The following is a 70,529-nucleotide window of genomic DNA, read 5'->3' as shown; positions in this document are numbered from 1 at the left end:
AAGAAGAGAGTCTAAAGTTTCTTTAGATAGTTTCAATGTTAATGAAAAACTCTATATTCTGTGGGTCTTGAAAGTTCTGCAAAAATGACCAAAACTCTGTCAGTATGGAGCTCTCAGCTCTGAACATGGCTGGCAGTCAATGGGTTAAGTGCTTAAGTGCAGTGATCACCAAACGGCCTGCTACCGGGCCGTGGGCACAGAAAGAAAAAATAATTTCCATTATTTCATTTTTTTAATGTTTTATTTTGAAAAGTGTCCGGATTCTCTCTGTTACATCCGTCTCACTTGACGCATGTCCATTGTGCGTGTGCTAACTTTATCTCATGCCGCACAGATAGACTACTACTGTATTTTTACCATTTTTCTTTCACCTCATATTTGGTGTCAAATGCTGATACTATGTGGGAATGCATAAAGGTAAGTTTTGATGGCTTATTGAGTGCTAATGTGCACATTTGTCTCAAGTTAATTCATGCTAGCACACTGCCTTTACCACACACGTCAAACAGCGATGTAATAATCTCTCTGGAAAAACTTGGCTGGAACTTGAACTGGTGGATGGTGGGTCGGCATTCATTTTGTGCTTTTAATTTGATGTTATTCATGTCTTAGTTTTACACAATACATAATAAATAAGATACATTAGATCGCTATAATGTACGAACCCCCCGCCCCCCGGTCCACGGGAGATTTGTGGGAACACAAACCGGACCGTGGGTCAAAAAAGGTTGGGGACCACTGCTTTAGTGCTTGCAATCCAGCCTACCTTGGTGTCCCCAGCATCAGAAAGTGACGTGTGGCTGATTTTTCCATCGGAGTTGAACAGCTGCTGCTGGGTTAATGTCCAAGCAGAGGCTGTAGTAATTCTACACTTGATCAAAGTTACTTAAGATTTGTTTTTAAAACACGTCGATGTTCGGACTTGTCTGCACCCTTAATCACCGAGCAGATCTATTTACACTCATTACATTTGGCTTAGCACTAACTTTACAAGCACCGGTGGAAGTTCATTGCTAATGTCCAAGTTAGTAGCAGAAATGAAAGTAAAGAGTAATAAAATTGCGGGAGAAAGTTGGAGTTGGTTGCCATTTTCCCTTTTTGTAATTGTGTAAATTCTGCACCAATTTTTTCTTAATTGTGTAAATGCTAACTCTTCCTTCATTTTTCAACCGATCCAAACAATTCAAGCATTAGATCATTCAGCTCATTCTGGAATAGTGTGTAATTCTTTCAAAAAGGTTTCTGATTTTCCACAATTCCACATTTGAATGGGGAATTTTTCAAATTTCCTTATTTCTCACATTTCGATTCGGGCAGCGTCCAAGACAGAATGCTTTTTTTTTTGCAAACAGTTTTGGTCTGCGCCATACAGTGCGTGTATTTTCTTTGAAGATTCCCTCAAGTGCTACTCCTAAACTGTAGTGATGTGTCGATCACGAACGAATCGGCTCTAAGAGCCGACTCTTTGAAATGAAGGACAAGAGCAGGCTCGTGTTGTTGGGAGCCAATTAGTTTTTCCTCGTGTTTTTTACTGTTAACTCATTCAATCTCAGCCATTTTTAGAACAACATCCCTTCCAGTACCGTCCATTTTAGATGATTTTTGACTGATCTTTCGAGTCTCACAGAATATTGTGTTCTATGACTTTATAAACATGGAACCAAACCTACCAAAAGAAAGATTAGACTCTCGTCTGTCATCAGAAAAAAAAGTTTGTTTCTACCTTTTTCCATTCTTTAGTAATCAGGAGTAGAACATAGGTAAGTTCCAGGAAAATATCAGTTCCCCAAAAAAAAGGGAGAAAAAGAGCTTTTTGTGACAAGATACATTTCTAGCATAACTTTCACTTTGACAGAAATATTTCTTGCTTTTGTGACAGCTCAAATATCTACAACAACTAGACCACAACATACACAACACAAAAAAAATTGAGTACCGTAAATTCCGGTGTATAAGCCGCACCCACCAAATTTAGACGAAAAAACAGATTTGTATGAAAAAACTCACAACGAGCTTGTCAACTTGAAATTGCAGGAGATCATTCCTCAATATAACTCAATGAGTGTCATATTACATATAACACTAAACTCATCACACAGCAACTTAACACTCAAAAGGTATGCATATTAGCTACAGCGACATGTTATTATTAACATCGTCACGCCAATCTAACTACATTCCTGGCATACTGACGCTTAGCCATACCACAGCTAGCTACTAGCCGGCTACCGACTAGCTTCAACACAGACTCGCCCGTAGCGCGCCAGACACGACCAAAAGGTCAGGCTACGTATTCATGATGCTGCCACAGCTGCTGTGTTTGGAAAAGTTAACGCTAGGTGTAGGCGTTCATTCCTACAACGTTGCTATGTGAAATCAGTGAGCAAAACAGGCAAGGTCCAGTAATGCTTACAACGGCCAAAATACACAAAATACTGTGAGATTTACATGTTGTGTTATTTTACATGTTATCATGAATGTACTTGTTACTACATGCTCACAGCATGTATATAAAACCATAAAACCTTCTTGGAGGTTTTCGGAGGTGTTTTAATAGCGGCCTTTGTGGACGGCATAGAAGTATCCCACCTCGTGCAATACTGAGCTGTTGCTTTTTACATGTTTTTATATCTTTAAAACACACAGAAAATAGAAAGACATATGTGTTCATGTCTCACATAAGGATCGTGGATGATGGGCAAAATTTTTTTAAAAAGTGAAGTTTTCCTTTAAGAAAAAAGTAGAGGCTTATACACCGCAATTTACGGTATATTTTCCGCATGGCGCGCATCTTGTTGTGTTATTAATACACTGCATGAATCCAACTGTGGTTTTAATGGACGTTTATCACATAACTATGTCGTGTTTGCATGGAAATCAGAAGTCATTGTCTCCCTGCTCTGTCGCTCGTCTATGACGGCATCAGAGGTTGACTCTGTAGTTTGCTAACTAACAGAGTTACGCCTCAAGTTTCTTTGGATCACGGCTGCCAAATAAGACAAAATGGAGCCAAAGAGAGTTGCAATTTTGATTAAAAAAGGTGAGAAACACTACTGAATTAAAGAAATACCTCAGAGCAAAACAGGAAGGTGGTGTCCGTGTTGATTTTGCTGCTACATTGTGTCTTTGGCAACAGTCACGTCTTCAGTGAAGGTAAAAGTAAGATTAAATGTTCATTTATCCCTTTCATTCATCATTTATTTGCATTTAGAATTGTTTTCTGCACGTAAAACTATAAAAATGTGTTTTGTGTTAACATTTTTTATTAATTGGATTTACTGTACATTATTTCTTATGGCAAAAATGGATTTGGTTAGGCTGCACGGTGGCCGAGTGGCCACACAGTCAGGTGAGCTGGAAGATCTGGGTTTGAATCCCTGTTGGACAGCTCTGTGTGGAGTTTGTATGTTTTCCCCGTGCGTGCGTGTGTTTTTTCCGGGTACTCCGGTTTCCTCCCACATTCCAAAAACATGCATGTTAGGTTAATTGGAGACTCTAAATTGTCCATAGATATGAATGTGTGAATGTTTGTCTATATAGCGACCAGTCCAGACCAGGTGTACCCCCCCTCTCGCCCGAAGTCAGCTGGGATAGGCTCCAGCATACCCTCAACCCTTGTGAGGTTAAGCGGCATAGAAAAAAAATGGATTTGGTTAGAGTTGGACCTTCTGGAAGAGTAATGATACTAACCAAGGTTCGACTGTAGTTGAGGTATTTGGTATTTAGAGCCCGACCGATTTATCAGCGGGCTGATTATGACGTATCACCGATTAATCAATATCAGTGAATATATAAAATGGTCAACTATAGTATCAAATTCCATACTAATTACCAAAATGCACGAAATGTATATACAGTCAAACTTGTCTGTAGCGGCCACTAGAGGGAGTCTGCAAAAGTGGCCGCTATAGTCAGGTGGCCTCTATAGACAGGTTGGCGTCCAGTTTGAATGTTGACCAGTAGAGGAAAAAAAAAAAAAAAAAGGGAAAAAAATAATAATAATAATGTTGACCAGTAGAGGGCACTGCGGACTGCTGATAAAAGTTGTACAGCACTACTAGGCTTGTTATTATCATGGTTCATGGTTTTAATCCTGAACATGCATGAGTCAAACAGTAGCACATCACATAGTACAATTCACAATTTTGCATGTCCAAAAAGGAGTAGGAAGAAGCAAAGCTTATTTAATCCTACCCCTCATCAGTTTCACATCAGTTGCAATACATTTATTCACCTCTTGTTCTTCCAAGTGTACTTTGTAGGTCTACATGAAAATGTAGTGCAATCATAGCCAAGGTTTTTACTTACTAAAAGGAAGCTAGAGGCTTAATAATAACTGATAACTGATAAAATACTTCAGTTAAGTACAACTGAACTCAGTTTTGCTCCCGCTGCCGCATGCATGCTAGCATATGTTTTTTTTTTTATTGTAGCGTCGCTGGGAGCACGTCCTGTTCCCAGCCTACTTTGCGGTAATGTTTTGGTGCAAATGCTCTTAAAGTTACATGTTTGACCAGGAAATAGCAAGCTCAAAAGAAGACGGCTTTTTTATGTGGAACAACTGACAGTCTGTGTGGATCTTGTGAATGATTGTGACTGAGCTAGGACTCAGTAATTAAAGTCTACACACGACGGCTTCATTGATTGAAAAACAAAACTTTTTCGTGCATGAAGCTTCTACTTGAGTTGGTAATTTGGCCGCTATATGCAGGTCAGATATTGACCAAGGGAGACAAAATGGGTGGCTGCTGGCTGCGTTGGACAGGTGACTGCTATATACAGGGTCTATAACATGTAAATTTGCTGCAGGGGATTTTTCAGTGGCTGCTATAGGCAAGTGGCCCTTCTATAAAGGTGGCCGCTAAGACAGGTTTGACTGTATTTTCATTTGACATGCGTTAGATGCAACATCTGCAGTGTGAATGATTGTTTATATGTGCCCTGCCATTGGCTGGCGAACAGTCCAGGGTGGACCCCGCCTCTCGCCTGAAGAGTTTTTAAGGTGAAGTAAACATAAAAGTAAGCAAAAGTGGAAAATCTTACCCTGGACCAAAAAGGTTTAATTTTCTTTAGCTTCCACAATCCCCAATTGATAAAATGAAAGATTATTTTTCATGCTTTTCATTTGAGTCAGTCTTCTCTGTCCTTATATAATCCCTTGACGTTGACGTCATATAAATCATGTCATATAAATACAATACCTGTGTGCAGTACTACCTCTCCCAGCATGTAGGTGTGGTGATGTTGGAGTTAAAGCAGGATAAAACAAAACTACATTTTTATTCCATCTACATTTTATTTCGACCGAATAAATAAAACAAGTGTCTAGTGTTGGCAAATCCCAGCACTAAGAAATCATAAATCATTCACTTGTCCCGAATCTTCCAAACAGATTTTCAAATGTTGAATAATTTCATGTTCTGCCTGCAGTAACACTATTTAAAATGTACTCATTTCTTGCTGTGTGTGCTGTTCTTTGCTTACATGGTGAGTTCCAGTGTAAAATAACCAATGTTGGGAGCGACGGTGTTAAAAGTTAAAAATATTATTATTATTATTGTTTTCCAGTAACGAGTAATCTAATTAATTAGTATGTCAAATGTTAGAACGCCGTTATCGACGATGAAATGTGGCACGTTACTATGCACTGATATCTATATCAACCACCTGGATGTAGCTTCAGTTCTTTACAGGCATCCCTCATTTATTACGGTTAACTGGTTCCAGACCAACAGTGATAAGTGGATTTCTGCAAAGTAGGATTCTTGATTTACAAATGGAATATTTTGGTAGTTAGAGCATAGAAAGTATTTTTATGACCTTCCAAATATGGCTTTTAACATTACTAGAGCCTTCTAGACATGAAATAACACCCCCATAGTCACCTTTACACTCCTATTACCCAATATAGTACATATAAGACATTTAAGACATAAATAACACTCATGCTCGTGCAGAAAAATACAAGTATAACTACCCAGGGGTACACCAATTGTAATGGGGGTACATGAATAAAAATGAAAAATGTAAATATCAGGTAATATTTCCCATTAATAATAATAATAATAATAATACCTTGCATTTATAAATATAGTGAATTTGTAAACCAATGCAATGTACAGTAATGTCATTCTGGCATGTGTACAGTATAAGTAGGCGATGTTCATTTTGACTTTGAGGTGCCTCCTCATCTCCACCTCGGAAATCATCACTTGCCTGTTCAGGGGAGCGGTCACCGTCAAAGCTGGTTTGTTTTGTCACATCCTGAACTAGTTACTAGTTACAGTTACTACTGCAACTAGTGACAGTGGCAGCTGTCTCTTGGAGTGGGGGTGTTTTGTCTTTTTTTTTTTTTTTACCTGCCTGCTTCTGCACACAATATTTACAGAAAATGGGGTTGTTCTCAAACTCTAGCCAAGAGAAGAGTTTGATCCAATCTGATTGAAACTTTACTTGCACTGTTGGTAACAGCAGTGCTAAGTGCTAACACTGTTGTCCCAGATTTCACATTTTCTCTTATATTTTTCTCACCAATTTCCTCTCCCTCCTTGGTTCCCCTTTGTAAATACGACTCCAATTTCATTTTTCACCGGGCACAACGTCGGACAACTTTCCCACAACGCGCCAGTATCCAACTGATAACAATTAGCTACGCCAGTGAGTGCAAATTTTACGGCCGCAACGTCACAACGCATCAACATGAGAGTTTTGTGTTTTGGAGCGAAAATTTTACTCTTTGTTGGTTCACTTTGTATGGACTTATTTTAGGAGCAAAATGTGACTGAAAGGGTTGAAATCCGTACTCGCACGTGTGCTCCCTTTTTATTTTTTATCACTCACACAATCTATTTTTAGGCACATATGAGAGTGAAATGCTCGCACTGTACAGCACTGGGTAAATGTGTTCTGTTTTGCTAGCGTCTTTTTATTTTGAAGACGGGACTTTACTGCACCACAGGAAGTCTTGCACCGATTTGGCCTGAGTGTTGCCGAAGAGAGCCGAAGGTCTGGTGAGTTGTGAATAAAGAAATCGTGCTTTTGGAAAACGCTTTTCCGTCTGCTTGAACCCACATATAAGAAATACGACAGCAGGGAGTAAGCACACTTTTACGCACGGCAGAGTGTGTCAAATAATGTGTGTAGGGTAATGGGAAAGGTTTAGTTTATTTTGAACATGCATACAAGTTACACAGGAATACGTCACATCACAAGTCACAGTTCTACATGTCCAAAAAGGAGTAGGAAGAAGCAAAGCTTATTTAATCCTACCCCCTCTCGGATTCACATAAATTGCAATACATTTGTTCACTTCCTGTATTCCAAATGTACTCCTGGCCAATTTTGAAATACATAGGAAAATGATAAGGCAGTATAACAATGTGGTACAATAGGAGTCCAGGTTTATAATCACTGTAAATTAAATTATATAACAGTCATAATAAATAATGATAAATATATAATTATAAGTGATGAAAACGTTAATAGTTGACAGAAACATAGTTGGATGATGAGTGAGTACAAACAATGTGACACTTCAACAAGTCCTAAGAAATGAGGAGTTAGTAGTAAGTGCAAGAGTGATTCGACGTAGCATTGTATGTAAAGAGTGGTTCAGGACTCTTCTTTATTGTACTTATCTATCTTTGTAAAACATCAACTGTTCCTGAAATCGCTCATTTTAGTGCATTGTTTTAGTTCTTTGCTCAATCCGTTCCATAATTTGATTCCACATACTTGGATGCTGAAGGTTGTTAGCATTGCTCTCACGTGTACTGTAAGTGTAGGAAGGGGAGGAAGGTGACACACTTCTGAAACGGGTTCACAACGAGTTCACACAAGTGGCACAGAGATTATGCGCGCCAGAAATTGCAACATTTTTGCATGCAAAATTGCGTATCACTGCATGGCCAAAATTCATGCGGGTGTCAAGGTGGCTTAAGACATCGCAGCAGACCCTGCTGGATCTTCAGCCTCCTTTGCCTAGTCCATCCTGCCTATGGTCCCACATCTCGTTCCACTTTGTCACTGGACGTCTACTAGTGTGATGAGGTCAATATTTTTCAGTTCCCTTCTTTCCATTTTCATGGAAGGTGTATTTTAACAGAAACAGGACATCAACAAAAATCCAAAAAAAAACAATAAAAGCTATGATTTTGGATTTGACTGAGTGAAGTATTTGATCCTCAAACAAAACGTGATGTAGAACTGGTGGAGAAACCTTTGTTTGCAAGGCCCTTTTCCGCCATTTCCGCCTTTTTCTGAAAATGGCAGCATCAGTCTCTTTCACCGAACCTCTTGCTGAAGGCACACAAATTCTAACTGATCTGTGAGGGGCACAGTTTTTACTCAAATACTTATTTCCCAGCATATTTCAATCAAATCCATGTATTTTTAACCCACAAGAAGCTTTAATGGCAAAAGAAAAAGCTTTTGGAAATGAGCTAGTTTACCTGACACGCTGCCATTTGGGGGAAGCCATAGTCACATGACAACCACGATACGACAGTAAATGTTTACTATGGTCACTTGATGAGTTCAAGTCAAGCGCAAACATTTAGGGAAGTCCTAGCAATTTTTGCAATGTTGTTTGCTGTGTTATTGTGCCCCCTTGTGTTGGAAGTAAAATTGGTTTTAAGCTATATTGTGTGGGAGTCCCACACAATATACACTTTATGTGTCTTGTCCACTGTTTATTTACATCAACATTTTTATGACACATACTTGTCTTTGCTTTTGGGGAACTTGACAAAAAAAGACAAATCTGGTCCTTTGGTCTGTCTATTAGAGCAATTAATGGCTGAGCAGGGTGCCGAAGACATGTTTACAAGGCAATGTTTCTGGATTCTGCTCACCATCATGGCGGCCAAAACCAGCGCAGGGACAGCAACAACAAACAACAGCGCTGTCACCCGGAACGCAATTGGTTCAACTGGGTTCTACGCATGTGCAGAACGCGTCTACATCTGGTATGTCGAGTTTTCGGCAGTCACATGTTAGGCATGTTTAATCTACGCAGTCGATCTATTTTACGGCAGCAAGCAATATACGTCCCCGCCTCCACTCCCAAAAACGTTATTAAGATAAATAGATATTTGATAAATAACATAGTCAGTATTTTTTCTTATATAATATCCTTTGTGCAAGTGTACAATTTATAAGCCCTCTTTTCTTTGTTCCATAAATTATTTTACGTTTGTTTTCGCCACTGAAAAAAAAATACACACAAAAGCATTTGCTAGCAAGATATGTTTGGATGGATGGTATTTCCCCGTTTTAAAAAAAAACTCTATCTGAATCCTCTAGACTCTGCCTATGATTGTTTACATTGAAATGTAACTGCATTTTGTGTGTTTTATTCTATTTATTTATGTATGTTACACGCAACCGGATATGACGTTGACATCTGCGCTACGTGAATTGCGTAAGTGTTTACGTAGCTCAGTCTTCGTGGCTGTCATAAGACGATAGAAACATCCCCATGCTAAAGAACTCTTTTAACAAGAGTCACTCTTAAAATACCCTCCTAATATATTACATACATAAAGTATGGTTAATGACCATTTATGTTCATACATTTAAAAAATAACCACCACATACGTGACGTTGCAGAAGCACTGTCATAAAAATTAGCTAAAGGAGGACGTGACGAACTCCGTGCGCATGCGCGGGACCGATTGCGTTCCGGGTACGTATTGCGCAGTGACAAGCAGTACCTGTCGTCACTACCTGTCAGTAGTGTCCTTTGTCAACAGTTAGTACTTCCATCTAGGAATTCACCTAACCAAAGACAGTGCCACAAGGGAAACACCAAATATTGATAAAATTATTCAATGGAAAACAATTAAATTCATGGTTACAAAGAGATCTAACAGTATTTGGAAGAACATACTTAACCAAAATGGAATCATTAGCAAGATGTATTTACCCAGCTTACACATACACCAGATGAAACTATCAAAACAATCAACTAAACTTTAATTACATTTGGAAAAACTGAGTGCACCATATCAAAAAATCTGAAATTATAAAGGTGGCTTACACGCAATCAATTTTGAATGTCTAAATGCTGTCTTAAAATGGTTAAAATCTTTTGTGCTAGATAGAAATAGTATTTAGTTTTGTCTCACCAGAGGTTTATTTGAAAAAATTGGAGGTATAGAGTTTGTCCTTAAATGTGACTATAACATAGAAAAACTACCCATGAAGTTGTCCTTTCACAAGTAGGTTCTGTTATGCTGGAAACTTATGTATAATCATAATTTTACGCCACACCAAACACCGATCTGGAATAATAGATATGTTCTGTGGAATGGAAAATCCCTTTTTGCAACACTGGATGGATAAAGGTATCTGGTCAATATCTCATTCTATGGATAACCAGGGCACCTCTGTTCAGTCCATTGTATTAATTGCAGAAAATCCGATTTTAATCAAGTATTCAAAGCAATTCCTACACCAGTCAAACAACTTGGACAAAACATTGATTTGGAGAGTCTGCCTCCTCCTAATGCACCAGTACTCTACATCAACGAACAAGACTTTAACAAAGAGATACCAAACAAAATCCTATGTAGTCATTTGAATAAGACTCTATGTCCAATACATTCAAATAGAAACTCCATTATGCAGTAGTTCTGACATAAGAGGTAAAAAATTGGAGGACCCAATATCTAACATTCCCTGTAAGTCCAAAAGTGAAAGTACATTTTAAGACCTTAAATGAGATTTATCCATCTAGTGCAATGCTCAGAGTAAGATTTAATATTGACCATAACAACTGTATTTTCTGTGACTTGATTGAAACCACTGACCATCTTTTCACTGTATTTACACAAACCAAAAGAAAAGCCAGACCTACGCTACGCTAACAGTAAAAATTGCAAAAAAAAAAGGCCAAATTGTTTAGACAAATAAAAATGCACCTTTTCAATCTGCCTTTTATTTCGACTATAATCATGAGCAACAAAATGAAGTCAAAATCATTCAGAGCTTCCTTGTATTAACTTGAGAGATGGTTAAATGTTTATCATTAGCACCCCTGATTCCACGTGCAAATTGTTACTTATGCTGTAAATAAACATTTTAATCAAAATGGGCCACTTGCTAAAAAAAACATGTTTGGTAGCATGGCCCTGTCGAGTTTGTGATGTACTTCCACGTCATCTTCATGGCAAACTAAACATTACCATCATGGTATGAAAATGTTATTCAATCTACTGCAGTAAGGACAAACAGCATGTTCTCTCCACTTCTACATTTGGTGAAAATGATGCAGGGTTGCAGAATTGAAAGAGGAGCGTTTAAATTCCAATCAACTATGCCAACATTTCCTATGAAAATACAGTTATGGTAGAAAAGGAGTACAAAGTGCTCAACAACTGCAGTTATTAAAAGCAGTACAAACATGGACAATGTTTACCATCTAATATCACATAAGAGCTTAATTTCTCATGTAGAAAACCAGCAGAGGCAAATCTAGAATTTAGGGGAAAAAATCTCATCTCCATAAGTGGCATCTAACACACACACACACACACACACACACCTAACACAGTCAGTCCTGCAGTGTGTCTGCTTCTGCTGGCTGGCTGGATGTTGTCGAAGCGGTGGTGGTGCTTTCAGGGGACATTGTGGGCTCAACTTCAGGTGGTCTAGGAGCTTCATGGATGCCCTTGCCCTGTGACAGCTTCTTATTCTCTTTTTCATCCTCTTCCTCGTCATACTCCCCAGCTAAAAGCACTGGTGGCAGGGCCTCGGAAGGAACCAGGCCCCCTTCGTTTCCTTGTGCCTGCAGGAGGCTCAGCCGGTTGTTGAGGTCGTTTCTCTCCTTCTGCAGGGCTCTGCAGAGTCTCTCCAGAAGCTCCAGCTTGCCATGCAGAGCCTTGAAGTGGCCGTCACTCAGAGTTTTCTACAACACAATAGCACTTCATGATGGAGTCAACAGGACAAGTGCCCCTACTTATGGTTAGGCTAAGGTAGAGGGTTAAGCTTAGGTTTGTGTTAAGGTTGAGCTGTAGCTTGGTTAATATGCACGTCACATTATGTGCAAATGCAGCATTGTTGGCACTTTTTGGATTTTTTTTTTTTTTTCAGAAGGCTTTATAGGCGGAATATGTGTTTCCCATTATGTGCATTCTTAGCACCATCTTTATTTGTTTATTCTGTTTTTATATCTTTAAAACGGACAGAAAAGAAAGATGTGTTCATGTCTCACATAAGGATGGTGGTTGATCGGTGAAATAAAAAAAAAAAGTACAGTTTTCCTTTAAGGTTAGGATTGCACAGGAAAGTTGGGGTTAGGGTTAATGTTAGGAGTTAGGGAGGAGAGTTAGGTTTAGGGTTAGTGTTGAGTATAGGGTTAGGGTTTAGGAAGTAGTAGGGTTGGGTTAGGCTCTACACATTGCCAGGTAATGACAATTAGGAAAAAACAGGGATGTCTGAAGATGATATGGAAAAAAGGCTAAGGATACATAATCAGAGTTCCCATATGGATTTGTGTTGCATAGTTGACTTGAAGTAGCAAGGAAGTATGGCATTACAAGTACAATAGTAAAGACTATACGAGCAGCAAACCTCAAAATGCAAAAGGTTTGTCACATTTGGAAAAATATGCCTCCAAAATCATACAAAATCTTGGGAATCGGAGCTGCATGGTATAGCAAGTGTTTAACGAGACTTTATTGGTTATCAGCTTACTTTGTAAAGTCCGGCTTTTGGCTTTGTGCCAAGTGCGCGTTCACATGAAAGGCGCGTTTGTCATCATTTTACTTTCGCTGAAATATGAAGTGATCCCAGCCAGTCTATTTTTTAAAAATTTTTTTACTTAATTATTATGGAGCGTTATGAGGAGTTCTCAGAAGATCATGACTGCTAAGAGCAACACTGTCGCCGCCAACAGAGCAAGGATTGATTGATTGATTAAAGTTTAACGACACTATCAACACAAAGTGTTATGTAAGTGTCTGGACCTTAATATGTGAAGTTATTAATGACAAAACCTGTTTCTCGGGAGTGTAATCTATCAATTTAATTAGGGAGTAGAGCTTGTAAGATAGAAACTGTGATCTACTTTACCGGGAAGGTGTGGCTTTTCTTTATACGGGATGGCGGCTTAAAGTCTCCTCTGTAAGACTAGATACTGAATAAAATGGCCTGCCAAAGGGCCTGTTTCCATTATCTAAAACCTAATAAAAAGATTTATTTCTTGAAGAAACTCTATGATGCATGATCGCGGAACTTCGCTGAACAAGGTTTTCAGATCAGGTACATTATAAAAATTGACACGGATGTGAGCAAACTCAATGCATTCAAGAAGAATGTGTTTTACTGAGAGTGTACTATTACATGATATACAACGGGGAGGATTTTCTGCTGCAAGTAAATAGGAGTGTGATAAGCGAGAATGACCAATTCGAATACGAGTTAGCACAGCGTCTTCCCGTCGCTTAGCTAACGGGATTGTAGTATGTGGTTCAATTCTAGGCTGATGTTGGTAGAGTTTGTTACTGGGATTTAAATCCCATGACGTTTGCCACTTTATTTTTATGTATTCATTCATCTTTGGTTTTAAGTCTGTATAGGGTATCTTCATTTCTGTTACAGCCATATTAAGTGCCTCTTTTGCTAACATATCAGCTTTTTCATTCCCTTACCTACATTGTATATGGCTCGGTATCCAAACAAAAACTACCAGTTTAGATAATACACCGACTTTGTATAATGATTCTAGTAACTGTACGATATAGGGGTGTTTAAGATCTCTACATTGTAAAGCCATTAGACTAGATAGAGAGTCTGTGAAAATAAATTGTTTTCCATCAGTGTTTTGTATTACACCCAAAGCCATTTTCAAAGCCAACAAGTCGGCAGTGTATATGGAAGCACTGTCTGGTAATCTAACCTGTTCTTTTATTGTGCCACTAATACAGGCTGATCCTACTTTATTGTGATCTTTTGATCCATCTGTATAGATAGCATGGTAGTTCCTATATTTGTGTCTTATTTCTCCAAATCTATCCAGGTAGACCAGATAACTTGTAACACCCTTTTTGAATGTTGCTAATGTCAAGTCTATTAAAGGTTCGCTGGAGGAATATTGGGTACTAAGAATGGAGAAATATCAGTGGTTCCAAGAACTTGCATTAGAGCTTCTCGAACACGAAAGCCAAACTGTTTGATGGAAGATGGTTTAAGGTCGTAAAAAACCCGGTATTGTGGTCTGAAGGTATGTTCATACGTTGGATTTAATGGGTTATTCTTTAATTTGATTGCATAGTTAAGAAATAGTTTTTGATATCTTAAATGCAGTGGAGGCTCATTTGCCTCCACATACAAGCTTTCCATTGGAGAAGTACGAAAAGCTCCAAGGCAAATTCTAAGTCCTTGATTTTGTATTGTTTTTAACTTATCAAGGTAGGACTTTCGAGCAGAGCTATAAACTGCACAGCCATAATCAAGTTTTGATCTGACTAAAGGCCTATAGAGATGTAGCAGGACAATGCGATCCGCACCCCAATCCATTTTAGATACTACCTTTAAAAGGTTTAAGGCTTGATGGCATTTTTGTCTCACATGATCAATATGAGCCTTAAAGGTTAGCTTGTTATCAAATACCAGGCCAAGATATTTTGTTTGTTGAGTAACCGGGATGACAGAACCATTTATTTTAACTTCCGGATCAGGGTGTAAAGACCTTTTATTGCAGAAGTGAATGCATACCGTCTTTGTTCTTGAGAAGCGAAAACCATTTTCATCAGCCCACTTTTCGATTCTATTTAGGCAGTTCTGTAAAATTGTTTCTATGGTCGGCATATTCTCCGAAGAGCAAGAAATACAAAAGTCGTCCACAAACAATGATCTGTCGAACCGAGGAGTGACAACATCCACAATGTTGTTGATCTTTAACAAAAACAAAGTAACAGAAAGTATGCTACCCTGAGGAACTCCCATTTCTTGATTGAATAATTTTGAGAGGCTCGATCCAAGGCGAACTTATGCTTTAAAAACTCAATGAATATCATCTGGACCAGTTGCCGTATCGTGAGATTTCTTGATTCAGCAATGCTAAATGGGATGTTGTAATATTCCTCATTGGTTGATAGAAAATTAAGATCCTGACTTTCAGCTTCATCCTTATAAATTCTAAATGTTGGGGAATAGTGGTCAGTTGAGTTATTTTCAAATTCCTGTGCTAGCAAATTCACAATGTCGGGCCTTTCTGTACATTTGTTTCCATCTGCTTTTGTTAAATAGGAAACAGAATTAGTTATGTACTTTCCACTTATTTTTTTAATCATTTCCCATACTTTGTGAATAGATGTATGAATATTCAATTTAAAAATATAATTCTGCCAAGACTGTCTTTTTGCTTTTTTAATGGTGTTGCGAGCTTTAGCGCGTATCTCCTTATATTTTTGTAAATTATCATTATTCGGGTGTTTTTTAAATGTCCTCAGTGCTTTTTTACGGTTTTTTACAGCTTCCTTGCATTCAGTATTAAACCAAGGATTGTGTCTACGAGGGGAAGAACTTGATTTTGGTATTGTGCTAGTAGCTATGTTAAGTAATGAATGAGAAAGAAAGTTAAGTGGATCTTCTGTATCTCTGAGTTTGTCATGATTTATATTTAGTGAACATTGTTCTGAAAAAGCATTCCAGTTGGCTCGGTGGAGTTGCCAATTTGGAATTCTTTCTTCTGGTAAACACTTTACTAGTTTCATAAAAATAGGAAAGTGATCACTGCCACATTGATCACTATGTACACTCCACTGAAAATCCATAAAAATTGTTGGAGAGCAAATAGATAAATCGATAGCCGTCATTGAGCCAGAGGCCGGGTGGAGGTAAGTAGCAGACTTATCGTTCAAAAGGCATAAATCAAAATGTTCAATTGTCCGTTCAACAATATTACCAAATCTGTTTACATTTTGACTACCCCAGAGGGGATTGTGGGCATTAAAATCGCCAACTAATAAAAAGCGTTCTGAAAGCTGGTCAACCAGACTATCCATTTCTGTTTGAGAAAGTTGAAATCTGGGTGGAATATACACTGAACATGTAGTAAAGGTGCAATGCAGTGTTACCTTAGCAGTGATAGCTTGGAGATTGCTTTGAATATCCACAATTTCATGTGGAATTCCCTTTTTTATTAAAAGAGATGAGCCTCCGATAGGTCTACCATCTACCACAGAATTACTGAAGGTGTGAAAAATGTTACAATTCCGAAATGATATATTGTCAGATAACCTCAGGAATGTTTCCTGTAAACAAATAACAGAAGGTTTGTGATCATACAAAAGATGCTTTATTTCCTCATAATTTGGTTTCAGACCACGGCAATTCCATTGAATGACGACTATTTCTTTATCATTACCCATTTAAGTATTGTCTTTCTTTTTGACAACTTGTATTTTGGACGTCTGAGTGGTGGGGGGAGTCACGTCCATATCATCTTCCCCCTCAATTGATAGAACTTCATATTTATTTTTAGTAGTTAAACTTTGTGGCACATTAAGCTTTGGCTTAACACTTTTTACTTTATCTGTTTGCTTTTTCGTTTGTTGGCCATTGCGAGCTGCACCACTACCAGAAGTACTTCTGGCAGGAGATCTCGTGACAGGCTTCGACTTCTACGATTTTCATTTGTTTTCGTCTGTCCCTTTTTTTGGTGATCCCTGTTTGTAATTTTGGGAATGGCCTTTGTAGTAATTGTAGAAGAGTTTTTCTTGATCGGGACCGGAGTACTACCCGTTACCCAGGTAAGCTCCGTCTGTGCAATTGCATCAGAACGGGGTCCACCTGTCACTTTCTGGGGTCCCACTGGAGGGGCCAACCCTGCCTTATCTGCATAGGTGGTGCCGCAATTGTGTTGTGTCTGAAGGCGCTTGCGAGCTTCGGGGTAAGAAAGATGGTTTAAGGTCTTTATTTCTTGAATTTTTCTTTCCTCTACCCACTTTGCACAATTTCTCGCGTCAGCCAAATGTGATTCACCGCAGTTCACGCATTTAGGTTGGCCTCTCTTCCAGTCGGAAGCCACATTTCACACAGCACTCCGGACTTTTACAATATGTTTTGAAATGTCCAAACCTTTGACATTTGAAGCACCGGATCGGATATGGAATGTATGGGTCTACTTTCACTCTCAGATACCCAACTTTGATAAATGCTGGGAGATCTGGTTTTCTAAATGTCAAGAACGTGTTCGTTGGTTTCCTCACGCCGCTCTGATTAGTAGTTACTCTAAAAACGTTGGTAACATCTTGGTCTGAAAGCTCATCAAAAATTTCGTCGTTATCACAGTCTACAAGTTCAGGGCAACGGATAACTCCCTTACAGGAGTTCAGGGATTTGTGTGCAGACACCTTTACTGGTATATTTACAAATGTCTCTACATTGGATAAATTATGTGCTTGTGCCATCCTGTCCACTTCCACCAGTATATCCCCAGATCTTAGGCGGGATATTGTCCTAACAGATCCAGCCAGCCCCTCAATGCCTTTGTTAATCGCGAAAGGCGACAATTTGAGTGGCTGGTTCGGATCGCTACACTGAATGACCAGGAATCTTGGGAAAGATTTCTGGTCCTCGTTAGAGTCACTTGATCTACATTTGTTTTGTTTTAAATGCCATATTGAATGATTTAGGATTCAGTACCATTGCTCCCCACCCACCACAGAGCCCAACAAGGGGACGCCATATATATATATATATATATATATATATATATATATATAAGGAAAAACTTCTTATACTGACGACAGGGATACAACAGTACTATACTCTGAGCGTAACAAGTTACACCCAGATTGACCTGATTGAGCAGCTGCCTTCTAAAATACAAATCTAGATAAAGATGGTTAATTCACAGTTATGTAGATTACGAAGTAATGTAAATATTAATTAATATTAATTATGTTACTTTAGTTGTATTTTAGAGCTAAACACCACCAGCCGATTGGTTATATCCAGGCCTATATAACCACCCGACTAGATGAATCCAGGGCCAAAGTTGCTTCAGGAGGACCGCAGTCTCACAATCCACTCAATCACCAGGATCCCTTTCTCCACCGACACGGGTCGCAGTCCACGGCAAACAGACTGTCCTACTTAGTCGCCTCTTACGACCTGCTGGGAGTACAGCGGGCCTATTCTACACCCCGAACCCGCAGGGGTAAACAGAGCAAGGAAGGACCGCTGACAGAACGATGCTGAGCATGTAATGGGCAAGTAACACTGATTTATTACACTAACTATAATTTATATTATAAAATATACAATAAATTCATATGAAAATATAACAAAATATAAAAATATAAAACAACTTAATTAAATCTTTGAAGTAATCTTTTATGTCATTGTGACCACTAGATGGCAATGTTGACGAGAGTACTCACGCAAGGACTGCGGAGTTTACTTCTGCTAATGTTGGCCTAATTATTTCATATTGCATTTTATTCCTGGTGCTCATGTGAGTAAATCTAGTGTATTCCCTCGTCTGAACATCTCTCTCGCTTATAGATGGATAATCAGGGAATGCTCTCTTTTTTTATTTTCTCTCCATGTCCCCTTGGGAATCTCGTAGGTTCTAAATGGTCACATCATCTCAGAGTTAGTTAACAGTGAAACAGTGGCACTTTCATATCCGATTTTAAGATGAAAGCCTGGACATAACCTGGTCGGGACCAGGTTATGAGTTTAGCCTAAGTTGCCATGGTGATACAGCTGCTTTAAAAGAGCTACCTTCGCTGAACATGCAAGTCCGGCTTTCAGCTCAACACACAGCTCGCTAATCCACTAAACTCGCTTCGCAGAATACTCCCAATGACTTTAAATTGTTGCTCGCCTCTCTGAGACTGCTTTTGTGTACATGTATACGCACTAGACAGCGGCAAGTGAAAGCCATGAACGACAATCACTTCATTAATAATTATTAGTTTACCTTTGAATTGCGCCAAATATAGACATTTATTTGTTCTTTGAAACTACTATTGGTTACATCTGCTAGCCACAGGTGGTGTTTTTATCTTTTGGTTTAAAAAAAAAAAAAAAAATTTGGAGCTACCACAATTGAATCATCCAATTAACTGACAACCTATTTGGTTTTGATCAATCTTTATTTTTTAGTTAAGACGTAAATATCTTCTAACTTCAGCTTTAAAAATATGCACATTTGAGAGGCTAAAATCAGGGGTATTTTAATTTTTTATTGAAAAAAATGATTGAATACCAAAATAGTTGATTAATTGGGAAATCAATTCATCAATTAATTGTTGTAGCGCTAATATGGCAGTTGAGAAAGTTAAATGTATCACAAATATTGTACAGGTACTGTATAATTTACCTCCTCTGCCATCTGCAGCAAAGCCTGGTTGTTGTTCTCCCATTTTGTCCTCCACTGTGTGGTTTCCTTCTCCAGCTTCTTGATCTTCTTGGTCATCTGCAAAGTGAATGGAGTTAAGAGTGAATATTGAGAGAAAACAAAAGCTTCATTTGTGACGTTTGTATCCCTTACTTTCTCCATCTCTTGTCTGAAAGTGGTGAAGACCTCATTGCTTTTAGCCAGAGTGCTCTGAAACTCTTCAAATTTGTCCATGTAGAGGGAAAGCTGAGGAACAGGAGTTTTACACACTTCAGATCATACAACGTATTACAACCACCTTCTGTCCAAGTAATGACTTGTTGCATATGTATGAAATATTACTTTATTTACAAATTCACTTTCCAAAAAGGTATTTTGTACACTGGTTAAATTGAAATGTATCAAACTGTTTTGTCAACCACAATGTTTGAACAATACGAGATGATTTTCATTGTGGACGCTCATTAGGTATGTGCTTAAAAGGAAAACTGCACTTTTTTAAATTTATTTTGCCTGTCATCCACAATCGTTATGAGACATGATCACGCGTCTCTTATGTGCGTTCAAGATATATTAACAGATAAAAAGAGGCAGCTCATTAATGCACGTAATGGGACACATCTATTGCACCCATTAAAACACCTCCAAAAACCTTATTGTGCTTAAAACGAGAGATGAAGTACAGTTGGCAATGCTGCGCATGTGCACGTGCGCACCTGTTTATGTGCTCTAAACCTAGGGGAAACATTGACGGTTTGTGCTTTGTGATTTTGTACTGACCTGCTGCTTGAGCTGAACTTCTTGCTCCTTCATCAACTCACACTTGTGCCTCGATTCCGTGGCATTTTTCAGCAACTGAAGCGGCACAAAGTGTTTTAATTAGGTTTTCAGCGGGCAATGACACCGCCAACTTTAAAACGCTCTTTGTTTTCTCCAAGATCAATACCATTTACCAGTATTTATTTAGCAGAAGATGTCAGCTACTCCGCTCGGTGTCATAATGAATAACATGAGTGCACCCCTCACTTTTCAGCAGCCCTGCAAAGTGTTCCTAGGCTAGTTGCAACACATATACTTCCAGCGTGTCCTAGGTATGCACTGGGGCCTCCTGGCTCGGTTGTGCTTTTGGTCACTGACTCGAGCTCACAACCATAGGTGAGGGTAGGAACGGAGATCGAGCGGTGATTTGATAGCTCTGCCTTCCGGCTCAGTTCTCTCTTCAATCACAATGGTCTGGCACAGCAAGGTGCCGATCCGCCTGTTGAACTCACACTCCAGTTTTTTAAACAAATGGACACAAACTGTACTCACAAAGTCTCTCTCTCTCTGCTGTTTCTCCTCCACTTCCTTCATAATTTCAGTGATTCTCTGCAATTTGGCGTCCATCAACTGTTGCTGGAGCTCTTTGTGCTTGAACACTTTGTCTATGTGCTGAAAAGGGGACATACAGCAATTTTAACATACACTCCTAAAGCAAATCTTTATTTTGCACATGTGGATTATAAACAGACTAAGTACAGCAAAAATAACAAACTGGAGCAACAGATAATTTTTTGAAAACTGCATTTAAGCTCAAACAGTCTGTGCCAATGTTTAAATCAGTTGCCTTAAAAAGTCTAAATGTGTCCTAAAATCTGGCTCTAATTTTTCAGTGATTCACACTGTAATGACCTCCTGATGGCAAAGACAAAAAAGACTTTGAACGTGGCAGGATTGTTGAACAGCACAAGCGAGGCCTCCTGCAATGCGCCATCGCTGGCTGGTTGGAAGCAGTAAGGTTGACTTTAATTTCTTACAACATCCGGAAGATTATGGGACACAAAAAGTGTTCAGCAAACGTGTTGCTGGCTATGTGGAGATGTTGCAGAGGACATCCCTCTTGACTGAGCGTCTATGTGGTGACGGTCGGTCTTTCGACAGGACAACGCTGCACCTCCATGCAGCCAACTGATGCCACTGCACAACCTGAAGCTCCATCTTTAAGCCGTCTTATCACAGATGCTGTCTCATGGTTATTGGGTTATAGGGTCTGCATCAGTTGGGGTCAAGGATCGGCCAGTGCCTTCACAGACAAGTCAACTTGACTCAGGTCAATTTCATTAGGGTGTGCCAATTACCCTCAGGATCTTTTAAGAAATTACAAAAAGGCCACGTTCAAAGACAGAAAGCCTTTTTGTCCACTGAGTGGTTAAGAATGTAGCATGTGACCAAAGGGACCCTGAGATATGGACATATGGGGGATTTTGCAAGGGTGTGATTCACAGTGATGTCATTGTCTTACCTCCTCTCTCAGCTCATACTGCTCAATAAGCTTTTTGAGCTTTTCAGCAAGCTCCATGTTCTCCTGCCTCAGCTTGGTGTTGTGAGAGCTGTGTTGCTCCATCTGCACCTCAATATCACTTAAGGTCATCTGGAAGTGCAGCATGGCTTCCTTACGTTGCTCCTCATACTCCCTGGACCGCTGGCCATTCTCCTCCTGATACGTAGTGATACATAGGAGAGAAGTTGTGAACATTCATTTCGATCTAAGCTATTGGTTTCTGTTGATGTTGACAGTGGACTGCTATGAACCTTCAAAGTCTTGTTGTGTCTCTGTAGCTCCCTACAGAGGCTCTCCAATTTGCTGCGGGCCAGGATAGCTTTGCTGTGCTCGCCCTGCAGGTGGATCTTCTCTTTTACGATTTGAGACTGCTTCTTCTGCAGGGTCTTCAGACGCTTTTGCATACAACGACTTTCTTCCAACTGAGCACAAAAACAAGAAACCACATGACGCTGTCCATTATCAATATTCAGTTTCAGTAACAATACCCCAAATGTGAATACCCCAAAAACGGTACAAATAGGACGCTGGTGTAATGCCACCACAGTGTGATGGCCGCAGAAGTGGAAATGTAATTTGTTTTAAGGTGGCAAGCATGCCATCTTACCAAGTCTGCATATTTCTTGCACAAAGCAGCCAGTTTTTCTTCGGGTGTGGCTAGGGAGTTCAGGGCCTGCATGAGTAGCACAACCTCCTCACCTGAAAGAGAAATCAAAACACCAAGTCATGGCTGGAAATCAGGGATATCAATCAATTTAATTTTTTAATCAAGATGTGATTTTCATATTAATCGTGTGATTCTTTATTCCGTTAAGCAGATACAGTAATTCCTCGTTTATGGCATTTAATTGCATTCAGACCCGACCGTGAAGTGAATTTCCACGAAGTAGGATTACATATTTATAAATTGAATACTTTCGAAGTTCGAGCATAGAAAACCTGTTTACAACAATCTAAATACGGTTTTTAACATTAAGAGGCCTCTAGACATGAAATAACACCACTATCGTCACCTTTACACTCGTATTACACAATATAGTTGACATAATAGGGAAAAAAATAAGCCATAATATAGACTAACACATGTTAGCATTGGGAAAGTTCCTTATTCTTCATTAGTGACACCTAGTGACCAGTGTAGAATACTATATATCATCACAACATCTTTGAATACATCTTCTGAATGCATTTTCTAAATGCCGTATATTTGTATTTTACTTTACATCTAGCCATTTTTATGCTTGAAAAGGCTGAATTTAGGCCAAAAATTGTTTAAATATGCATTTTTTTTACTAATAGGCTGTATTCAACCATAAAATGCCATGATTTATTAATATATTTTGAAAAAACGTGGGACCAAAACTGTCAAAAGTGTCAAAACTGTCAAAAGTTGAAGCAGGGTGTGTGCAACGGACGACATAACACCCATCCATCCATCTTCTATGCCACTTATCCCAGCTGACTTCGGGAGAGGCGTTGTCATTGTAGGAAATGATCAAGAAGAATAACAAATGTTTTCCGAAATGTTCTCCACAATGGAGGATAGTGCTTTGTCACATCGCTTAGGGGAGACTTTCACGGCTATTGTTGATGTAAAAAGTAGGTAGTGTATGTATGGTACTGCCTAAATGTACTGCTTGTTTCGTGAGTTTTACCGGAATGATACTTTTACTGTTGGAAAGGCTAGGACATAAGGCCACTGACATTGAACCATCTATCATTCATCATTAGGAAGAGGAATCACAGTAATTCATTGATTTTTCTTTTGACTTGTCTTTATTACGTACACGAATACACTGTAGAGTGCATGCGTGTTCCCTATTTTTGACTTGGATTAATTTAAGTCTCTGTTCATTTCTATAAAGAACATCCCCTGCCAACGATCCTTCCAAGCACTCCAATGACGAACGCATAAAAAAACAAAACAAAAAAAACATGCTTGTGAGAATCTCAATTGTCAATTTCAAGCAATCAATCTCAATTCTAAGCAAGAAAATTGTGATTCACATTTTTCCCCCAGAATGGTACGGCCCTAACAGCAAGCATAAGCTTTTAATGACCACTATAATACAATCCAGTCCAAACAACAAGTACAACAGAGCTCATACCAAAGGTATTGTCGTCTGCAGACTTGGCCTCTCCTCCGGGGTCAAGCTCCGCCTCTCCTAGGTCACTGGGACTGTCCTCTCGGCCTGGCGTCTCTCCTCTCTCTTCCTCGGTGCAGCTCAATTGTAAGCCAAACTCTGCAGCCTCCTCCTGGCAGGAGACACACACACACACAAACCCAAATGTAAAGATGGTACTCAAAGCCAAAAACAGATGCAATAGGGCAGTCTCCACTACACAGTATGTACAGCAGAACCCCTCCAGTGATGAGGTCTCAGGATGGGGAGTGTGGGCTATGGCAGAAAAAGACAACCACTGGAGTATTCTATACATGCCATTAAACAAGAAACAGTGTGAAGGAGGATTAGTGCCACACTGAAAAAGAGAACATTTTGAAATATTGAATGTTACTATAATAACTTAGTAGGGCTACACATAAAAATAAATCAATACTCCTCATTGTCCCTATCCACCAATGAGCCTTGCTGGCCACAACACCCCTGGCTTCAAGTAAACTTAACTAATGTTAGCTGTCAATTCACAAATCTATTATTGTATTTACTACAAAAACCCAATCCCATCTGTCTCAGTTGAGGTTTCCTGCTCACAACTTCAATTGTGATATTTTCCTTTACTGTAGACTGGAACTAGTCCATTTACTTGACAGTATTTGTGTCATGCCAGCGATCGGCAAGAAAATAAAATATTTAAAAAACAATGTAACACTTGCACACACATTTTCACCAACCAAATAAAATATGACAGAAATGAAATCCCGTGGATGCAGTTACCTGAAAAGGGCTGTCGACACTTGGTGAATCATTGCCCCCAACTATTTTCCTGGTTGCCACATCAATCTCACATACTCCTGCGGTCTCCATGAAGTCAAGCTGGACATTTAAAAAGGAAAAAAAGGCTTGTAAAGGATAACACACACAGACACCAAACCACAGTGGAACCTTGGCTACCATCAATCCCTTTCAAAAAGTAAGGATCCAAATCTATTTTTTGTATTTTTCTCATTTGTAATTTTAGAATGCACCACTAGCCAATAAAAAAAAAAACAACTGTGTGCTGCAAATGACCCCCACGGCGCACTTTAGATACCAAAGATCTCGTCTATCCAAGCAAATGGTTTTAACGTATTATTTCCAAAAGCAAACAACTTAGCAACATACCGACCACAGATATTTTACCTGTGTCCATCTTAGTCCTACTACCTACTCCCTTCTTGGTTTAATCGCACGTTGCAACCATGGCTTTATGCGTGCATCCATACAGTCACCTACTGTATTGACCTGAGTGTAAATATATATTCAGTTATATTTTACAATGACATTCTATTACATAACCCTATATATATATATATAGATACCGTGGTTGGAAAAAAAAAAGTGTTTCTCATTTATTTTTTAAGCTTACTATTTCAAAACGAAACCGGAAGTTTGAAGCTCGCTATCGGAGACCCACGAGGTAGGAAATGGTTGGTTCCAGATGAGTGATATGCGGAGGCAACTTTTACTTATGTGACGTTCCCTACGTCAAACTGTGCGCCACTTGAAACCGTAATAAACAGTTACATCCAAGTATGTTTCTAAGTTATTTTAATCAGGTCCACGAAATAAACAAAAACTGGTAAAGGTTTAGGCGCTGTCTACGCATAGAGTTTTAAAACCACAGTGGGGATCTTGCGTATCTTGATGTATTAACTCACGAGGAATGGCGTACCAAGTACCTGGTCTTGTAAACAGGACAAACACCACGGGTTTTATTTAATTACTACTACAACTACAATTTTACTGCACTTGTCGGGTGTCGTGTACGTTTCGATGAATGTTTCGACTTGAGTTGCTAAAAATCTAACCTTAAATCGATGTCCAACATTAGCTAGTTCGCCATTGTTAGCGGTGCCAAACCTATGCTAACACCTAACACCAGAAGTGAACTTCGGCAAATACCGTACATGTAACGGTCGCTACGAGCCTTCAAGTGCATCCGTGTGGACTCAAGACATTTTAAAATCGACCGAGCAAAGCTTAATGCAATAGCGGGGGCATTTACCTGTTTTCACTGTGGTGCCGGGTAATTGTTATCAAGACCGCCAAGAGCGTGGAAACAATAAGCAATGTCCGGTTAGACGCTTTTCAAAATAATGTTACACATTACTGACATGACCGCCAGATGTTAAAAGTTGCATTTACTCAGAAACGCGTCTATAAATGTGTCTCTTACGCTCCTTTGAAGAAATGATATTACATCAATTCATACTGCTTAGTCCAATGACCTTTCTAATTGGAACATTGGGGAAAATGGTGGTAAACAAGTTGTTACAAATGCTACTACTAAGGATACCTAAGAACAATACAACGCTATTCACGTCAGTGTTTAGTAGTGCGATATGACGTGATTACGCCTTTACTCATTGTGTTGTATGACGTGCTCTTATGTTGTAAAGCGTTGTGCTTTCGGAAGTGACGTAACACACATGGCGCCAAGTAAAGAGAAGGTCTAGCTTAGATGTAAGAACATGATGTGACGTGTGCCTTTTCCCCTATAAACGTAGATCGCGATATTCTACGTTTACCTAATTATCACACTGCCTAAAGAGCATAAACTACCTTTTGGCGTTTTGTGCCAGAAACGGACGTAAACATAAACTAATACACACGATTGTCGATTTTATTTTGAAAGTGCTGATTTCCGAAAACGTGACCACTGACCAAATGGATTGAGTATGGGATTCTAATTTCCAACTATGTACAATTAAAAAATGTCAAAAAGATTTCATACATAATAAAATTGATGAAAAAAACAAAGTACAAGAAATAAATACAGCTGCGGAAGGCAGAAGTTTGTATACATGTATACCCATTTTGTGTATAAATTGTCATGAACTAGGGTGCTGGCTCTGCTGCCCTCTAACTGTTTGTTGCAGCACACTTGCCAATCCGTGGGAGGAGCTCATGCACACCTGTTAGCAATCATCCCTTGGACTATTTAGACCCTGCCTTGCTGCCGACCTGTTGCCAGGTTGTCTTTCCATGCATGCCTGATTCCTGCTCTCGTTTTCCTTGTATGCCGTGTTCCCTACGCTTTCTGGTCTTCCATTTCCTGCATAGTAAGTAAATGTATTTTCCTGTTTGCGATACTGCAGCAGTGAATTTTTGTTAGGCTATACTGCTCTGTTTTCAGCAGTTTTTTTTGTTCCTGTATTTCTTCGCTGCTAGTCTTTTTCAGCAGTGTTTTTTGTATTTTTTTACTCCTGCTATTTCCGTGTGTGCAGCGTCCTTAGTTATTCATTTTTGTTGTGTGTTCCCCCGCTGCCCCGGAATTTATGTTGTACTTTTTTTACTGTGGACATTCTAGTTTTTGTTACCTTTTCCTGTGATCTTGTGTCTCTGCATCTTGGGATCCTATTACCGGCCACAGGGCGCCTGTGACATAATGCTATAATTCTCCGTCCTTAATGATTTATCTGAACTATTCTTTGTTGAGGCTAATATGATTATACAAGCATATCTTCAGGGATTTTTTTTAAAACGAAGAACTGGGTGCACACAGTGGCGGTTCTAGCTATGGGCCATATGGGCAATTGTCGAGGGCGGCATTCTCTTGGGGGGGCGCTGCAAGGAGGTGGGGATAAAAAAAAAAAAACCCGCATCGGTTCACCCAGGGGTCATTCAAGCCAGAACCGCCACTGGGTGCACAAGTTTGAATTTAGTTATGATGGCTAATTCATAAAAGTCTGAATTATACCGTATAAAGGCTAAAATATACACACTACATAAACCCACCTAAATCTTTGAATACATGGGGTCTTTTAACTCAACAAGAAGAGGAAAAAAAATGCCTGTAAGAAGAAAAATGCATTATAATCGGAAATTTATCATTCAACGAACTAAAGAAGCAGAAAAAACACAAGACATGTAAAAATACATTAATAATCTTGAGTGTGTAAGAAAGATTATAGTACCAGACTACCCTCATTATTTTATGGTTGGAAATGCCAATAATGTAGTAAAGTTGAATAATGTTGGACCAAAACTGGAAGAAGAGATTCAAAAATTCTGGTCAGCGGAGAAATGGAATGAAACGGACATGAATCCTAATTCCATGTTCCTCACTGATGTGATGAAAAAGGAAACCATTGATATTGTCAGTAAATGTAAAGCAAAAAATCAACTGATTTTAATGGAAACGATAAAAAAGGTCATCAACAAGATTGTTGCACAGCTGACATACATCAGCAACTTATCATTCCAGACTGGTAAATTCCCAAACAAAATGAAAACAGCTAAAATTGTTCAAATATTCAAAAACGGAGGCAAACATCAATTCACAAACTACCTACGAGTTTCCTTAGTACCACAATTTTTCGAAATTATCGAAAAGCTATTCAACAGGTTGGACAGATTTATTAATAAGAGTCAATTACTGTGGACACCATTGGTCACTCTCCGGCCGCCTCACTGGCCATCTAGACATTTCAGGTATCAACATATTTCCACCCCTATGTGAGTAATAGTCTCACCTTGGCCACCCCAATGAAAAATGTGTGGTTCTGCCACTGCTTGTTGCAGTCGTCCCTCACCACTTTGTGCTTAGACTTTTACTGCTTCACTCTCTCAGTTTTTCAAAAATATATTTATTAATAAATCATTGCTGTTTCGTGGTTGATTGACCATGGCCTATTCATCCATTTTCTACGCCGCTTGTCCCCACCAGGGTCGCAGGTCTACGCTGGAGTCCATCCCAGCTGACCCTGGGTGAGAGGCGGGGTATGCCCTGGACTGGTCGGCAGTCAATCACAGGGCACATATAAACAATCATTCACATCATTCATTTCTCTTGGAGATTAATAAAGTATCTATCTTCACATTCACATTCATACCAATTTAGAGTCTCCAATTGACCTAACATGCATGTTTCTGGAATGTGGGAGATAACTGAAATACCCAGAGAAAATGTGACTATCAATCGATTCAAACCATTCCAACATCAAAATATCCAGCTCATTCCAGACGTATGAGCTACAGTGGTGTGAAAAAGTGTTTGCCCAATGTCTTTCTTATGGTGGAGTCATGAACACTGACCTTAACTGAGGCAAGTGCGGCCTGCAGTTCTTTGGATGTTGTTGTGGGGTCTTTTGTGACCTCTGGATGAGTCGTCGCTGCACTCTTGGGGTAATTTTGGTTGGCCGACCACTCCTGGGAAGGTTCACCGCTGTTCCTTGTTTTTGCCCTTTGTGGATAATGGCTCTCATTGTGGTCGGAGTCCCAAAACTTTACAAATGGCTTTATAACCTTTTTCCAAACTGATAGATCTCGGTTACTTTCTTAATCATTTGTTCCTGAATTTCTTTACATCTCAGTGTGACGTCTAGCTTTTAAGGATCTTTTGCTCTGCTTCACGTTTTCAGGCAAGTCCTTTTAAGTGATTTCTTGATTGAGAACAAGTGTGGCAGTAATCAGGCCTGGGTGTGGGTAGACAAATTGAACTCGGGGGTGGGGGGGGTGTTATAAACCCCAGTTAAGTTATGTTTTAACGGGGGGCAATCACTTTTCACACAGGGCCATGTATGTTTGGATTTTTTTTCTCGCTTAATAATAAACGTTTCATTTAAAAACTGCATTTTGTGTTGAGTTGTGTTGTCATTGACTAATATTTACATTTTATTTGATGATCTGAAACATTTAAGCGTGACAAACATGCAAAAAAAAAAAAAAGAAATCAGGAAGGAAACACTTTTTCACACCACTGTATGCTGTTTTTCGATATTCCTTCAGGTAATTTCACATTTTCCCTGAGGGAGAACATTTTGTTTAATAGGCAGCTCACATAACTTGGTTATGTAAATTCACACTTGATAGTTGGACAGACACGCCAGCCATTAATTTTCAATGCCGCTTATCCTCACTTGGGTCGTGGGTATGCTGGAGCCTATCCCAGCTGACTTTGGGCAAGAGGCAGGGTACACCCTGGACTGGTTGCCAGTCAATCGCAGGGCACATATAGACAATCATTCACTATGGACAATTTACCCAGGCCACCGTGCGGTGGACAGGCACTCCAAAGACGCCAAATGCACTCCTGATCAACATTTCAAGAATTCCAAGAATTTGCTCTCAGGGCTTTCAATCGGTTGCGACTGGACTGTTCGGGTTGGCTTTAGAAGACGTTTCGCCTCTCATCTGAACAGGCTTTATCAGCTCATGCTCAAAGAGCAGGTGGGACACATACCTGTCAAAATAGATAGCACAGCTGTAGTCTGAGAACTTGGTGGCAGATCCAATCCATTTATCCTCTAAAGGAGGAGGCAGGTCCAGACATGAATGGTTGGCTCTTTAGTGGTGTCAAATGACAATCTTTAGGATACAGTGGAATGGGGTCTCTGCCTGCTAACGATGATCTTTATGGTGGTATCACTTTCATCAGCATCTCATTCAGATGTAATGATGGTCACGGACCTACCTGAAACCCAAGTGACTGTGCCTTGTTTATTTGTTAGAGGCAAAAGGTCTGAATCTTTTAGAATGGATGATAGGAGATCAATGTATGTGAGAGAAGGGTGGCATCTTCATCTGCTGTGGAACACACAGTCATGGAAAATACTTTTAGACCACCCTTGTTTCGTCAGTTTCTTGTTCATTTTAGTGCCTCATACAACTAGAGGTACCTTTGTTTGGACAAATATAAAAATGACAACAAAAATAGCTCATAAAAGTTATATTTTTTGGCAGTACAATGCTATAGCTATTCATGTAAGAGCTTAAGTGATTCTTATCAAGAAAACCATGGAAGTTGCTAGATATCAGCTCTTAAATCAAACTCTTATGAGCTATATTTGTTATCTTTATATTTGTCCAAAGAAATGTAACTTTAGTTGTACCAGGCATTACAATGGATCAATAAACTGAAGAAACAAGTTTGGTCACGTATGAGCGTCACGTTTATGGTGGTTAATTGGTTCCAGATCTGACTGTGATCAGTGAATTTCGGCGACGTAGGATTTCTTATTTATAAACAGAAATTTACATAGTTACAGCACAGAAAACCTGTTTACGGATTTCTAAATATGGTTTCTAACATTATTAGAGCCCTGTAGACATAAAATAGCACCCCGATAGTAACCTTTACACTCCTATTACCCAATATATAGTAGTAGACATAATAAGAGACAAGACGGCATCTCGGGTGAAGACTTCCGATGGATATTTGCTACCCTCATCCCTCAGGCATTGTTGGTGAGGTCTTCTGATGTACATATGCATCCTTTGACCTCCATTTTGGGGCTCTATTTGTCCCTTGTGGACATTGCTTAAAGCTGGTAGCACCGTTGATTGGGCCCGACCACAAAGTGTTTCCTTTCCAACATTCTGCATCTTACCAGGATATCATCATCATCATCATCACACAAATGATACTACAGTCGTCCCTCGCAATATCGCCGTTTGATTATCGCGATATTCAGAAATTATAAATGATTGCTGTTTTGTGGTAGACTATTGTCTATTATTAGTCAAAACATTGAAATATAATATGTAGTATTAATAATTAATAATATGTAGTATTCTGGTCACTAGACAGCAGTAAGGACACAAAACATCGAGACGTTACCTTGCTTTACATTACCTTAACACGGCATGAAGTCAGCCATGGCATGTCCGACATGACAGTGTGAAAGAAAGTTCTCCTTCCATTCCGTGTGGAAGTAGTACGTGTTTGGCTTCTTAAGTTTAGAAGAAATAAATTTGAAGCTAACTGGTGCCTTGCTAGCTGGCGTCCGTTGCTGCAGCATAAGAACTGTGCAATGTGTTGTAAACACTCAGGAGTGTAAATGACTGTGGTGGTGTTATTTCATGTCTGCAGGGCTCTAACAATGTAAACAGCATTTAGAAAGTTAGAAACAGGTTTTCTATGTTCTAACTCTGAAAATATTCAATATGAACATTGAATCCTATATCGCGGAAATTCATTTTGGTCTGGAACTGATTAACAGGTGATGTATTGCATGACACTATCGATTGTACAAAAAAAGTCTATATACTACGGTTAGAATAAATTATAAAAAAATAAAAATTAGAGATGCTATAGACTCACACATGTCTGCAGTGAGAGTGTTCATTGTTGTTCCTTTTTTACTTCTGTTTTTGGTACAGTACTTCCTGTGGTGGTTATTGTCTCATTACTGACACCTTGTGATCAGTGTAGAATACTACATATCATCACAACGCCTTTGAATGTGTTTTCTGAATGCCTTAGATTTGTATTTTAATTAATTTGGCCATTTTTGTGCTTGAAAATGCTTAATTTTGGCCAAAAACTTGCTTAGATATGCATATTTTGTGGACTAATAAAAGGCTGTATTCAACCACGAAACAGCAAGATTTATTAATGTTTTTGAACATCTGTGATAAAGTGAAGCCACAAAATTCAAAGCGCAATGTGGCGAGGTACTGATGTGGTTTAAAAGAACAGATTTTACAACAATGTTTTAATTTTTTTGACAATTACGAATTAAACTGCGTACAAATTGTCGGAAATTTAGTTCACCCTGAATAAAATGAATAAAATGGCGCCACTGACCGCTATCTTGCATACACGTACATGTCCGTACACATACTCAAAAGCAGTCTGACAATTTGCTGTCATTGTTTGGCTATACATTCAGTCATAGCTAACGTTGGTGGCTAAACTTTGCCAAATCTCTATCATTAGCTGACAACAATTATCACTAATGAGTGAATGTGTTACACCTGCATAACTTAGGTACTCGAAGCAGGAAGAGGGGGCACATAATGCTTGCAGTACATGTTGGCGCCCTCTAGGCAGTTGGGGAAGTCACTGCATACAGTCCCTTTAATGAGTTCAAGTCAAGCACAAAACTGTACAGGACACATTTTAGCACATTTTAAACACACTAAGTGCTGACATGGTTTCTTATGGTGTTAAGATCAATAAATACTGTAAAATAAATCGCTAGTATTGTATGAGATTAAAAGTAGAGATTATGATTTTATTTAAGTGTTGGTCTTTTTAACTTGTCTTTCCTTAACAACAACTGCAAAGAACTGACTGCATTCCAGCAGCTCTTCTCCCGGTGTTAAAGCTTTTTAACTCGGACGTCTTTGCTGAGCCAACCAATCTGTTTCAAGCTCCATTTCAAGAGAAGTGTCCGATTGGCTCAGTATAAACATTTTTGCCATCTGATTGGTTGGAATAGTTTAACACCCGCCCGCTTTCCTTTCCGCTGCGCGGATGACTTCCGCCCACCGAGAAGAAGAAAATAGCTGTAAGAAAATGAGCAACGGACCAAATGTTTGTTTGCCTTAAGCAGAAATCTCAGCTATTTCACCGGAATCCAACATTTATCTCCAGAGGATTATTTTCTTCATTCGTCTCTTCTTCGGTACGTTCCTCTATGTGTTTGTTGCTGTAGTTGATAGTTTGAAACCCACTGCTTCCAGACACGCTGGTGTCAAATGACAAAATTCATCTTGCGTTTCGCTTTTTTCTGCCGTTGTGTATTTTTCACTTTTGTGTTTCCCAATATTATAAAATTACAATAATAATAACAAGAAAAAGATCGTCGTATTTTGCATTCCGAAGAAACGATTGCATCCTCAGTTTTTTTTAAATTATTTTTTACCAGTGTGAGGTTAACACAGTCGTACCCCTGCTTAACATTTCTAAGCCGATACATTCATCGATTATGAAGGTACAAAATCAATATAAATGATCAACATAAAGATGGACGAGCTCCAGAAAGAAAGCCAGACAAGCCGAAACCGGAAACCCCGCTATGGGGAACCCACTAGATATCGAGCCAAATATCAGCTTTTGATACCAGGCCAATGTGGGTACTACCGTGATGACATCGATATTTTCAGTTCTATTCTATATTAATTTTCCAAAAATGAGTGTTTTTGTTGTTTTGTTTAAATATATATAGTATATAGTTGACAAACGCCAAAAGCCAATAATATTTTTTGCTTTCCTTTACTTATTTTGCACTACTGACATTATTTTTGTCCAAACAATTGTAGGTACCAGTAATAAAAGGGAATACAGTAATCCCTCATTTATTGCAGTTATTTGGTTCCAAACCTGTCCATGATACGTGAGCCGGTTTTCGGCTTTGTGCTAATTGCGTGTTCACATGACAGGGGGCGTTTGATGTCATATTATTCTACTTCCGTTGAAAAGTGAAGCGATCCCAGCCAGTTAATTTTACAAAAAATTAGTATGTAATTATTATGGAGCATTATGAGGAGTTTCCAAAAGATTATGACTGCTAAGAACAACACTTCGCCAATAGAGCGAGGAAAGACCGCTGAAGAATAATTCTGAGCATGTAAATGAGTGGGGGGCGGACAGGAATTGATGTTGGGGGCTCAGAGTTGAATTTCAGCTTACTGTTGCAGCCTGTGTTTTATTTAGGGAGTATTGTGCCTGTTGTGAGATCATTCAACCAAAATAAAAGCCTGTTCTTCCGGCGATCCAGTCTAGTGCTTGTGTCTCACCCAACATTACAGTAACATTACTGACACCTAGTGACCAGTGTAGAATACTTGCATGTCATCACAACATCTTTCAGTGCATCTTCTGAAGGCCTTATATTTGTTCATTTTACTTCATTTAGCCATTTTTATGGTTGAAAATGATTAATTTAAGCAAAAAATAGGTAACATTTGCGTAAATATGCACATATTTTGACTAATAAAAGGCAGTATTTACCCATGAAACAGCATGACAGCATTTATTAATTAATATATTTTTTTAAATACTGTGATAGAGTGAAGCCGCCAAATTGAAATTGCAAAGTGGCGAGGGATTACTGTAATTGTATTATTTTGTTGCTATTGACCTATTTTGTTGCATTAAATATTCTTAAACTGTTTACAAGTAAGTGTGTTGCAAAAAATATTTTTTGGTTTGTCTAAAATATTTGTCATTTAACCTTTTAATTTGTTGATGATGATTATAATCACAATAAAACACACAGGACAAAGATTTTAGGCAAACAAAAATATTGTTCATTAATATAAATATAACAGTGTAAAGAAGATAAATACAACAATATAAGACAGTGTTACAATATTAACAAAATAATACAATTATTCCCTCATATTAAACCCAATGTTTCATTAAAATAAAGTCAATAGTGCAAAATAAGAAAAGCAAAAACTACTATTGGCTTTTATTCAAATCCTTCAAAGCACTCCTGTGTCTAACAACTTATTTGCTGACTTTGTAAACAATATAACAATATATACTGTACAGTCGACTCCCGCAGATTTGGGGTTCAGCATTCACGGCCAGGCAAATTCGCAGATATTTTGTTACCTCGATTTTCGGTTAACAACGAAAATTTATGCCAAAATTTTGCCTCAGTTTACGGTTTTTGCTGTTAGCGTACAGTATGGCGCACGTGTTATCAAGTTACTAATGCACTGCATGAGTCCAGCAGTGTTCTTAATGTGTTTTTAATCACAAAACGTCCTTGTTAGCATCCTATTAGCTTGCTCATACATGGAAACAGGAAGCAGAAGTCAGCGGTTGACTGTGTAGGTCTTTGCTACCTAACGCCTGTCAATAGGCACTCCGTACCGAAACGCAATCGGTTCTACGCGTGTGCAGAGCATGTGTACATCCGGTCAGCCTATTTTTTGTCAGTCACGTGTTGTGCAAGCAGATTTGTACTACTATGCATGTGAAATCTACGTCATCCGTCGATCTATTTTACGGCAGTTACAGAGCGGGCATTACGATTTCTACTACGCATGTGTCATTTCTTCTTCTATGATTTGGTGTGTCATGTGGTTCCACTCGCGTGTTTGTTCACAGCACCACACGTAGGTGTGCGTGTGTATTACATCGTTTTTACTCAGTGATTCTTCCCGTCTGGATGCAAAAATGTTAACACGAAACACGTTTTTATAGTTTTACAGTTACAGTTTAAATGCACAAAACTATTCTAAATGCATATAAATGGTGAATGAAAGGGATAAATTAACATTGAAGGTTACTTTTACCTTCTTTGGGGACGTGACTGTTGCCAATGATAATGGTAATGGTTTAATTTTATTTGAACATGCATACAAGTTACAATGAAATACATCACATAATTCAATTCACAGTTCTACATGTCCAAAAGGAGTAGGAAGAAGCCAAGCTTATTTAATCCTATCCCCTGTCCGTTCCACGTCTTTTGCAGTACATTTATTCACTTCCTGTATTCCATATGTGATTGTTTTAATACACAGAAGAATGATGATAAAAATATGATGTAATTATTAAGATTTTTTCATAATAAATGGAAATCGTATATCATAATAAATAAATAACAATGAATAGAGACAAACATAACAAAACAAGTTCAAGACTCTTCTTCCTTGTATTTTGCAAACATCAACTGCTTGTATTGTTTTTTGAATTCGCTCATGTTGGTGCATTGTTTGGGTTCCTCACTCAATCCATTCCATAATTTCATTCCTCATACTGAAATGCTGTGGGTTTTTAGCGTTGTTCTCGCAAAGACACGGCCAAATACACGATGTGGCATCGATACCAACACGGACACCAGCTTGGTGTTTCTTGAATTCTATAGTGTTTCTCACCTTCTTTATGAAAATGCTGCCACTTGCAACTTTTTTTGGCTCCATTGTGGCTTATTTTCCATCGGTGATCAAAAGAAAAGCCGAGACCTGACTATTGAATGCAAGAAATAATATATTATCTGTGTGTAACAATGTAACAGTATATTGTGCCTGTGTATACGGTACTGCATTCCTTGCATAGACATCTGCAAAGGTGGGGCCAATGTCTCCGTTCTTCCTTCTTGAGGCGGGTCCTAATTCCAGACAGAGCAAAGTTGCAGGGCTACAAAAGATATGACCTCAGTTTGGCCCCTTGCTTTTGCACATTTATTGCCAGCACGGTAATAAACTCATTTCCAATGTTTCAGGCGACATTAGCAGGAACTGATTGTACTGATTTCTGAAGAGGGAGCTCAAATGTCCTTCACATTATTTTCTTGACTGCTAATCAAGCATTTTGCTTTCTTCTCACTTTTCATTTAGCTTTACTGTCAGGACATCACCATGCAAAACACCGATCCAACCCCCCCCACTCAGTACACACACACCCACGCACACACACACTGGTATGTGGCTGGTACACACGCACAGGCTCTGTAAACTGAGGGTAAATTTATTCAGTGGTTGTCATGGAAACAAAATAGTTTCTGGCAGTGGACGAAGATAGTCATATGTCCAATGCCAGGGGTGTCAAAAGTGCGTCCCGAGGGCCATTTGCGACTTTGCAGCCACTTAGTGATTGCATTTACAGTATTTGCATTTTCATTTTTTTTTTTTTTTTACTAAGAGAATATTTATGGTGTTGTGACTGGAGTTGTAGGATTAGCCACAGTAGACTGTATTAAGAACTACATCTTATTTATTTTTTATTTAGAAAGAATTCAGTTATTTTATGTTACTTGGGTTTCCTCCAAAAGACCTGACTTTGTTGCTTTGACGTACAGCCTTTTTATCGTGGCTTTGCTAAACGCTTCGTACCCTGTTTTATGTTTTCTCCTCAGATGAAGCATTAACATTGTGGTATTGAATGCAGCTCTGCTAATACCAGCTCTTGAAATTGTCATTTTGCAGACATTGCAAGTGGCTGTATGACTATTTTCATTTACAATGCAGAAGTACTTCCACACGGCTGACACGGCTTTGTTTACTTTCCGGCATGCTGCAAAAACAAAGAACGTAAAGATCAGCTGATTATTCCCGATCATTAAAAAAAAGTGGAAAAATAGTCCCGATCCCAGACGGGACACCTCTACAGTATATGTAGTATTCTACACTGGTCACTTGGGGTAACGTTACTGTAAAGTTGCGTGAGCCACAAGCACCAGACTTGATCACCGAAACAACAGGCTTTTATCGCAGGTTTGAATGATCTCACAACAGGTACAATAATCCCTAGCACAAGCTACTGTTGTGGCAGAAACCCAAACCAAGCTCTGCTCCAAACTCAGCTCTGAACACCGGACATCACTTCCCTTGTCCACGCCACCGGAACACATTTACAGCAACACACACAAACCCAATTTCTTAAATATCTTATTTTCTATGATTATGTTTACGATATTAGGTAATAAGAGTGTAAAGGTGACTATAGGGGTGTTATTTTATGTTTAGTGGGCTCTAATAATGTTAAAAATAGGCATGGAACCGTGATATTTTTGCCTGAGGTTATCATCCCATCAGAATGTCATACCAGCCTATGGTGAGTACAAAATCGTGTGGACGCCAGGTGGACAACAGGTGGACGCCAGGTCGCAGGAGGTTAAGGTTAAGGTTTTCTGCCCTCCAAGTATGAAAATATTCCATTTATAAATTAGGAATCCTACTTGGCGGAAATTCACTCATCACGGTTGGGTATGGAGCCAATTAACTGCGAGAAAAACACAGATTACTGTACCCGCTTAAGACATACAGTATGTCACAAAAGTGAGTAATATTTTATATCTTTCTTTAGACAATACAAAAGAAACAACACTTTGATACAATGTAAAGTAGTCCATTTACAGTTACTACTAGTACTACAGTTATTCAACACACAACCATTAATGCCCAAGCCACTGGAAACGAGTCTATTGGGCATGGAGTTGACTAGAGCATCATAGTTTGCCTCTGGAATCTTCTTTCTTCCACCTACCGTGTGAGGATGCCTCACAGATGCTCAATAGGGTTTAGGTCCAGTACCTTTACCCTAAGCTTCTTTAGCAAGGCAGTGGTCATCTTGGAGGTGTGTTTACATTTCTTATCATATGAAATACTACCCTGCAACTCACTTTCCCAAGGGAGGGCATCATGCTCTGCTTCAGTATTCATGTTTTCCTCAATGAACCACAGCGCCTCAGTGCCAACAGCACTCATGCAGCCTCATAATGTGACACTCCACCACCACCTGTGGACAAGACACACATAAGTTGAACTTGATTGGTAGTACAGGACCCTGGTAGAAATATAACTGTTGTGACAGACGCTCCGATGTGTAAGATCAGGTTATTTTTCGTGGTAACTTTCTAACATGAAACACACAGTTGATAATTGTTGGTAACTGAATGTTGTTGAATCCTCAATTGAAACATGCTGTTTGGTGTGGACACTGTTTTATTCCCAGAAGGACGCTCGACGACTTCCGCATTTCTCAACTGATTCACACCATTCCAACATCAAAATGTTCGGCACAACTTGTTCCACATTTTCACTTTTTCCATAGCGCCACATTTTCCCATTCAACATGATTGGACAATTTTTACAAGTTCCACATTTCTTGGGCCATTCAAACCATTCCAGCATCAAAACGTTCAGGCTAACATTTTTTCCCGTAATTCCACTTTTTCCGTACAGCATTTCAATTCAGCGTTCGCACACAATTTCTACACAAATTGTCTTCTCACGTTTTGTATGCTCTTGCCAGCGAAATTGGGAGTTAGAATCAAAAGTGGGGATGTCTGTAGGTAATTCTACAAGACTGACCGCTTTGACTGATGTGGGCCTTTACATCGTCAAGTCAGTATCTGCAGTCATTATTACTATGCAGTTGCTGTACTGACTGTTGTTGTCACGATACACTCAGCTCACGAGAAGAGACGTTTCCACAAATTGAAACAAAAACTAAAAATGATAAAAGCTAAAATAATTATGGCAGTTGTATCTGCTATTACTAATCATTTATGTTTAGGGCTGCAGCTGTTCAATATTTTAGTATTCGGGTATTTCATTGAAAATTTCTTTGATTAATTGAGTCTTCAGATAAAACATATTTTTGCTTTGTTAAAGACCAATTATAAATACACAAGAGAAAATAAGACATTTCCCTTAATAATGAACAACCAGTTGGTTTAATTTTTTAGATAATCAAAAGTTTTATTTCTTAAATTTACATTCTACATCGTAACAAACTATTTATTAGGGGTGTCACGGAACAGTTCACAGGACGAGATGATACATGAGATTGGGTCTATGAGAAAGAGACAAGATTTTAACATTACTTTTAAGAAAAGTACGATGAAAAAATAGACAAAATATGACAATTCTTGCAATCCACTAATTTAATTTCTCCTCACGAGGCTCAATATTAAAGTAGCCACACATTTGACAGTCATAGTTAAGAAAGCTAGCCCTCCACACGGGTAACGTTATGTCAGTAAGTTACATTAACATTCATCTCATTGATTTGCGCTACATTAAACTTACCTTGTCCCATGTCTTCCGCTTCATTCTGGGTGTCTTCAGAAATGCGCTATTGTGGTGTGTAAGTGCCGCGTTATAACGGACACACGTCAGCATTGTTCCCCCTAATTTTTCAGGTGTCTGAGCATACAGCATTCCTTGGACCTCTGTGAGCGCCATCAGACGTGCACACTGTAGTACAAGTATCACACCTGTCCAAAACCTGAGAACTTGAGGTAGTCCAACTTGCATTCTGTGGTATTTTGTGTGGGTTCAAAAGAACAGCAAGGTGTATTTACAACGTAGCTTTCTTTATTGTCAGCCTCAGACAAAACAGTCTGTAGAACTAGCTCATCCAATTCATGATCTGAGTCTTGTAGGAAACCTCTATTTTATCATTTCCTTTTCCTTTTTTTTGTTTACCATTTATTTTGTTAAATATGTATACTTTCATTTCATTTCTGTTTTGCAACAGTCTGTTGTGGCACTATTTCATCCTGGAAATGTGCTTGAAATTGATGCCATATTTGTTGTATACGTTTACTTTTGTCAGCCGAAAAAAAACAACCATCTCCGGTCTCTACAGCAACACTCGGCGTAAAACTTGCAGTGTCTGATAAATCCGCCCATCAAAATAAAAGCACGCTCGTACTACATGCACGGTTAAAGGGATAGTTCGGATTTTTTGACATGAAGTTGTATGACATCCCCATCAGCAGTGTAGTCCATTAACAGTGACGTACCCCGCACTTTGTCCCGTAGCCCAGTTCTGGTCGGGTTTTGGTGATGAGAAACATAGTTCCGGTTAGTTATTGGGGTTACTCAAATAAAGAGTTTGGCTTCTCAAAACAATATGCATTCGAAAGAGTAATACATTTATTTGCATGACAAATATTCCTCCTCGAAAAAATCAGACCTCACATGTGATGAAGATGCATCCGCCGCGAGCGTCGCAGCCATCTTGTGTTGTATGTGTTCCACAGCGGATGAAGATGCGAGGCCGCAAGCCATTTTCATCACATACACAAAAATAGACTGCCGATACTGTGCATTAATACGATGCCGGAGAAAGTAACGCTGAGCGATTAGTGAGGTCTGATTTTTTCGAGGAAGCATTTTTGTCATTCATTTTCAATGGGATTGTTGTGTCATGGGAAATGTTGAATTACGGAAAACGTGGGGATTTTTTGGATTGTGTAAATAGATGGCATGCATGTGCCAAATGAGCTGAGCATGTTGGTGTTGGAATGGTTTAAATAGTTTAGAAATGTGGAAGTAGTTGAGTGTCAACAAATAGGGTGGAATAAAAATAGAAAGATTTTGCTCTTCAGCAGTCACACAACAAAGGAGGCGGGGCTGCAGAAAAAGTAAACATCCTGCCCTCTGCAAAAGTGTCTAAGGAAGTATAAAGCTTTGTATATGTCTCTGTATGGACCTGGTTTTGTACCGTGCTCTTGAACACGACAGCCGTATGTTTTTAACTACCGGTACACATTTTCTACCTACTCCACTTGCTTTATTTTTCTTACATGTGAGTTATTTTCATGACTGCTTTGGAACTTCCTCCGCCTCATTTCAGGGGAAGTGAACAGGAAGGACTGTTTTCTTGGATCAGAAAGAAGAAGAAAAAGGAAAAAAAAAAGAATCCAGAGCCATTTAAAGTAAAATGATGGCGATGGTGATTCTAATTTGGCTGGTGATACAAAGTCAGTTGGAAAGCTTTGCTAGTAGTACTGAACACGGTGCTTTTGAGAAAACTACAGTGAGCAAGGCTGACAGATTATTTCCCTGTTGGCCATCACTGGATGTTTGCATGAATCACCAACTTCACACAGATCATTAAAAAATAATTAAATAATAAAGTCTTACAGATCACGTACACACATACACAGTACACATTTTGTTGAATAATAATAATAATTATTATAACAACGTCTCATCAATCCGTGCTAATTTCAGACTTAAAATAATGTACCGATTTAAGCCCCGCCCCAGTTTGAACCACACACACTTCCGGTTTATGCCCGGCCCACTCCGAGTACAGATACATTCATCATTTTGATGGTTGAACAGATACAGGTGGTGGTGTACTTGCTTAGCCCTAGTGCTTACAGTTGAACAAAGAACATTGAAAATCATTGAAATAATGACATTTATTGGCATTTTTGCTATTGTGAGTAAGTCACTTCAGGCCCGACTCACCTTTCATTGGCAGTGTTGGGCAAATTACTTTCAATCGTAATTAGTTATAGTTACTAGTTATTTTCCCTAAATGAGTAACATAGTTCATAAATGTAATTAGATACCAGGGAAAGTGTCACACGGCGCCATGGTGGTGCGGAAATGAAACCTGGCGCAGGTTAAATGTATATTTTTAATGACTGCTGCAGTGCACCAGCAGGGATTCACCAATAAACAGGCTTACAAGCACATGTAATACTCATGTTTATATAGCTCAATGCACCAACAACTGAAAGACGCCAAAGGCTGAACTAAATAATAAAGGCAAAACGCAAAGCAAACGGGACAAAGCACAGGGCAAAACAGGAAGCAACTACAAAATAAAAGCATTCAAACGCAAACTGAGGCATAAAAAGTGAATATAAACGAACTGTCACACAGGCACACACACAGGGTGTGACAGTACCCCCCCGTGCAGCTGTGCACAGCTGGAAGTACTAGCTCCCCCTTCCAAAGGCAGATCCCAGACGCCATTCATCACCACCATCGTAGCCAGGGAAGGAGGAGTGGGGCTTGGAGTAGGGTCAGGAGTTCCATCCGCTCTCACCCCTTGACCGGAGTTCATAAAAGAACTGTTATGCAGACATCAAGGGAAAGGCTTCTTGAGACGTCATCTGTACTTCTGTGAAGAATGTGTCGGACGTTTTGCTCCTCATACGAAGAGCTTCGTCAGCGAACTAATAAGTGCTTGTAGCCTAGGCCTTAAATACAGTAAGAGTGGGCGGAATTGGTGTGCCAACACCCTCCTCCTATTGGTTCCTTACACTAAGCCTGGGCGGAGTTGTTGTCTAATCCTCTCCTGCCATTAGCACCTCCGATAAAAGGGAAGTGCTACACTTCCCTTTTGTTGGGTATGAACGACTCTGATACTGGCTCGTTAACATCTATTGTTCTGGCTCGGCCAGTATCAGAGTCGTTCATACCCAACTACAGGGATGAGGAGCGAAACGTCCGACACATCTTCACAGAAGTACAGATGACGTCTCAAGAAGCCTTTCCCTCGATGGACAACTCCTGTACGACTGAGAGCCTACACAGACAGATGTTATGCAGACACATCCACAGGCCGTGACAGGAAGTAATTACAGTGGTACAGTGGTTAATTGATTTCAAAACGTCCGATGAAAACCAAAGCAATTTTCTGTACAGGAAATCATGTAAATCGAATTAATCCATTCCAGACACCCAAAAATGACAAGATCGAAAAAAAAAAAAAATTCACAGAGAATAATTATAGCTTCACATGCAAAATAAGTGTGAATGAAGAATGAAATCACAACATCACTTTAATTAAAGGTATTTTATTCGTTTATTAAAGACTTGTTGGTGAAGACGTCGAGGAGTGGAGAGGGAGGAGGGGACACCACCATGGTGTTTTACTTGTTATTTCTTGAATTCAATAGTGTTTCTCACCTTCTTTATCAAAATGCTGGCACTCTCAGTTTCTTTTGCCCCATGGCAGGTTATTTTGAAGTTACACTCAATAAAAAAATTAACAGACATTAAGTCAGCAAAGTGTAGGTTGCTTTGGTTGGCCACTCGATTTAACGGCAAAGAGAATAGTTTGTTATGTGCAATGTTCTATGATAACTGAGTTGTGTACAAAAATTTTTGCACCAACTAAATTATACAAAAACAGGAGCATTCGAAAACCAAGGTTTGACTGTATTGCATTCCGTGCATGAAGGAGAGCCGAAGAGATCTGTCGTCAACAAACATGAAGGAAGCGACAATGTCTGCGGTGGCGGAACGGGTCCGAAAAGGAAAAAGCAGTGGCTCAGTATTTTGGAGGTACTTTGAAAAAGTGACTGTCACGTGTGGAGGCACGAGGATCCCAAGATGCGAGAGCCAGCAGGTGGTGGAAGAGGATTTATTATAAAAAGGATGCAACAGAGGAGCCAAAACAGGGAATAAACAAAGTACAACAAAAGATCACCCGGAGGGGGTCACGGGAAAAACACACTAGGGCTAAATAAAGGAGCTACCGAAAACGATGAGGTAGAACGGCAAGGACTATAATTACACTAACAGAAAACACTATCAGCAGCACAGGGCTAGGCAAAACAGCATACACACCGTGGCAGGTAAGCAAGAGAAAAAGGTAACAAAAGGAGCAGCAAGGAGCTGAGATAGATGCTAGAGGAATAGCAGGTCGAGACGTAGGAGGTAGCTGGTGCGTCATGGACGGTTAGCGAAGAGCTACAACGAACTGGCACCATGCTGCAGGACCCTGCTGCTTATCAATTGTCCTCCTTAACGAGCTGCAGGTGTGCCAGGAGGGAACTAGGTGGTAGGAGGTGCGCTGAAACACAGAGCAGAGGGAGAGCAGGAGAGAGGGCAGCGCACAATTCCTAACAGCCACAACACTTGCTTCTTTTTCCTGTTGCACTCTTCATGAAAGGAAAACTGCAAAGTGGTGTGCTATTACTAAAGCAGTGTCCTATCACATTGCTAAAGATTTGGTCCCCGTTGCAACGCTGGAAAAGAAGGGATTCAAAAACCTGCTGAAAACAACAGACTTGCGATGTCCAGCGAACTTCACAATCACAATTATTTAGCACTAATCAAATTTTGATAGATCAACTTTCCATGCATATTTGGCTTTGACTTCGTCTAAACTCACTTTGTGGAAAAAATATTGGGATATAATATTGTATATCGATAATCAACGTAAATATATCGAGATATGAGTTTTGGTCCACATCGCCTAGCCCTGCTTCCTGTGTAGTAGCAGTGAACAATGGCACTGAAGCCGCATCTACATGGTTGATGTAGCCACCAGCACATAATAACGCGCCACATTTCACTGTCGGTAACTGTTGTAACGTTTGACATACCCGTTACTAGAAAACATGTATGTTCCTCTAAGTTATCTGTTCCTCACCGTTATCTATTATGTGTTATCCTGACTATCACTGAAAACATGACATGGAATCCAGGAAGTGAACTACATGTACTGTACTAGATGTAGAATGGATGGGGGGTAGGATTAAATAAGCTTTGCTTCTTCCTACTCCTTTTGGACATGTGGAACTGTCAAAGAATGATTCACGAGATGTATTCCATTGTAACCTTCATGTTCAAATAAACTAAACCAAACCAAACCAAACCAATAATGGTGTAGCCATGAACTGAGAAGGTGCCGACCAACAGAGAAACATCTCCTCTGAAATTTACAGTGCATAAGATACCGTGCTTTGAATATGTACAGTATCATTTAATACTAGTCCCAAAATGTTGCAAAGCAAATAATAAAATGAAACTTATGGAATAATTGGTACATATTTTATGTTCCTCTAAGTTTGTTTTTTTTTTTGTCCTCAGGTTGATGAGTGGCTGTGGATGATGATGATTTCCTGATCTTTCACCTCACAGTCCAACCAATCACAACATGAACCACACGCCCAGTCCCCACCTGTCTGATGGCAGCAAGTCCACAGGAGGTGGCCTATTGTGCAGCCTGGGCATGGGTTCTGACAGCGGGATCCGTTCGCCAGAAAGCCTTATCCATACCCCCAGCCCGAATGGAGGGACCCCCAGCTCCAGCCCTCCACTGCTGCTGTCACCTGGGCTTGGAGGCCTGGGCCTGGGAGCCTTGGGAGTGATGGGGGAGGCAGCTGGGGCAGACTGGGAGAGCAGGGAAGAGCTGAGACTCAGGGAACTAGAGGAAGCACGGGCCAGAGCAGCTCAGATGGAGAAAACCATGCGCTGGTGGTCTGATTGCACGGCCAACTGGAGAGAGAAATGGAGCAAGGTGGGTTGCTATTTATAAAATAATAAATCAAATGTTTTGATTCATGTAGTACAGGGTGTCCAAACGTTTTTCCATTGAGGGCTGTATACACGCAGACAAATTAGAATTAGACAATTACCCTTTTTAAACAGTTTTATATTGAAATAAGCAATACTCAAGATCAAATTGCCATTGCAACACAGTGCGCAATATAATTTGTGCATTTTTACACTCGTAGAACTTTATTTGCACATGTTGCCTAACACTAAAGCTAGCATAGTTAAGATGCCACTTACCGTAAGTGTACCTACACTCTTTATACCTCCACTTGAGAATGTCTGCACCTGCCCAGGCAAGCTCGCTACGTGAGTGAGGGGACTCGAGGTGGAAAAAGAAGATATGCAAACAATGAAGTTACTTCAACAACATACTTTATTTAAAACTTGATGAAGCAATTTCAGCAGAAATAGCATGTGAATGCTGAAGCTGAACTGAAATGTCGAATGAATGTTGAAATATCCTAGAAATGTGTTGAGACCTATTCACCAACTGAGGATCAAACCAACAGCCATCAGGTTGGGAGACGACCACTCTGATCTGAGCCATGCCACTGTGCACAGAAAAAGCAGAATGTTACATGTAATATTAAATGTAAAATGATTTCCACCAACATTGAAATTGGCAATTCATTTTCAGTGGGAAAATGTAACAGAAAAGATGTTATTATAGAAAATGTGGGAATTTTGGGAATGTGAGTGTGAGTGGTTGCCGCATAAATTGTCCATTCATTTCCAATGGGAAAGCTGTCACAGAAAATATGAAATGACAGTAAATGTGGGAAAGTCCTGATATACAGCCGGCAATATCATATTGTGGATGCTTCTCAGCATTCCCACACACCCACTACCTATCAGCCCACCAGTGAACCTTACTGTTGTAGGCAGATTGTAGCGGCTATCATTCATTCATGGTCGGAGTGATGGCATGAATAAATACATTTTTGACATGTGCCCTCATTCAGGAACTTCTACGCATCTGTTAGGTGTCAAACAACTTTCACACCTTTTTGGTCTTGATGTTTTTTTTGTTTTTTTAATTTAATTGTATTTATTGTAATAATTTAATTTCCTTTAAGTCCCACATCTGTGGAAACCCAAATATATTGGAACCTATGCATCGTACAACATAGATCAGGGATGTCCAAAAAGCGGCCCAGGGCCATTTGCAGCCAGCAGCCAGTGGCTGTTTTTGTATTGGCCCGCAGGACATTCTAAAAACATAATTTAACAAGAAAATTTTAAAAATTAAAATAATTAAAAAAAACAGCAAAAATTGAAAAATCTGTGGTAACTTTAAAGAATAAGGTCTAAATCTTAAGAGAAAAAAGTTGTAATATTGTGAGGAAAAATAAGGCAATTTTAGTAGCATAAAGTTAAAGTACAAAAACTTAATTTTTTTAAAGTCGAGATGTTATGAACAACAAACAAAACAATGAATAAAGTAGTTTTTAGAAAATTTGGTTTCAGAAAAAGTTGTAATATTACGAGAATAAAGTAAAAATATTATGTGAATAAAGTCATAATTACGAGAACAAAATTGACAAAAAAGAAAGTTGAAGTAGTTGAAAAATTAAAAAACAAACAATACTAGAAATGGGGGAAAACAACAGCTGTAATTCTACAAGAATAAAGTCAAAATTTAAGAGAAAAAAATAATGTAATTTTAGTACATACTGTACAGTTGAAATATTTAAGAAAAAAAATATTTTTTAAGTTGTAATATAGGAAACACAAAATAAAATAAAGTTGCCATTTATGGAAAATTAGGTTGAGGAAAAAATATTATGGAATGAAGTCAAAATGTTATGGGAATAACGTCATAATATTACGAAAATAAAATTTACAAAGATAACTGGTATTTAAGAAGAAAGTTTAAATATTTTGAAAATGTAACCAAAAATAGTAACCCCAAAAATGGGGGAAAAAAATAGCAAACTTCATTGTAATAATACTCCTTTTCACCTATATCACAAAGCTGAGATGCAGTTTAAAGAAATACATACATATACTGTATATATATATATAACTAATTAGCATATCTACTGTCCTTTCATACACTGGAAAAAGTTTGGAAATCCTTGACATAGCTAGTCCATTCAAGCTTGTCTTTTCTTCTAGGTTCGCGGAGAGCGTAACCGTGCACGTGATGAAGTCCGCCAATTGAGGCAGAGGTTGGACGCTGTCACCAAGGAGCTGACGAGCGTACGCAGAGAACGTCAGGAACTGGCGTCAGAGGTGGAGGTGCTGAAACAGGATCTTCGCAGTGATAGCACCGCTCCTCCTCCAGCCACCAGTTCGTCGTCTTCCTCACCTGCGCACCATCTCTGTGCTGCTTCCGCCTCTTCCTCTCCATCCGTTGCGCCGCCCTCCCCCGCCTTCTCCACCTCGCAAGTCCACACTGACTGTAAGTTGGACAGGTTAGAAGGGGGGCCACCTGGGTCTCCAGAGCCAGAACCAGTGAGGGACATGGACATGAACACACAGAAAATAGGTCAACAAAAGGTGGGTCTGCGCTGTATACAGTATTTAGATGGTTTTCCCACATTTTAGATGTTTTCATTACATATGGCTTCTATTTGTAATATAATACTTTGGGTGATATTTATGCACACAAATAACTCCATTTACAGTTATCAAATGTACAGTGGAACTTGGTTAGCATCATTAAGCCGTTCCAGAAGGTCTGACTCTTAACTGAAATCTACTCCAACCAAATACATTTTTCTCAGAAGAAATAATGTAAATCCAATTAATCTGTTCAAGAAAGCCAAAAATGTTCACACAAAACATGTTTTTATAGTTTTATAATTATAGTTTTACATGCAGAAAACAATTCTAAATTCATATAAATAATGAATGAAAGGGTTACATGAATATTTAGGGTTATTTTTACCTTCATTGAAGATGTGATTATTGCCAAAGACACAATGTGGCAGCAAGATCAACACAAACCTTTGTGTTTTGCTGTGAGTTATTTCTTTCCACCTCAAGTTGCTGCTTTTTTTGACCATGTTTGCAATAGAAGCAATATAAGAAAAAGAGAAACACTATTGTATTCAAGAAATAACACATTTACAGCGCCTCGATAATGTACTTCTTAGAAATCAATGCACATGCTCCACCATATTAGAACACAACTTTGATTGAGTTTTTTTGCATACATTTATACCACTTACATTTCGGTTTCAGTGATAATTTGACATTTTGAAGGCTTCTGTGGTCAAACAACAGTGTCTTCAAACTGCAAAATTCCTTATAAAAGTGATTGTGTGCCAGCAGAGGAAGTGCTGTTCCAGAAACCAGAAACTCATATCCTGTTCTTTCTATTGTTACAGTTGTCACATTTCCCCTTAGTGAGTACCTCCCTAACTGTAAGGGCATTGGGCCTCATTCACGAACATCTTCTTAAAAGTCTTCTTAAGAAGTGTACTTAAGAAGGCGCGGGTTGGAAACTGCGCCACATTCACGACACGTTCTTAAGTACGGATAATCGTTCGCACCGGTGTTCTTAGGTTGATGAATGCCAACTGCAATGCACGTGCATGTAAGGCCTAATTTGCATAGGTCACCGCCTATTATTTCCTATATAAGGTAAAGAATGTGCCGTGCACAACAGGCAGCTGGAGGCGGCGATGGACAACAAACAGAAGAAAAACTTCAATTCTACAGAAATAGAGGTGCTTTTACAAGGAGTGAGTGAACACAAGACCACCTTATTTTCACGTGTATCCACTGGTCATCAGGCCATCCAAAAAGAGTCGGCATGGAGCACCATTGCAGGCAACATAAATGCCGTTTCCATGGAGAAACGCGCCACCGCAGAGGTTAAAAAGAAGTGTTTTGACTTAAAATAGACTAAAAAAAAAAGATTAGACTGCACCGGAGGGATCTGGAGGAAACGGGAGGTGGGCCATCAATCAAAAACCAAACCATTTCGGAAACTCTAGAAAATATTTACACAATCATGATGGAAAAATAAAGTCAAAATACATAATTTGTGTGTGACAATGTATTTTTTCTGTGGTTACATTTGATTAGACGCTGCCTAATTAATACAGCAGCCCCGTGCTCTGGCTCAAGACGTGGCTGGGGGCGCATGTCGTTATCTGGGGGTGCTACGTGCGCAATAGACACACCACGTTTCATTGCGATGTTATTCTGATGATCCTGCACACCTGCAAGAACAGAGAGGGAAGCCTGAAGCCTGAAGCGGGACATCAAATATTCGTGGCTTTCAGCAAATAAATCTAATGGTCCCTTTACATTCTCTCTCTGCGCAGCGCACGTCCAGACAGCTACTTTTTTTTTTTTTTTTGATGAACTGGGATTTGAATATATATTTATCCATGGAGTATATTTTAGTTGTTTTGATGATAAATAATTGTTGGGATATTTTATTTGCACTATAATTTTTGGGATCAGGTTGCAAAATCCATCATGAGGGCGATTGCGCATTGAAAGTGCAAGCTTTGCTTGTGCGTAAGAGTCCTCCTGAGCGTTCGTAGAATTTGTTCTTAGATCTAAGAACTGTGAGTTAAGAATACGTTTCATGAATGCCAAAAATCTTCGTAAGAAGGCTTTAAGAACACATTTGTGCATAAGAACGTTTCGTGAATGAGGCCCATTGTTATTTACCTCATAGACATGTTGGGGGTGAACTGTATCACAGATCTGTTACCTTTTACTTTTACAGCGTCCTTTCTTCAAGAAAAAACTGCATCTCAACTTTGTGATATATGTGGAAAAAGTGCATTATTAGTATGAACTTGGTTCTTTGCTCTTTTTTTCCATTTTTGTTGCTGTTCTTTTTTTTTATTTTCCACATATATCAACTTTCTTCTTAAATAACATTCATCAATTTTCTTTTTGTAATAGTATGACTTTTTCCCATAATAATTTAACTTTATTACCATAATATTTTGACTTTTCCCTAACCTATTTTTCCAAAATTACTTTATTTTGTTTTGTTTGTTTCTCATAATATTATGATTTTAAAATATATTTTTTAAATTCTTTAATATTTCAACACTGACATATTGTCATAATATTATGAGGTTATTCTTGTAAAATTGTGACTTTTTTACAACATTTTTTCTCTAAATGTTTTTACTTTATTCTCATAAAATTACAGCTGTTTTTCCATTCGTGCCATTTTATTTCAGTAACTATATTCTCATAACATTATACTTTTCCGCAATCAAATTTTCCAAAAATGACAACTTCATTTTTTTTGTTTGTTTTTCATAATATTGCAACTTTAAAAACATTATGGCTTTCTTGAATATTTTTTTTTTAGTTATGCAACTAAAATTACATTATTTTTCCTCATAATATTATGTTACTGTTGTAAAATTATGACTTTTTCTTGTTTGATTACAAATTTTTTATCTGAATATTTTGACATTATTCTTTTTTTCATTTTTGCTGGGTTTTTTTTTCATTTTCTTGTTAAATTCTATTTTTAGAATGTGCCGCGGGCCAATTATAAAACAGCTGTGGCCCCCGGGCCGCACTTTGGGCACCCCTGTGTTAAGAAACACTGAGGCTTTTCCTTGGATAGACCCATTAGTGTGTGAAGAGTGTGGTTCGTAGCAAGCGCTGTGGTATTCTGTTGTGAAATAAAAAAGAAGTGTCTGCTGTCGTTGTTTGCTCTCCAGCAGGAAATGGAGCTTCTTCAGTCTGTGCTGCATTTACGAGCGTCAGGTAGCGACACGCAAGAGTCATGGGACGGTGTGAGCGGCAACGGCATGAACCTGCCCGGCACTCGTTCGTCCTCAGCGTTGAGCCGGCAGGAACGTAACAGGCAGCTGTGGGGGGACATGAGCGCCACAGAGGACGAGTCCAGCAAACTCAACGCCTTGCAGCTTCGCCTGGATGAGTCCCAGAAAGTCTTGCTGAAAGAGAGAGAGTAGGTCACACAATTGTAAAACTGTTAGGGCATTCGATGAAGGTCACATGAAGGATTTCCCACACAGTCATTTGTTAGTGCCACAATTAAATTTTAATCACCACAAAGGGATTTGGCTAGTTTAAATTTCTTTATTTTTAGATTTGGCGCTATCTGCTCACATTTTTTCACAATCAAATTGGAATCGGACTGTCTTGAGTGTCTTGTCGTTACAACTCTGTCAACTAGATGGCATCGTAACTGCATAGTCAGAGGCACTCCAGCTTGCTTAAGGAAGCTGCAGTTCAATTTGTCAGCAGTAGCCAACATCTAGTGTTGGCAACGGGCAGACATTCAACAAACAGTCATACAGTGTGAACCAATAAATAAACAACACAACATGTAACTGGTAAGTTAAGTTAGGGTGGCAAATATTACAATTTAACCGTTTAACGTACACAATTAACCGCTGTAAACGAGGGATTACTGTACGTATTTTGGGACTGTGGGAGACAGCAAGTTTGTGTGGAGAGAACACATGCAAGCACATAGAGATTCAAACCAACATCTCTTTTGCGATCAGTTGTGACTCACAAGTGGTGGAAATGATTGTTGTGTGTTTTTGTCATGCACAGAGACAAGCTGGCTTTGAGTAAGAGCATCGAGAAGCTGGAGGCTGAGCTCAGTCAGTGGAAGCTTAAGTATGAGGAGCTGAGCAAAAATAAACAGGAAGTCCTCAAACAGGTGAGACATGCTTACGCTCACCTTCCCGCTTTGACATATCATCCATTTTTTACAACTTTTCTCTACTACATACTGTATGTTGACACTATTCTTGTAAAATTACAGATTTTTTTCATTTTTGCTGTTTTTTCTTTAATTTTGTTGTTAAATTATATTTTTAGAATGTGCCGCGGGCCGATAAAACACACTGTCACACTGTCACACGCTGTCACACTTCAGACACCTCTGTGTACGTCTACTGTTTGTAAGAAACACTGAGGCTTTTCCTTGGATAGACCTATAAGTGTGTAGAAGAGTGTGGTTCATAGCAAAGTTTGCTGCTGTTTGCTCTCCAGCAGGAAATGAAGCTTCTCCAGTCTGTGCTGAGTTGGTGTTTCCAGCTTTGGGAGTTAGACAGACGTTCAGCCTAAAAATTGTAATTCATTGACAGCCCTATCAGAAATATTGACATGCGGTGACATGCTGATATCTAGCAACGTCCATGATTTTCTTGATAATAACCAAAATCAAGTTCTTACATGAATAGCTCTAGCATTGTACTGCCACAAAATTTAACTTTTATGAGCTATTTTGTTGTCATTGTTATATTTGTCCAAACAAAGGTACCTTTAATTTTATCAGGCATTAAAATGAAGAAAGAAACTGAAGAAACAAGGGTGGTCTAATCATTTTTTTTCCATGACTGTATGTATGTATACACATATACACACATAGGCATACAGTGTATATAAAAGTGGTAAATAATAAACATTCATTCAAATAAGCAATGAATGGCTCAAAATTAATAAGACATTTATGCCCATGAATGAGCACAACTCTATGTGTGTGTGTGTGTGTGTGTGCGTGTGTGTAAAATAGAAGTTATACTCTATATATATATATATATATATATATATATATATATATACTCTCACCTCTCATGGTGACATCAGCTGATGTGCGCAGGGTTCTGAACAAAACAAACCCACGAAAAGCAGCAGGCCCAGACAACATCTCAGGACGTGCACTTCGGGTTTGCTCATCAGAGCTAGCTGATGTGCTTGCTGAAATATTTAACCTGTCGCTTGCACAAGCATCTGTACCGACCTGCTTTAAGTCCACCACCATAGTGCCCGTACCCAAGAAGAGCAACGTGACCTGCTTGAATGACTATCGCCCTATAGCACTCACTCCTATTGTAATGAAGTGCTTTGAAAGAATAGTCATGACGCACATCAAAAAGAGCATCCCAGCCACTGTGGAACCTCTACAGTTTGCATATCGCCAGAACTGGTCCACGGATGATGCAGTCAACACTGCCATCCACACAGCCCTTTCTCACCTACAGGGCCAGGACACATACGTCAGAATGCTATTTATAGACTATAGCTCTGCTTTTAATACAGTCTGCCCCCACAAACTCACAAATAAGCTCCTCACACTTGGCCTGTCTCCCTCCCTCTGTAACTGGGTGTTTAACTTTCTAACAGGCAGGCCCCAGTCAGTCAGAGTCCACAACCGCACATCCAGCTCAAGAATTGTGAGCACTGGGACCCCACAGGGGTGTGTGCTGAGTCCACTCCTCTACACGCTCTTCACCTACGATTGCGTGGCCTCCCAGAACAACACCAGCATCATTAAATTTGCGGATGACACTACAGTCATCGGCCTGATCACTGGTGGTGTTGAAACATCATACAGAAGAGAGGTGGCGGACCTCATAGCTTGGTGTTGTGATAACAATCTCCTTCTCAATACAGATAAGACTAAAGAGATGATCATCGACCCAAGAACAAGGGAAAAGGAGCCGCATAGACCCCTGTTTATTGATGAGACTGAGGTGGAGAGGGTGAAAACCTTCAAGTTACTTGACACACACATCAGCGAGGACCTCACCTGGTCTCACAACACCCAACAAATTATGAAGAAGTCCCAAAGGAGACTGTACTTCCTGAGAAGACTGAGGAAATTTGGCATGTCCACCACAATCCTGAGTTGCTTCTACAGATGCACTATCGAAAGTGTCCTTACCGCCTCCATCACTGTTTGGTACGGTAACTGTACAACACGTGATAGGAAGGCACTCCAGCGGGTGATCAAGACCTCACAGAACATTGTTGGGGCAGCCCTCCCCTCACTGCAAGACATTTATAAATCTAGAGTCCTACGCAGAACACACAACCTCATCAAGGACAGCACACATCCACAACACTCATTATTCACACTCCTACCGTCAGGCAGACGCTACAGGAGTTTGAAGTCCAGGACCACAAGGCTGGCAAACAGCTTTTACCCACAGGCCATCAGGCTCCTCAACGAAGCACTCGCACACGCCGCACGCAACACACGCACACACTCATAGCACTTTATTTATTTATTTATTTATTTGTATTATTTACTTGTATTAATGTCTCTTCTGTTGTTGTTGCTTAATTTATTGGTATATATGTTTATGTGTTTATGTTTCTTATGTTCTTATTCTTTCATTTGTTTTCTTTCTTTTCTTGGGAGAATGAACAGAATAAGATTTTCATTGCATGGTATAACTGCTGTTGTACTATGCACATGACAATAAAACTCTTGAATCTTGAATATAACATGTATTTTCATTTGCATGGCCACCAGCTGAATCTACTGAAGGAAATGCATCAGGATGAGCTTGGTCGCATATCTGAAGACCTGGAGGATGAACTTGGAGCTCGTACCAATATGGACAAGAAACTAGCTGAATTACGAACTGAGGTGTGGAGGCCCGATATTTTACTTTTTTCTAAGTTTCTGATTGATGAGCAAGATTTTCTTTCAAACGTCCACTACAACAACAACAAAAAATTTGGTTGATTCAATGATTACCTTTTTCTTTCAATATTTTAACTTGTTTCTATTTAATATATAAGTTTGCGATTGTATATACTGTACAGTGGGGGGAAAGTATTTGATCCCGTTAATTGTGCAATTTTACACCCTTACAAAGATATGATCAGTTCATCATTTTTACGGTAGGTTTACTGTAACACAGAGAGACAGACTGTAAAAGAAATCTGTATTCTGCCTGATTTTCCAGACTGTGAGGCTGATGGCCTAACCACTGGGCCACCATGTGGCCTTATGGTGTTTTTGTTTTTAATTTATTTATGTTGTTACAACTCAAAGACGTGGCTTTCCTGTACAAAGTTGGCGTATGTTTTAAGAAAAGAATAAGTCAAATGTGTGTGCCTGTCAGATGGAGAGGCTGCAAGTGGAGAATGCAGCAGAATGGGGTCGGAGAGAGCGCTTGGAGACAGAGAAACTGGCACTGGAGAGGGACAACAAGAAGCTCAGGGCACAGGCTGAAGACCTGGAAGAACAACTTACAAAGAAACGCCGTCAGGCTGCGTCGGCCATCGACACGGACCTAAAGGCAATGCAGATTGAGTTGTTTGAAAAAAACAAGGTAACAAGCCATCTTTTTGAAACAATGAAGGTGATGATTTGGTGCTTTCCAATGCAGCTTTAACGTTGGACAGTTCCTAATTCCAAAAGGATGAGGACAGACTTTTTAACTCAAATATTGGACAAGACCAGACATGGGAAAACTGCAACAATCGTAACTTTTTAATCTGGCCTGTTGAACATTTCAAAATTGTTTGTTAAACCTTTAACATGAAAGTTGTGGCCAACAACAGGATTTGCAAGCCTATTTCTGTATAAAATACCATACGCGTTAAACTATGGAAATGATTCCAGTGGCTTCTAAAGCTCGAGACTTTCCAGTTGGGCTGCAACTAATGATAATGTTCACACGACTGGGTATGATGCCCAGTTCGGATTTTTGTTTAAAACATTTTTATGTGGTCGTTCACATTACCAAACAAATGCAACTTGTTAATGTGAAAGTGAAGTGCATGCACAAAAGCACGACATCACTCGCATTTCCGTGTGTTTACGGAAGTAAAGATTTCTGCAGTGTGTGCTCTAGTGATGTGCGATACCATCGATTTCATTTCCGAGCCAATACTGGGTAAAATTCAGGCTGGTATCGGCGATACCGATCCGATACAATGTGCAAATTCACCTAATGCGTCTGGTAAATTTTAAAAAGCAGTGTACAGTAGTATTTCAAATCATATAAAGAATACAATACATCATAGTAATTTATTGATGTATTTTAAACCCTGAGGTAGGTACACTCAGGTAGTGGGGTGATTTACAATACAGCCAAGCTAATATACAGGATCAGAAAAAACAAAGGACAAAATATATCTGAAGTATCAATATTTTTACATCAGTATCGACTTTGGAGCATGAAGAGCTGGTATCTAGTATCGATATTTCAGTATTGATCTGCAGATTACCACTCTACTTAACGCGTTTGTGGCAATTTTAAGGACTTTCTGCAACGGGAGTCAATATTTTCTCAACCAAATGATTCCGTGTTGGAGATTAAGAAGAAAGGGGGCAAGAATTTTGGCTATGGCAGTTCGTTGACAACTTGCTGCCACGTCTGTTCCAAGGTGCGTGTGGGTGTACTGTATGTCTGAAGCAGGAGTAGTGAGACACGAGAGCTGCTTCACTAACACCTGTTAAAAATAATTTTCGGAAGAACTTTTGCCTACATCAGTGAGTACCTTTATTCAAGTCTTGCACAATAAACCACGCCTTTCGATGACTGCTTACATCGAGTAAGCACGGCAATACCCGCCTTTTGATGACATATAGGTCGGATATATGCGACCTGACCGTTCATACTGCAGTGGCATCACATATATATCAGATTTATATCCACATACGAATGAGGCCTGAGTCGCAAAAATTGGAATTGACCTGCAGTGTGAAAATAGCTTTAGTCAATTAATCCTGAAGCTGATTGTTTCGATTAATCGAATAATCGGTTGGGATCTAGACGGACCTAATCAATATGAACCAAACACAAACAGTTATTGGTTTGGTCCGTAACATATCAGTTATGTGTGTGGATATCTTGTTTTGCCTAAAACACAAAGGTAGTAGGTCTGCTTTCATGGATGACTAAGGAAATTTAAAAAAAATTCACATTTGAGAAGCTGAAATCAGAGGATATTTACATTTTTTAAATCACAAAGCAATTAATGGAATACAAGAATAGTCGTTGGCTAATTGGATAATCGATTAATCACCGATTCATTGATTAATTGTTGCACCTGTACTTTCCAGTGATAAACGGTCATTACGGTATTCATATGGACTACATCACAGCAGCTCCTGGAAGATGAGGCTTTGATAAAAAGCAGAGTGGGGGTCTGTTTACAGAGACTGAGCCCATGTGACAGAGAGGGACAGAGAAGCAACTTCTCTAAGACAAAGTTCTGCAGAAAAGTGTATATTTTTTCTTGCTTTCATGTTTCACCGTGTTGTCGCATTTTTTTCTGTATTTTTCCTTGTTGGAGGACAGCATGTCGTCTGGGATGTAAACAAGGAGGAACATTCACATACACTTGATGTTCAAGGTTTTATAGTTCACAGTTGATGTTGTACAGTATTTATTCATGCACATTCTGGGTGTCTTATTCAGTAAAAAGCTGTAAAACTCTATTCTATTCTCACACTTGTAGCATCCAGTAACGCAAGCACACACAGCACTGTATGACACATTTACAGCTAAAATAATAATGCTGCCTAATGTAAAGATTGAATAGTCCTGCTAGTCCAAGTAATTGTGTCAGTATGATCAAATAATATTAGTGTCTTTCCACAGACAATTAATTGATGAGGTTTATACTAAATGACTGATTGACTGAGTAACCACTGAGTTTATTTTCTCAGAAAGGAGACAGAGGATCTTGTCTAATTAGACTCTCTTCTTCCTGGGTTTGTGTGCACAGGAGCTGGCTGACCTTCGCCACATTCATGCAAAGCTGAAGAAGCAGTTCCAGGAGAAGACAGCAGAGCTCGCCCATGCCAACAGACGGGTGGAGAGCCATGAGGCAGAAGTCAAAAAGCTACGCCTGCGAGTGGAAGAACTAAAAAAAGAATTAGGACAGGCAGAAGATGAGGTAAGATCAGAAGGTTTGTGATTTTCTGTTTGATCCTGAACATGAAGTGACTTTAACCACAGGATTTTTAAGCTAAAACCCCTTAAAAAACATTGCACCCAAAGTAAATGAGAAGCTGAATATGTGTAAGTGGAACTGACATGGGGGGTGCTCGGGGAGTATTAGGAATTAGACCGCCTGATTCAACCGGTGTCAGAGCTTGGTCCGCATTTCCAGTAATAAGTCAGGACTCGTTTCAGTTGAGGGTTAGACTCCACCAGGGACGCCCTTTGTCATCTGTTCTGTTCATAACGGCTATGGACAGAATGTCTAAGCGCAGCCAGGGTGTTGAGGGGATCCAATTTGGTAGCTGCAGGATTGGGCTCTGCGATTTGTAGATGATGTGGTCCTGCTGGCTTCATCGGACCGTGAGCTTTAGCTCTCACTGGATCAGTTCGCAGTCGAGTGTGAAGCAGCCGGGATGAGACTCAGCACCCCCAAGTCCGAATCCACGGTTGTCACCTAGAAAAGGGAGGAGTGCCATCTGCGGGTCAAGGATGAGCTCTTGCCCCAAGTGGAGGAGTTCAAGTTTTTTCACTAACTTATCTGGTGTTTCAGGTGGCTGCTTTGACATGTTTAGTTATGGAGGGGGCGGATTAGTGTTTGTGAGCAGATGCTGCCACGAATGAGCCATCCGCTGAGGAAATATTTCCCGACAAAAACATTCCTTCTCCTTACGATAGCAGCATTTCATTCACTCTATGTCCGTTTCCGCAAAACTCTGCATTTAATAGTAGACTCCATTTTTATTGGCCAATATTCCGTTAACATGGAAATCATAGGGTCCTACTAGAGATGTCCTATCTAGTCTGACTAGTGGGGCAAACTTCCCACCTAGTCTTTTAGCATGAACTGATGAGGCCTGCTCCCATGAGAGGCGAAACGAAAAGACAACCTGAACAGTCCAGTTGCGATCGATTCAATGGCCTGAGAATAGGGCCTTAGGAAAACGTGTCTTTGAAAATAGCTGTGTTTGTATGGACATGGCCTTATGCTCTGTGTGTGTGTGTGTGTGTGTGTGTGTGTGTGTGTGTGTGTGTGTGTGTGTGTGTGTTTGTGTAGCTGGATGAGTCCCATAACCTGGCAAGAAAACTGCAAAGGTCTTTGGATGAACAGGTTGAGCAGACCGAAAATCTGCAAGTACAATTGGAACATTTACAGTCCAGGTAAGACGAAAACAAACACACACACTCATTATAGGCATGAATGTCATATTCATTTCAGGCTCTGAATGATATATTGGTAGCATTAATTTTCTGCCATGGAATAATCAACACATCTGTTCAATTATTTATAACAGGGATCACCAACACGGTGCCCATGGGCACTATGTAGCCCCCCATAACTACATGAGGTGCCCGCAAGCCTGTTTTTCATTCAGGTTTTCAGTTTAATGTCAGAACACTAGCAAGACGTGAGTTGTGGATACCAACATTTGTTAATGTTCTGATAAAACAAGCATATTCAGTTTGGGTTCAAATAAGCTATGGAAATGTCGCAAATATGAGAAGCTCTCTGCCATTTTCATTTTGTACAAGTAGCTCTCACAAGAAAAAACTTTGGAGACCACTGATTCATAAGAACAAGAAATGGGTTTGAATTAAATCGGAATTTTCTCAAAATTTTAGACTGAACAGAAAACTAAATACTCAGACACTGATTGCACAGCAAAGTACACTTGGACAAGAAATGGAACACATAAAACAGACATCGTACTAGGCTAACTTAGTTTTACACACAGGCAATGGCGAGATCAGTGCGGGCGCTTGTTCCACATATGTCCAAAGCTTGTGGGGGCACAGCCCCGCTTGTGGGGGCCCAGCCCCATAAAGGCGGCACTAAGGCGGCGTAAATTCCACTGAACATAAAGAATTTATGTGAATTTTTTGCATCGTATTACGTAAGGAATTCCGTATAACGTAAAGCGTCAAGTAAAGCGACAGAGAGACTAACACTTGGTACACTTGGTGACGCCTTCTGGCTTCACGCTCTCATTGGTTGATTATCGGGGCACCGCCTACGCTCTTATCTCATTGGCTGACTTATCCAGTGCGTCCATGTATGTATGTGAGCTCCCTTCCTCATCTTAGTCGCCCTTAAACTAGTTTGCACGCATTGAAATCTCTTCTTAATTTCATTACTTTTCTTTGTGTTAAAATTACCGCAATCATGGACCTTAAACGAAGTGTAAGGGATAAGAAAAAAGGGAAAAGTTTTCGATCGAAAGGAAGCAGGAGGTTATCCACCAATTCTGACGCTTCATGCTCTCATTGGCTGATTATCGGGGCACCGCCTACGCTCTCATCTCATTGGCTGATGATCGGGGCACCGCCTACGCTCTTATCTCATTGGCTGACTTATCCAGTGCGTCCATGTTTGTGTGAGCTCTCTTCCTCATCTTAGTCACCCTTAAACTAGTTTGCACGCATTGAAATCTCTTCATTACTTTTCTTTGTGTTAAAATGACCGTAGTCATGGGCCCTAAACCAAGTGTAAGTGATAAGAAAAAAAGGGAAAAGTTGTCAATCGAAACAAAGCAGGAAATGATCCAGAAGCATGACGGTGGTATGAAATTAAGTGATGTTGTTAGACTATACAGCCGTTCCCCATCGACCATTATACCTTATTTACCTTATTTTATATTGGAATGTTACTCTACTATGTTTATGCTGTTTTCTTATATTTTCCCACCATATTTGATGGACTTTAAATATTTTGAAGGCCCAAAGGGGTGAGTTTGGGAAGATCTTGGAACGGATTAGGCTATTTACATGTATTTTACGCTTCGTATAACATAAAATCCCTATAACATAAAGGTTCTTGGAACGGATAATTTACGTTGTAGGGGCGTCTACTGTATTTGGTTTTGTGCAAACAGATGCCAGCTGGTGTGGCTCGAAATTAAGTTGTATCAACAGTGACTTACTCCCCTTCTTCCTGTGAGCAGAGTTCTGGGTGTGGGGTCAAAAATTCAAGTGTTTTGCGTCGTTTTCAAAACATGTTTCTTCCTCTGTGCTGAGCGTGTTGGAACATAATAATCCTTGCTGAAGTGTGCACTACACACATGAAGCTGTTTCATCCTTGCCACTTTGGTTCCCACCTTTTAGCCAATATGGCAGAAGCCAGAGTTGCCTAATAGCAATGTCTGTGACAGGAAAGCAATGGAATACATCGGGTGAGTCAGACATATTCTTGTTGTTACAGCTCGGATAATTACAAGTCTGTACCAGTTTTTAGATATTTTCTTTTGTGACAATATGTTTCACAGACCATTATGTCATTAATCCCCGCTCCCCACTGGAACCCACCACGGTCACAAAGCCCAGTAGAAAACACTTATCACCTACAAAATGAAAATTGTCCATTATCATTCTGAAGAGTAAATATGACAAATTGGACTAATTTAAAACTAAATGAAACCCTGAAAGTAGAAAATGCATGTTTTTATTGTCTAATTATAATTGGGTGAAAAATTGTGCTTATAATGGAAGTCAGTGGGGGGTTTTCCCTGTAGGAAACACTATCGCAGATAATGTGAAAATTGTCCAATCTGTTCCAAACAGTAAATATGACAAATTGGACTATTTTTCAACAAAATGAAACCATGGCAAAAAATGAGAAAATGCATGTTAATGTTGTCTGATTACAATGTATTGAAAAATGGTGATTATTATGGAAGTCAATTTGACTTTTTTGTCCTCTAGGGAACCGAAATGGCTTGGAATCTGATCCTGCAATAAAAATAAAGCATCAAAATCAGTTTTACAACTAGTCTCATGTATAGTTAAGCCTGATCTTTGACATGGAGCCCCAGCCCCCTAACATTTATTATATGGAAATAACTCATTTTGTTTGTACAGTATTTTTGTAAGCAAAAATAGTGACATAAGTGAATCAAATGGGTATTTTTTATTGTTTGGTATTTTTATTACAACTCAAGCTGAGTGAAAAATCTAAGCAAAAAAGTTGTTATGTTTTTATAGCAGTTTTTGGGAGTAGACTTTTTTGTCGTTTAGGGACCCGAAAGGGTAGCAAATTAAAGAGACCCCAGAGTTTAAAACAAGTAACACTGTGAAACAATTGATGGAAAGGTGTGCAACAGTTGACAGGTGGAAACGCGCAGTCATATGAAGGGAGAGAAAATTGTGCCAAGCAATTGTGAGGTCTGACTTTTTCATGAAAAACAGTTTTGTGATGCGTATGTATTAGTCAACACATATTGTTTTGAGAGGCAAAATGCCTTACATTTGTGATCCCACCAACTAGCCGGAACTACATTCTTCATCACCAAAAACTGACCAGACCAAGTAGGGGAAAAGTCACTGCTGATGGAAATGTAATACAACTTCATGGCAAAAAAAATCCCAACTATCCCTTAAAGTGACCGATAATTATTGCTACAATGCCTGGGGCTTGTTCCTATCACTGCAGCGTTTGAAAAGTGAAAAAATGTTTGCCAGAGACGACCCGAGGGCTAAAGCAATCTGTCATTTCATCATGGAAATGATGGTGCTGGACAACCAGCCAATTACCATCGTTGAAGGTACCGGCTTTTGTCGGCTCGTAAACACCCCTAGAAGCCACAGGTTGTACTTCTGAACCGCTGCTATTTTTTTGTGTTTTGTTAATAGTAGTAATGTCATGATATTTCATAAGGACAAATCTACAGGTACAGGTTTTCAAATCCAACTTTGTTTGAGTCACCAGTAACCTTAAGGTGTGCACAAACTGCAATTACATTTAAATGTAAAACATAATAGATATACAGTAGTAAGTTCAAATCAGTTATCGGTCTTGAGGGAAAAAAATGCATCCATAGTTCAAGCGTTACACAAAATATTCACTTTTAATTGGTTTCTTCCCTGTAGACTGCGGCGGCAGCAGCTGAGTCCTGGGTTGTTTGGGAAGATGCGATCGGCTCGGTTCAGCCCCGATGTTCCCGACGGTCCCACTAGCGACATGGATGACGAAGAGGAGCAACTGCAGCTCCAGATCCCTGGATGACACTCGTGCGCACATGCAGTGTAGAAAATCGACCAAAATGACCCGAAAGAGCGTCATCTTGCTGCTGTCTGCAAGAAAAAACGGCAACCACGGCTAGCTCAGTACACCGTTGGATACTGATTGGTCCTGGTTCCGAAAAAAAATGTACAGTTTTGTCTCTGAAGTGATTTTACAGAACTTAATATTCTGCCTCTTTTACAACAAACATCAGAATAAAACCAAAATTCAGTTGCTATTCCAGGCTATCTCAAAGAAGACGCTTCTGGGGGGGCAATTATGAACTTTATGAACATTTGTGTGAACATTCTCCATCAGAGTAGAAGCAGATCTACCTAATTGTTCAAATACTACTTCATAATAGTATTATATTATTTACATATAGACAGTCCCACTCCCATTCAGACATAAATTACTGTGCAAAAGTCTTACTGTAGGTAAGGAAGGGAGGATCATGAGGGTGATCCTGGATGGGCCTAGGTCTTAATCAAGAATCTCCAAATGTTTGTCTGGGCTGGGCTGGTATTGATTCATTGAAGCTATGCTACAAATACAATCTCAACAGTTCTCAAGACATTTGCAAGAAGGTCTGACTCCCTCACGTTCTGACTCCCTGGTCTCGTCCTGCCCAAGCGACAACAGGTAGGAGCAATCCTTCCATTTTTGTCTTGGCTTTGGTTCCCATGGGCAGCTTGACCTCATCCTTTGGATCTGGTATTTCCCCTTCGTTGAAAAGTTCCTACAACACTTGTCGAAACCTCATATGGTGTACTGTCTAGCATGTGAGATGTCCAGTCTGACCTATGTGACCGATGGGTTAACTATTTCTTAGGCAAACAAGCAACTCCATTAGAGGTTATACAAGTCTATCCCACAAGTGTACAGTAGAACGGAACCCCCACGAATGGCAAAAAATGTATTGATACACCCATAAAAATGTCTGGTTTTGACACACGGCTCGCTCTTCCCCCTCCAAACCCTCCTGTTAGCTTGACGTTGACCTCCAATTTCAGATCAACATTTGCAATAAAAGTGACTGTTGTAATTATTAAATTAGATTCAGCTTCAGAGCCCTCCCCTTCTCTCAACACAATCCAGGTTTAAACCCTCCCTGAAGATGCCTCACGCACTTATTAAACACATTTCATGTATAAAACGTATAGCTGCTCACCACAAACTGTCGAGTTTGTCGTCTATTTGGTGGATTAAGCTGGCAGCGTCTGCGACAGCTTCACAGCACAACAGCTATGGTGCAACCGAGGACCGCCAAACAAAGTGCGAAATCTCAACGCTTGAGGAAAAGACATTTTCAGTGAAGCATAAAGGCAGGCATGTAAAAATGATGGGCTTTCTAACAGAGGTACATGTATTCTATGCCTCTCACCTGTATTATTAGTGGTGTCCCGATACAAATTTGCCACCTCCGATCCAATACTGATGTCGCAGCCTTGAATATCAGCCGATACCGATATCAGCGCAAATTATTAATTCTTTTACTACATATTTTGTAGTGCGGAATGTTCGAAAACGCTTGATCAAGTGATATTACTCAAACAGAGATCTGATACTTGATTTTTAATGACATTGGCCCCATTATTATGTAATATTATCACATATTTATATATTACTGTTGATTTATGAATGAGATGGGTTTTCTGTGGAAAAAAGGGCCTATTTTCAGATTTAAAAAATTAAAATACTATAAAAAAAATTGTTTTTGAACAAAAATCTGCAAATTTGTGAATGCTGAAAAGGATTCACTGTAGTATAAAGTAGTTAGCATGCAAAGACATTCATTCCATCAAGTGTTTTATATTCTAGCATGCAAATAAATGATTGAAAATATTCCCTTTTGACACAGTAAAACACAATAAACAGGATTACAGAAAGAAAGTAAAGTAAAACAATCATTTTCAACCAAACTTTGTGGAGGGGACGGATCAGTTAAATATTAGTGAGGGACTGTATCAAGGTGCGGATTTTGAATATTATAGTTTGAGTCAGTATGGCATCAAGGAACAGTATCATCATCAATAATCACCCTCGTCTGGTCCATCCACTAGGAAGTAGCATGACTGCTCGCTAACAGATAACACAAGTACACCCATGGTGGTGGTCGGCACTCGACAGAGTTAAACACAACACATCTCATGGTGGCTTAAGACTTTTGCACAGTACTTTTGATACTTTTACTGTTTTTTTTGCCAGTCGAGTGACGTTTGGTGTTTTGACGCCTTCACAATACTCCTGAATGTTGTGTCTGGAACAAAAGTGTATTGTTGTTGTTGTTGGGTTTTTGTATATCTATTTTGTTTTATGAAAGCGTACCTTGTTAAATTATACACACAGCAATGATTGCATTTGTTATTGATAAATCTTATATAAGCACACATGAAAAAAGAAATAACATTGTCCTGTATAACCGATTATTTTATACTAACATGTGCAACGTTCCCACTCAAAACTAAATTTAAAAACTCTTTTTTTCATGTTAGATTAGAATTCGTTTTAATGAATCGTTTTATAGTAAATTGATGGGGGATAAAGTATACCACAGACCAAATGGGCTGCATTTCTGATGGTTTTTTTTTTCTAAAACACTACTAATGTCAAACATCTGTGATGTTATATATATATTAATGAAAATAAACAGTGACATTTGAGTGGTTTGTTAACGTTTTTGCCATTGTGACAAATACATGCGTCAGGCTTTCCATAGCAATTGTATTGCTACAAGCCCAATAGTGATATTTTCCTAGCTTGTTTTCTATGAATTCATTGGAGAAATATAGTAAGAAGTCACATCCTTCTTTTTTTTTTATTTTTTTTACAAAATTTTTTCCTGCTTTTGAAATAACTTATACTTTGTAGTTGCATAGCCATGATTATACCCCGCCCCCGGCCCCCAAAAGAAACATTTAAATATTAATGTTTGTCATCTAATAACAAGCATGAATATAAGAAAATTCTCCTATTTCCTGAGCTAGATAAAATCCTTCAAATCCTCCTGGGAGACTATGATTACCTAACAAGTTGTTTTCCTGTAATTGATACGAACATTAACATTTAATATTGTTTACCGCTTTAGTACTCACATCTTGGTGATGAAAAGCGTCACTCAGCTTCATTTCTAAAACTGCATCCTCCTTGGCTGGCAGTGACAGAAGCCGTGCTGCTGACCTCGTGTGTCTACGTTTGCTGTGGCTGTGAAAAAGGTTGACACCTTCGGTAGTTTTGATAAAAGCTGTTTTTTTCCCTCCTACTCGTCTTCTCCACTCCATTGGGGTAACTTCTTCATTTTTCCCAAACTGCAACAACTAGTTTGATTCGCTCCCGTCTTCCCGAATCAATCTGCACAAGGCAGTAACGTGGAATACTCCATTGCATGAGAAGGGAGGGGGAGTGGTCGAAACGATCGTGATAGATTACGCATTTTGATATTTTTAAGCATGTGAATTAAGACTAAAACAATAATATGTACTTTAAATCGATTTTTTTTTTTTTATGAGACATTTGGGGACCCTTGGAAATCTCGGGGACCTAGGCAATTGCCCGTGTTTGCTTCATGGTAAGTCCGCCCCTTGAAGTATCATTCTACGCCATTCATTGTCATTGTGCTTTGCCCTCTGATGCTCAAATGGAATCAAAACTGACAAGTTTTAAGCTCTATTAATGTTGTTGTTGTAATATTAATTAAATTTGATCTCCAGTGATTCAAGTGCTCCGATATTGCAGTGCATCATATGGAGCAGTGCCTTGCAACAGTAGAGCGCCACCTGGATATGTTGAGAGCACTGGTGCCAATTTTTCAGTAAGAAAAGGCTGTCCTAGAAGTCGCTAGATGACGTCATCGTCGTCTAATTTGCACATGATGGAAAATGCTGTAGGAAAAAAGCATAACCTCGTAGGAGAGACAACAAAAAAGTGAGTAAAAACACCTTCATTTCGTTTAGAACTACAAATAAGCTTGATTCATGGTTTGTTAATTTTAAATTGTCCATCATTTCATCAAAATAAAATCACAGCACCTCTCAGAGTTCTCCCATCACACGTTGGCTATTGAGAGTTTTTTTTTTAAATTAACACAATTGAACAGCCAGTAAAGATTATGCTGTTTTTAATCTGTGGCTCACGTTAACGTGACTCGGTGTGGTTTGTGAGGAGCACACGTCTGGTGAATATATGTAATAGCAACTAAGCTTCACAATATAGGCAGTACGGTAGGCTTATCATTTACTTACATTTACCCGAAGAATTATAAGATAATCCACTTAATTTTACTCATAAAAAGTAGCAACAATAAAATATAAACACCCTCTTCTTTTACCCGAGCTTACTGAAGATCAAGAAACATTCGCGGTTTAGATTTCCTTGAGTGAAACAGGGCAAAGATCCACCCCCGCGACATCGCGGCTTGCGCATGCGTGATTTATTTGCACTTTCAATGCTAAGAGCTCTACATCATGGCTTATGACTGCCTTTGGGCGGGGCGGACCTGTCAACAGCACCCGCCGCTGCTCAGTGAGAACACAAAATGCAGCGAACACAAAATGCAGAACAATACGTGCTTTCACGATACCAGAAAATCCCTCAACGACGCCAGAAAACGTCACTAGAATTGTCACAAGTCGTTTTTGCGAAAATATGTCAAGAATGTCGCCAACACCGATTGAGAGACGCACAGTTACAATACCGCTTCCAACCACTGTGTGGCAATAATTTGTCAGTCATTTGCCAGTCACTACTGTTTACCCTCACTGTGTACACTTTTAGTATGCAATAACGCAAAGCAACCTTTGAAGTACTCCTGAAAAAGTGGCCTGAAGCACATACATCGCATCGTGTGACACTTTGACTGCTAAAATAAGACCATATCAAGGTCAAGGTTGTTTGTCATTCTAAACACGGTACATGCAAATGAAATTAGGTACAGCAATTGGCCAGCATACTGTATGTAAAATAAGGAGTAATACCCACAACCACACACAGGCTATTACGAGAGCATGATGACATTTTGATTGATCCCAGGACGACAAATCTGTTGGCTCAGCACGGAACAGACGATATTGCTCTGAGAGTTTGTGTGGGTTTCTTTCCTCTTTGATTTGTGTGTGCGTGTGCGTGTGTGTGTGTGTCAAAACCTGCAATCAACTTTCCTCTCTTCATTTTCTCTCCCTATGTTCATTATTTCACCGTCTTCCTCACGAGGCCAGTAATACAAACAGCATGAAGAAGCAGATTACAATCAGCTGCAATGTGCATAATATTCATCATCATAGGAACAAACAACAACATCCACATCAATTAGCTTCTGACAAATAGCCGAAAAAGCAGAGGAAAATGCAGAATACTCCGACCACCATTGCAATATCATCATCAGCATCAAGCCAAGTACTCGCTGTCAAACACATCAAGGAACTGGACAATTAAAAGGTCACGTGAACTGGAAAAAAGGAAAACGTACTGTACGAATACAGAACAATGCATTCTGATGGACAGAGGCGGTTCTGGTTTGTATGACACCCGGAGCGGACACCTCCCTGAAGATCCCTAGATTTTCTTTCCAGAAGACCAATATTTTTTATTTAAAAAATTACAACAAAATACACAAAATATGATGGAATGAAAATGAATAAGCAAAAAAATATGAAATATAACACAGTTAGAATGTGAAATCATATTTCTGCACAAATTCTTCAAATACAGCCCCCCGAACCCAACACCTCCCTCAACCACAACAAACACTAACACAATTGTGTGTGTTTTTTCACTTAAAAAACTATACACTGTCGTACATTTAAAATGCACTACAACAGGGGAAAAAAGTAATACAGTAAGTATACATAAGCATAGATAATACATACAAAAAAAAAATGGAAAATTGCAAAATAATTTGTAACAAAAGCATACAAGGCTGGCATTTTTCCCAGAGTACACCAACCAACGTCATATTAATATGATATTTTCTTCACTAACTCGTCTAGCTCCTCATCTTTACTAACTGATTCAAAATATTTCAAGAATTACCCCTTAATTTGCATTTGATTTACGGCATACTATATTCTTTATACAATTGAAACTCCATCCATTTTCTATGCCGCTTATCCTAATTAGAGTCATGGGGGTATGACTTCGGGCGAGGGGTACACCCCGAACTGGTAGCACATTTAGACAAACAACCATTCACACTCATATTCATACCTATGGGAAATTTAGAGTCATCAATTAAAAACATGTTTTTGGATGTGGGAGGAAACCGAGTACCATGAGAAAACCCACACACGCACGGGGAGAACATGCAAACTTCACACAGAGATGCCCAAGCGGAGACATCTTCCCGATCTCCAGAATGTGACTGTGTGGCCAACATGCTAACCACTAGACACCACAATTGAAAGTCTAAGTCAAAAAAACAAATGAACAGCAGTTAGCCTGTGGCCACCAAGTAACGTTAGTTCATTTTATCACATGCATTCCATAATATGGCATACATAAAGGGACGACATAGCTCCATACCTATCCTTGGCTCGTTTCTCCTCTTCTTCATTTCTCTTCTTTCTAAATTGTGTACTCAATGGCTTCGACCTTGTCTTTTCCGAGTTTTGTTAACACAAATTAAAGTAGTGACACTTAATCATCATCCCCCAACATCTAGCAGTCCAGGCTAAACCAACTCCTACTGACTCACAATTCGTTCCGTTTTATTTAACATTTTCATCGCAAAATGAGATGTTTGAGACCCTTGGCTTGCGATGTGTTAAATATTGTACAACATTAAGAATGAAAGTTGCTGTATTTT

The 70,529-nt window shown here is 39.3% G+C and overlaps 2 protein-coding genes across 4 annotated transcripts; one reads left to right on the top strand and one right to left on the bottom strand.

Moving 5' to 3' along the window:
* Nucleotides 1-10,058: 10,058 nt before the first annotated feature.
* On the bottom strand, nt 10,059-25,913 carry txlng (taxilin gamma). The gene is made up of 11 exons (XM_054771756.1): nt 25,845-25,913; nt 24,575-24,673; nt 23,786-23,933; nt 22,285-22,376; nt 21,929-22,099; nt 21,639-21,833; nt 20,669-20,788; nt 20,138-20,212; nt 19,511-19,603; nt 19,340-19,435; nt 10,059-11,908 (listed from the first exon to the last, which is right to left on the bottom strand). The coding sequence occupies exons 2-11, from the start codon at nt 24,662-24,664 to the stop codon at nt 11,555-11,557; spliced, it is 1,434 nt and encodes a 477-aa protein (XP_054627731.1). The 5' UTR covers nt 24,665-24,673; nt 25,845-25,913; the 3' UTR covers nt 10,059-11,554.
* Nucleotides 25,914-33,046: 7,133 nt separating this feature from the next.
* Nucleotides 33,047-66,406, top strand: ccdc102a (coiled-coil domain containing 102A). 3 transcript variants are annotated; one of them, XM_054771583.1, is made up of 10 exons: nt 33,047-33,192; nt 45,602-46,031; nt 48,188-48,571; nt 51,730-51,977; nt 52,592-52,700; nt 55,305-55,421; nt 55,903-56,112; nt 58,520-58,690; nt 59,792-59,895; nt 63,598-66,406. In XM_054771583.1, exons 2-10 carry the CDS (start codon nt 45,669-45,671, stop codon nt 63,731-63,733), a joined length of 1,842 nt encoding a protein of 613 aa, XP_054627558.1. In that variant the 5' UTR covers nt 33,047-33,192; nt 45,602-45,668; the 3' UTR covers nt 63,734-66,406. The 3 variants fall into 3 exon arrangements, with proteins under 3 accessions (XP_054627558.1, XP_054627557.1, XP_054627559.1); XM_054771582.1 differs by having other exon boundaries at nt 51,727-51,977; XM_054771584.1 differs by lacking the exon at nt 63,598-66,406 and adding an exon at nt 62,434-63,587 and having other exon boundaries at nt 51,727-51,977.
* The last annotated feature ends 4,123 nt before the right edge of the window (nt 66,407-70,529 follow it).

This window comes from Dunckerocampus dactyliophorus, chromosome 3 (assembly GCF_027744805.1).
Source record: "Dunckerocampus dactyliophorus isolate RoL2022-P2 chromosome 3, RoL_Ddac_1.1, whole genome shotgun sequence".
Taxonomy (NCBI): Eukaryota; Metazoa; Chordata; class Actinopteri; order Syngnathiformes; family Syngnathidae; genus Dunckerocampus; species Dunckerocampus dactyliophorus.
This window is presented reverse-complemented; position numbering and strand designations above follow the sequence as displayed.

What these genes read in the sequence shown, in the direction of transcription:
- txlng (XM_054771756.1), bottom strand. Translation starts at nt 24,664, where the DNA reads ATGGAGACCGCAGGAGTATGTGAGATTGATGTGGCAACCAGGAAAATA. An exon ending in GTGTCGACAGCCCTTTTCAG is followed by an intron (nt 23,934 to 24,574) that starts GTAACTGCATCC and finishes GTCTCCTGCCAG; the next exon opens with GAGGAGGCTGCAGAGTTTGG. An exon ending in AAGTTCAGCTCAAGCAGCAG is followed by an intron (nt 19,604 to 20,137) that starts GTCAGTACAAAA and finishes CCTGTTCCTCAG; the next exon opens with CTTTCCCTCTACATGGACAA.
- ccdc102a (XM_054771582.1), top strand. Translation starts at nt 45,669, where the DNA reads ATGAACCACACGCCCAGTCCCCACCTGTCTGATGGCAGCAAGTCCACA. An exon ending in TAGGACAGGCAGAAGATGAG is followed by an intron (nt 58,691 to 59,791) that starts GTAAGATCAGAA and finishes GTGTTTGTGTAG; the next exon opens with CTGGATGAGTCCCATAACCT. An exon ending in TTGGAACATTTACAGTCCAG is followed by an intron (nt 59,896 to 63,597) that starts GTAAGACGAAAA and finishes TCTTCCCTGTAG; the next exon opens with ACTGCGGCGGCAGCAGCTGA.